General features: G+C 36.4%; 3 protein-coding genes across 4 annotated transcripts; 2 read left to right on the forward strand and 1 right to left on the reverse strand.

The window, feature by feature from the left end:
- Positions 1-2,921: 2,921 nt before the first annotated feature.
- Positions 2,922-25,036, reverse strand: LOC140151071 (prolyl endopeptidase-like). 2 transcript variants are annotated; one of them, XM_072173271.1, is made up of 16 exons: positions 24,884-25,036; positions 22,035-22,162; positions 18,372-18,467; positions 17,210-17,378; positions 15,462-15,563; positions 13,583-13,725; positions 12,886-13,001; positions 11,404-11,654; positions 8,830-8,934; positions 8,276-8,470; positions 7,449-7,597; positions 6,134-6,250; positions 5,671-5,766; positions 4,975-5,076; positions 4,204-4,432; positions 2,922-3,662 (listed from the first exon to the last, which is right to left on the reverse strand). In XM_072173271.1, the coding sequence occupies exons 1-16, from the start codon at positions 24,953-24,955 to the stop codon at positions 3,597-3,599; spliced, it is 2,136 nt and encodes a 711-aa protein (XP_072029372.1). In that variant the 5' UTR covers positions 24,956-25,036; the 3' UTR covers positions 2,922-3,596. The 2 variants fall into 2 exon arrangements, with proteins under 2 accessions (XP_072029372.1, XP_072029371.1); XM_072173270.1 differs by lacking the exon at positions 13,583-13,725 and adding an exon at positions 13,796-13,938.
- A 70-nt stretch (positions 25,037-25,106) lies between these two features.
- Positions 25,107-52,708, forward strand: LOC140151069 (uncharacterized). Its single transcript, XM_072173268.1, has 10 exons — positions 25,107-25,244; positions 35,767-35,811; positions 36,538-36,815; positions 37,259-37,535; positions 39,531-39,674; positions 39,983-40,135; positions 40,642-40,824; positions 41,932-42,129; positions 43,877-44,071; positions 44,658-52,708. The coding sequence occupies exons 2-10, from the start codon at positions 35,796-35,798 to the stop codon at positions 52,706-52,708; spliced, it is 9,495 nt and encodes a 3,164-aa protein (XP_072029369.1). The 5' UTR covers positions 25,107-25,244; positions 35,767-35,795.
- A 2,272-nt stretch (positions 52,709-54,980) lies between these two features.
- LOC140150263 (leucine-rich repeat-containing protein 31-like) lies at positions 54,981-55,964 on the forward strand. The gene has a single exon (XM_072172268.1). The coding sequence runs from the start codon at positions 54,981-54,983 to the stop codon at positions 55,962-55,964; it is 984 nt and encodes a 327-aa protein (XP_072028369.1).
- The last annotated feature ends 16,125 nt before the right edge of the window (positions 55,965-72,089 follow it).

Raw genomic sequence — 72,089 nt, forward strand, 5'->3', positions numbered from 1 at the left:
TAACCACCCTTGTCATTTCACTGCCAGCTTTGAATGGAGTTTTTTATCGTATAATTTTAAAATATTTTCACACCTTTAAAATCCACATTCTTATTCAGTGTCGTCTGCTCATAGTTGTACTATTATTAGTAGACACAAATAATGCACAAAAGCAACAATGCAATGCAAAAATGTTCTATACATGATTTAATTCAATCCTGCATTTGCTATCATCTGACACATTGGATACACCATGGCCCCTATACACTTATGTACATGTATATGGCTTGGAAAGAAAGCATGGAAATAGCCCGGGGAAATAGCATTATTTTGGTGGGCATGTTATTAAAGAAGTATTCTAAGCAATATTTGAAGATTCAAATACATCAAGATTGCATCAGTTTTAGTTGTCATAAACAACACATTCATAAACAACACATAAAATGTATTTTTTCTATAGCACATTAGTGAGATAGAGATCATTATTGTTGGATTTTTCTGCGAGAAATTTCTTGTTTGTGTGGGTTTTATTTTACACTTATAGGTCTATACGTTATATCACAAAATTGATATACATATTTATGCGCTCATACATAATAGTATAGACCATTTTACTATCTATATCTTCTACATAACCCATACCTATGTAGCAGGATGCATCATGCCATTTGAATTCACGAATGCCCCAGCCACATTCCAGCGACTTGTGGATTTGGACTTATAAAATGCGCCAGCCACCCTCCAGCGACTTATGGAGCTCAATTTTAGTCCTTTTTCCCAGATTTTTAAATATTTTTGTTTCATTATCGCCAACTTAGATATACTGATATCGGCAATTTTGATATTATTGGATAGTCAATTTATTGATTATGTCAAGAGTCCTTATACACCACACAAAGTTGAAAAATGAATTCAATTATAATGAGTCTATAAAAGTATTAATTTGGCATTTTATAATATATTTGTGCTTGAGGACAATACCATTAAGTAGTTCCAGTCTCAAATAAGCAAAGACCCATTCATTTCGCCAGAAGTCTGTTAAAGAAAAATTTTATTAGACCACAACAGAACCAGCTGTTAACTTTTGAAGCAATATGAAGTGAAATTGATTATTGTTTTTCATCAAATTGATTGTATTGACAAAATTTTGCTTGATAATGTAATAATTTAACATTTCATCTTTTGAAGACAAAATAGGTAAGCATTTAACATCAAAACTCTTTTTGTGAAATAAATTTGACAATAAAGTACATATTACTCTTCATCATTAGACAGTGGGTATAGGTAAAATATCAATTCTCGATCATGAGAGGACGAACCTTCTGTGTACTGTTGCATCAGTGTGAAACAACACAATCGCACAATTTGGTCAATTCTCAAACATGTGCTTGCTCACTAAGTGTGTGGTCTTTGTGTAGTACGCTCAACGCAATATCTGTGCTCTCATGATCGAGAATTAGATATTTATAATAATATGGTGAATGTTGAACAAAACACCAAACAACCCCATAAATTGGTGCCAAAAGGCATAAAATGAGACCTGATCTCACAAAATTTATTTTTGAGTTATGGTTAGATTCATGTCTGGATCATAAGTTTAATATGACTTATAACTCACTTAGTGTCCAAAAGTTAATATTTCATACATGAATTCTTTTGTTTTCTATTGTTTTCTAACATGTTCCATGAACCATTATATCTCCTTTTCTTCCTGGCGACTTTCCGCTCATTTTGTGAGAAAAGGTCTCAAATTTTGAAGCTTCTTGAAAATTCGTCATTATGCACAACGAAAACGGGACATAAATTTTACAAATAACACTAAGCTATACTATGATCAGCTCGTAATAGGCGAGAGTTATTCGGTTTTTGTTACTGCACAAATCAATGAAGTCCCAACTTACATCTGTGTAAATTCACAACAGAGTGCGTCACTCACACAATACGCAAAGCGCAGTTCACATAGGTGCTGCATCCAGCTAGCTGCAGGGTTGTAGCCACGGTGGTCGGCGCTGGTCAGCAGTAACCAGTTCTAAGTCTGACCGACCGGCACTCAAGGGAATTATAGGTCTTGCTGACCAGAACTAAAATGACAAATTGTCCTCACAACAGCTGCCAAATGCCATTCTGATTCAATTTTCCCTTAATTTTAGCCAGCATTTAAATTTGGCTAGCTACAACCCTGTCCAGCTGTGTGTTCTATATCAATCCACAATGTTATGAGTCCCGCCTATTACAAGCTGATCAGAGTATAAGTATAAAATTGTGGTTTCCATACAACCGACTGGCACATAATTCACCTTTTTTTGGTAAATCCCATAAGCCTTTATAGTACACCTGAGAACTCGCCATTTGACAACACGTCAAATGACAAGGTCTCAGGTGTACTCGCAAAGGCATATGGGATTTACCGAAAAAATTACCTTGAGTAACCGACCTTTTACTTTTGCAACAAACAGAACATAAATATAACATTATATCACTCATACATAAATTCAAGACAGTTCATTGGTTGATTGGGGTATTCCAGTTGAAATCCATACACCCCCTATAAAAGGCATGACCTTAATCTTCCACACAGGAATACTCAATTTTAAAGATGGCCTTGTTATCTTCTGGTAACTAAACTTACACAAACACTAACAGTCTACGATTTACTAACAGTCTATTCTTACCAATGAGGTAGAACCAAAGAGTGATAACTCCGCCGTGTGTGTGTGTCGCTCATAGAGGGAAATAATGTACCTCCAGATTATTTCACTATGCGCACATCAAACTTTGATTCAAAGTATGCTGTTATTTATGTTCTTGTGTAAGCTAAACATGAGAATTTTCCTTTTTAAAAGGAATTCCTTCCCTCCCCAAATTTCTGCGTTTTATTTCTTTTTAACCGGTTTTGAGCATTTTTGCCCTATTTTATGTGCTTTTCCTTTTTTTCAAATTCGTTTTATATCATCGTTGGGCAGGAAAACCTATGTGTCTTTGGCCCCTGAACATGTTTAAAGCAAAACCTCCTATGTGACCTGTTGGCAGTTTTGCTTTATACATGTTCAGGGGCCAAAGACACATACGTGATGCAATCAAGCAACATCAGTCGAACTCGGAAATATTGATTTTGAGATATAGCCAAACAAAGGAACTATTTCCTTTTTGTTTCCTGTTGTTTTAGAAACTCTTTAATTACTCATATCTTTGGAACTGGCTGTTCAAATAGGGTTTTCTGCAAAATACAGCGTTGTAAATGTTTTTTACTCTCATATAAGAAACTGAAAATTTATTATTTCTGAGTTCCGACTGATTTTGCTTGATCGCATCACATATGAGGGTTTTCCTGCCCAACGACGATATTGAAATGTATTCTCATGCCTGACGAGTGAGCAACCTTTTGTAATTATTGACTCAGGCTCTTGCCAAAAAATGCCGCAGGTACACTATTTGCCCTCCATGATCAACAAACCAAATAGCAGATTTACCACACAGGCTAATTTTGAGGTGGTACCCTTTGGGTATAATCTCCGATTCATAAACATTTAAAACTCCTTAGACACACATCACACACACAGTCATTATTTTGAAACTAGAGTTACAGTGTTTCCATTCAGGCACAGGTGGTTGCATCATCAATCCTGCCAATTCAATCCAAGAGTCTTTGCTATGAAGGCATAGATGTCGGAGTACTCTTCAATCTGTGGGGTCAAATAATAAGAAGCACTTTTTGTGAGAAATAGTAAGAATCAATTTTTGTGTGTGAAAAAATCAATAAAGGATTCAATTATTTTTATGCCCCGTTGTTCATCACCTTTAAACAACAATGCGTCCGCGCTGCTGCATGTTTTACTTCGCAAGATCAGGATCCTTTAATTCACATGATTATTTCATGAGGAATGTCAGTCAATGTCACTCAACATTGCAAGAAGATTGATTCCTCTGTTGATATCAGTAATAAAACCACAGAATAAAATGGGAATGTTTAAACACTTTCTCCCAAATAATGAATATAACATGTAAGCTCCAGGCATAACAAATTTTACATGCCCACACGCAACACATACATACGCTTCCATTAACTTACAGTCTCATATATGCTACTGTATAAAAGTGAGGATTCATCACTGATTATTCTATATTAATACTTCATAATACCCTTTATATAACCCAAAATTTAAACATTTTCTATAACATGTTTTGTGTTTGCTGGGAAAATTCGAACAAAATACAGTCACTTACCACTTTAGCAGTAGGTTTACCGGCTCCATGGCCAGCCTTAGTATCAACCCTGATCATTAGAGGATTGGTCTGTTTACTGACGTTCCTCATCACATCTTGTAACTCAGCTATATACTTCAAGGAATGTAGAGGCACCACACGGTCATCATGGTCGGCAGTAAGCAATAATATGCTTGGATATTGCACCGTGTCATCGGCTGGGACCCTGATATTGTGAAGTGGTGAGTACCTACAGAGAAAATCAGTTGTCAAATAGAGGAGTTACATTATTCTACACAATTTATCAGCTTTCTTTCACACTCTTTGCCAATTGTAGCACGTATAGATCTTTTTTCCAAATGTTACTGATCAATCAATATTGAGTCCAGCAAGCTGTGTAGCATCATGTGACCAAGGCATGAGTAAACTGGTTCTTTTTACATGATAATCAGGATGAACAGTTCCTGTACTGTGAAGCTTTAACATTTATCTGTGGATATAGTGGCTACACTTTAATTTTATCATATATGCATGTGGCAACACCATTAGGACAAAATGGGGGTAAATACAACCATTGGTTCATTAAACAAATTGCCTCAAAATCTAATAGCTTAATTTACACAGGTAAAAGAAGACAAGGATAAATACTAAAATCAGTACACCTTGCAAATTGCTGACGATCAATTACTGACATTTATAGTGTCAAAAACCAAAAAAATTACACTGAAGCACATCATAAACCATCTTAGTGAACAAAATTAATCCGAAAATTCCATTGCCTTGTCAACTTACTTGATAAGCCATTCAAATTCTTCCTTCTTGTCAGAACAACCAAAATCAGTTGTCCATGCATGGCCAATGGTGAACTTGTGGAACTTCAACATATCCATCACCCTGTGGGTTAAACAATACCAATATTTCATTAATGTCACAGTATCCATAAACATGCATACGCATACAGCAACACATGCCTTTATTACACTATGCAAGAGAAAAAACACACAAAATGAAAGGAAGATATGAGTCTGAGAGGAGAGATGTGAGAGAAAGAGACCAGACAGACATACCCCTATACACACACATACCCCGACAGACTGCGAGACACACACACAGACACCGGGGAGTTCGTAAATCCCTCCGAATGAGGACTTTTGTGGGTGTTTTTCCCACTAACTGGGGATTTCCCTACATGAGCCCCAATCATTTTTCTATGGCTAGGGCTCCCCTATGGGTGAAAATGTCATAATAAGCATTACTGGGTACTTAATTTGGGGGGGGTAGGGGAGGTCCCCGGTTGTACTAACACAAAAACACACAGGTCCCCAATTGGTAGGAGTTTGGCCCATAAAAGTCTGCAGTCGACACACAAGTTCCCTGTTGTAAAAACAACTGGGGTGTATGTCCCCAGTAGGACACACATACAAGTAGAGGGGTAGACACACACACAGACAGACTACACTATAAAATAACCACAACTTCTATACTTACCCAACCTGTGCAATAGCACATCCAAATAGATCAGGCCGTTGATTGACACATGCTCCGACCAGCAAACCACCATTTGAACCACCATTTATTGCAATCCTGTAAAAAATATAATTCAATATCGTACATGATAGAAAATATTTAGTTTTTCATTAATAGCAAACATAATGTGTCTACTCCCAGCTCTCAGCTGTTATCTTTATAGTTTATCTTTATCTCAACAGGGTCATCATTAATTTATCAATGAAAATAGTTGTTTTTTTGCAACCTTATACCAACAAATAACCTCCATTGAACAGCCCTTTTAAGAAATGTTTGAAAGAGACCATACATCATGTAGTCTATATCCCTATCTGTATATCTATAGTTGAATCAGCACAATATCCTTCTGATAAAGTAGAATGCTGCCTGTGGATTGCTATTCTATTTGCTCGACGCATGAATGAATTTACACAGGGTAACTTACTTTGAAGCTGCGGTATACTTGTTGTCAATTAGGAACTGTGCTGCACTTTGGAAGTCATCAAATACATTCTGCTTGTTGGCAAGCATGCCACCTTTGTGCCAGGTCTCACCATATTCCCTGAGATAAAATAAAAATCATAACATTTCAGCATCAACTTATGCTTCTTTAACCACAAATGTAGTGAACAACAGTGCTTATTCAGAGCTGTACAGTATCCAGGTGCAGTACTCATAAATAACATCTAGTTTACAAAGTCCATGATTTCAAATCAATGATCATGTATATACATACTGCAATGGTACTTGAAACATAAATCTGAAATAATCAAAGATATTATACCCAATGAGAACCAACTCAAAATGCCTCTGTGTTAATAAGGATTCTAGCTGATAGAATTTGGATCTGTTTTGAGAACAGAATTTGAGTGTCGGGCGGCCATTTACAGAATTTGCTGGATTTTATCAAGATTTCAACAAAGTGGACACTTTAATGATAATTTGGTAAATGTTTTTTTTTTAGTTTGAGTGGTGGACTCTAGCATCAAAATGAACCTTCAGTGGTGGGCTCCAGAAGTGAGTGGTAGGCTCCACCGGCCACTGCATCCTACCATAGCTACAACCATGGTGTTAATGCTGTGGTAAGTCTGCCTTTTTGGTTTGTCAGAGGTACTTTTCTGCAAGAGCCAAAAATGAACCGATAATTTGCCTATTCAAATGTTACAAAGGTTTGCGTCCTCAGGTCTTGGCAAACAATTTTGGCACAATGTGTTACATGCAGAATGCAAGAATAATGCAATTTAAATCAAAGTTTGCAAAGCGGATAGCAAAATGATCCAGAGGTACACTATAATGCCCTCCATGAGTGACAAGCAAACATGGCAGAGTCAGCACTCTTTGGTTCTACATCATTAGACATCATCAAAATGATCACACATATAAAAGACATACCGTATTTCGTCAAATAAACGCCCCCGGGCGTGTTGCATTTTCCCAAGGGGGGCGTTTATTCAAGGTCAATTTTAGAACGACAATTCCCGTTAAAATCATTAGGTAAACTTAAAACTCACGCTAAAATGATGAACTAGAAACTAGAAACACCGACTTCTGGTTCACTTCCGGGTTTCCAATCCAGATTTTCGCCAAAAAAGTGACGCTATTATCGACCATGTGGGCAACTTAGTAAGCTTACTACACAAGATAGCATGGAAATATTGGCATTTTCGAAACATCTTGGTTGAAAAAAGTGGTGGGGACGTTTATTTGAGGGGGGGCGATTATTCGACGAAATACGGTATACAACATTTAGTTGTACTTACCCACCACCTCGTATATTTGGGATGGCCAGTATGCCGCCTAGATTTTGGATGAACACAATACGAGACACACTGAAGCTTGGTGTGATTGATATATTAAATCCTCCATAACCATACAGTAGGACGGGGTGATCACCTGTCATTTCTATGCCCTAATTAAAGAAATATGAATATGCAAGCAATATATTAGTACCATCCGAGTTAAATTATTTTCTCATTTAATAAGTGTTTTTTTTTGCTTAACGGAAGTTATAAGATATTTCATTGGTCAAAAGTATGTCTGACTTTATACATGCACTTTATAAGAATAAATACTATGCACCTCTTGTTACCCCACAGCTGTATATTTCTTAACAGCCAACAGCTGATGGATAATCTGTGGACCTTCAATTTTACTCTGCCACTCCCCACCTGACACTAGAAGAAATAGTGACAAATACCTTCATGCATTGTTTCCCGTTTAAGTACAGGGGTCAAACTTCTGTTTAAATGCAGGAGTGCTCATCTTTCTTTCGAAGCAATTTGGCCAGACTCGTCCATGAAATGTTGCTGTGGGGAAAATCGCTACACCTCCTCCACAGTGAGTCTGTTACCTTCCCGACATTTAATAAAGCTGGTACTCATTTGTACAGTGCCATGCCTAAGTGCACAATGCATTGGCGCATCAAGGATTTGAACCCACAACCTCAAGCTTCCTTGTGATTAACGCTGCATTACTGTTTCCTGTCTTAAAGCACACACATACCCATACCAAGGCTCAAAATGCTGTTTTGCTTAAGGCTATTATATCAAAAGTATATGTAGTGTTTATAGCCATCTATCTTACTAACCTTCTTATGGACAATAAACATAGGTATCTTAGTCTCATCTTTACTGGCCACAAACACCTGTTTGGTCTCAAATAGACTGGCATCAAATCCCTGCACCTTGATCTCCCTGAACACTCCTGGTGTCAGCTGCTCTTTGGTTAGGTCACAATTGTAGATGATACCAGGTGTGAGGAATGAGGTGAACTGGTAGAAAATCTGGGCAAATCATAAATGGGAACAAAGAGGATTAAAAATGTGGCAATCAATGTCTTGTTTCAATAGGCAATGCGGACATACAGGCACTGAATTTGCTAAAAGTTGGGTTAACTTTTAATACGTTTAATTTCATTACATACATGCAGCTTGTTTTCACCGGCACCTGATTTGTGGTCACCCGCGTTTTGGCAGTTGTGACGTCATCCACCCACATATCTTTCATCACATTTAAAAGGATATTTAAAAGGGTATTCAAGAAACGTAAACCATACAGGCTTAGAATGTCTACCGTATGTAGTTTTATTCAAGACATCTTTTGCAATCAAAATCACATTATAAAAGCTGATGTCTAGACTTACCTCGTTGTCTTGTTTGCGACCTGAGTACCCTGTTATAGTTCCCACATCCAGCGGGAATGTTGTCACTTTAGCCCCTGATGACAGGTTATGTAATTGTAGTACATTCTGTTGGAAAGAAATCAAATTCATTAACATATGATTTAGACATTAGTTGAAACTAAAAATTGTGAGACTGGAAGGTACACATCATCATACATTAATAAATCTCTTGAGATCTAGAAACGCCGTCACCATGATTAGACGTGCTTAAAGTTGTTTCTCTCATGACCAGCATAATTTTCATCATTTTACCGATTATTATTTTGTCATGAGTAGTCAAAACCGAGGACAGACAACAGGCTACTTCCTGCGAGACAATACAGAGAGAAATAACTCAAAGGAAGGCCAGAAAATGTCGGGAAACGGACAAAATATTAGCCTACAGAGCGTTGTATCGCAAAACCTGTCCACGTCAGCATCACCAGATACCGCAGGCAATACGAACAATGCTACAGCGAATGTGTTAACACAACAAAGCGATGAGCCGGTAAGCACAGCTGAACTAAAGAAACTGATACTCCGTATGGAACAAGGTCTAACAACAAGGATGGACAGGATGGAAAACAAACTTAAAGAAATAAAAAGTGGTCAGAAGAAAAATGAAGAAAAGATTGAGGGGATACAACATGATGTTACAAATATGATAGATAGAATGAATAATTACCAAAAAGGACACACACATCCTGCAACAAGATATGGAGTCACTTGAAAAGTGGCAAAACACATGGCAAATGGCATTTAATGCCAGCAAATGCTTTTTGCTACGCATCACTCATAAAAAAAACACAATTATCACAGAGTATAAACTTGGCAAGGAGGTTCTAACTGAAACCCAAAGTCATAGTTACCTAGGTGTTGAAATAACAAGTGATCTAAGGTGGAATGCACACATAAACAACATAACAGCAAAGGCAAACCGCCAGTTGGGCTTCATTAGGAGAAACCTCCTATCGTGCCCAAAAGAATTAAAAGCTCAGGCTTATACAGCCTTGGTCAGACCTCAGCTTGAGTATTCGTCCACAGTTTGGGATCCGCATACAGGAGAACTAAAACAGCAGCTTGAATCCATCCAAAGAAGAGCTGCAAGGTTTGTTATGAGAGATTACAGAAAAACCAGTAGTCCAACAAGCATGATGGCCGAAGTCGAGTGGGAGACTTTAGAACTCAGACGCAAAGTAGACAGACTCACCCTCATGCACAAAATCACCAGTGGTCAGGCAGCCATTCCGGAGCAAACGTTTCTACAGCCTGTCAGACGGCACTCCAGAAACCTCCATACAAAAGCCTTTCAAAGACCAATAGGCAAGAAAGACTGCTGGGTGTATTCGTATTTCCCCAATACAACCAAAGATTGGAACCAGCTTCCACAAACCATAGTCGACATTATAGAAACCAAAGATTTCAAGAAAGAAGTACTAAAACACCGCCAAAACACAGCTCGAAACAACTAGCATCTGACGTTCTGCGCACAATACCCTTCTCGCCTGGCTTTGTAGAAAGTGTTGAGGAGTATATAACCAGAACCAGGTTCTAGACGAGTGTACTCCCATCTATTAAAGGGGATATGGAGCGTGATTTTATATGTGCAAATGACAGAATAACATTGATGGAAATCCATGATCGCAAACAAAACTTGTTATTTTATGGTGTGGAACAAGAACCAAATGAAAATGTGTTCCAGGTGATGAAAAAGTGTTGGGTGACTGAATTTAACATTACCCCAGAGGAAGTAGATTCTATTGGAATCGTCATTATTCATCGTTTGCCACATAAACATGCAGGGGCAAACCAACGACCTGACCCAGTTATAGTCCGCTTTGTCCACATGTTGGACAGGGACTGGTTCCTCAATCACGCTAGAAGTCGTCCGTTTAACATAGACAAAAAGCCAGTAATGGTTTACACGGATCTACCGGAAGAGCTGAAAAGGATGAGGGGAAAGGCGGCGCAGGTGGCCAAAGAAATCAGAAAAGATGGGAAGCAAACACAAATCAGATGTGTAGGTACATAAATAGTACTGGAGTATCATGCAAAACCAAAAAACAAGGGAGATCCCACCAGGACCATGGACTCAGAGTGCCTTCTGAACTATGGAGCTGTTCTATTAAACAAAATGAGAAATCTGACTTTTTAGAGCCTATAGGGTTTAGGTTAAAATTAATAAATCTCTTCACACTTAACTATCCCATGAATGTTTGCCACAATACGCCAAATTATACACCACCGAAGCTACCAGTTGAGGTGAAATTTTGATTACTTTTAACATATTCCTTCAGGAACAAACCAAAAGTTTGATGACGTCTTCCCAGACATCCTATAAAAAAAGTCCTTTCATTAGGACGCTAACCCCTCCCTACCTCCCTCCCTGTAACGTAAATGTGAAAATTAAAACCTGACCCAAGCTTGCCTGTTTTTTAATGCTTTTTGTCAAAAATGGAGTCGAAATTTTGAGAAGGTCCACTTTTCACAAAATTTCCCCCACCCCCCCTCAAAAAAAAAAAAAGTTGTTACCTAGACAAGCAACCTTGTTTTTACCTTCACATCATGCAGAAAGCATAAAACCAGTTTATCTTCTGCCACACATGCTGACCACTCTAGTACATCTGTCTCTGACTCTGCTACCAGGTCTGTCCAGTGTTCCATTTCTGGCTTGGCAAAGTCTATGTTGATTAGCTTGTACTTGGGTGCTTTCAAGTTGGTCTTGAATGTGAATACTGTATCAGTGTTGGTGATGTATTCATACTCAGCATCAAAGTTGTCGACAAGCTTGACCCATGGTAGTAACCCTGTCACAAAAATACAAACTTTTGTAATGCAAGAAATAGCTAAACATGGTGAAAAAGGGTCCATTTTTGGCCAAAGTGACCAAAATCACTAAAAACATGCATTTTAGGCCTACTTATGAATTCCAGGAGGTCATTGGTCAAAAACCATAGGTCATCGACAAATGTTGTGATTGACTTTTTTGATCATTTTTCAAAAAATTTCTCCTGTAAAAATTACATTTTTTGGTCAAAACTCAACAGAAAAAAAAACAAAAAATGGTAATTTTACCCATAAATTAAATTGATTGAATTAAGCAATGCTTTTGTTCATGTATTTTAAATATCCATGTATCACGTGTTCTGCACATCAAATATGAAGTTTCTACTTCATTTAATTTTAAAGAAATAGCCAGTTAAAATGTGCCACTTTCAGGTAAAAAAATAACCTTAATCCTAAAACAGTGTGACCGTTGCCATGGAAATGAAATAGATCGTGCGGGTTACAAATTTGACAACATGGTAGGAAATTTTCTCCAGACTCTTCTGAACATTTTGATATATGATTTGTCAAATTGAAACATCTGTCCTACAAAACCATTAAATAAAGCACTTTGGGCTGCATAGCCCCCATACTGAAATGAAATATAGTTAAATCTTAATCCTTTAGTTAGTTGTAATTGGCAATAAAATATGTCTAATTTAAATATTTGAACAATTTTTGAAAAATAAGGCCGAAAATTGTGTTTCTTATCTAGGGTATTTTTCATATGCTGTGACAATTGAGTCAAAAAAATTGAACTAATTTCAGGTTATGAATTCTCATTTTTGGAAAACATATTTTCTAATATTTTTGTAACCAATTATCAAAATTAACATTAGATATTAAAATTAAGAGCAAACTCATAACCTACTCAAAATTTTGAATGTTAATACTTGTGCTAAGTTTTTCAATTTTGTGACTACAAATGTGCAAAATTACATGTTTTTGGCCCATTTTCCCTCAAATTACAAAAACATTTAAATTTGACTTTTATTGCCAGTTAGACTAACAAAGGATTAGGATTTAGCGGTGTTGCATTTGGCAAAACAGGATATCTTTTAAATCCCACAATCCTCCCCCCCCCCCCAAAAAAAAGTGCAGTAGGTTTCTGGAATAAGGAGTAATCCTGTTACATCACCATTTCTATGGCAAATTGACTGAATGTTGATGATTCTATTTTGAAATACAAATTGCAATTCATAACAGACTTACCATCAATACCATTAGGTAATGTCTGCATGTCACAATAGTACAGTCTATTCACTGGGTCACAGCCTTCACAAATGCTTAGTACAATATATCGGCCATCGTGGCTTAATTCAGCTCCACTGTGGAGAAAATGAAGTTCAAAATGATCCATTACAAATACTATCCATAAACTATCTTCTTTTTTAGTCTGTTTCTACATTCCTTAAAGCTTTCCTTTTTGCATTGAACTATTCCATACACCCCCTATGGAAGACATCAGTCTAATCTTTCACACAGGTAGTGTTAATTTCAAAGGGGTTTACTTGAATGGGTGACTTCAATTGACATCTATATATAATACCCCTCCTGTACATGAGATCAAGTCATGTCTTCCATAGGGGGTGTATGGATTTCAACTAGAAATGAAAAATTGAAAACACACAAACTGAAAACGTCTCTAAGCTAACATATAACAAATTAAAATTAGATATGCTTGGAGATCCTATTGTAAGAAAGCGATACCACCAAGCACTGCACTTTAGACAATGATAGTTGACAGTCAACTAAATGAAAATGATGATGATGATGACAATGATGCTACCACAAAGATGGCATACAATAGCAAACCAGAGGTTTGGAAACTTAATGCATTCCTGAACCATATATATCTCTTAAAAACTTGTTTCTTTGCTATAATTCTAATCATCAATAATCACATTACCTTCCCCACTTGGGATGGTCAGGGAACTCTGCACACAGTACGTCATTTCCCTGAGGGGTGCCTAACACATGATAGCACAGCTTCTGATTGAAGTTAGCCGTCGTCTCTGTGCCGTCAGCTTTGCCAGGTTCTTTGGGATACATCTAGCATGTAATGATAAGGGATAATATGTGGCTTGATGATAATAAAGACAAGCAACAACAACACACATACCTCATCCATTTATCATGATCTGGGAATTCAGCACACAGAATGTCTTTTTCCTGCTGGGTGCCCAACACATGGTAAAATAGTTTCTGGTTTAAATTGGTAGTTGTTTCGGTTCCATCTGCTTTGCCAGGTTCTTTTGGGTACATCTAATTGAATATAACGTGACAGGACACAGCATCACATGACATGTCAACACATGACATGATATGGCATGACATGGTATGATATGATATATGACATGTCAGTTTATGACATGATATTGCATGACATGTCACCATGACATTGCATGATATTACCAAAGGTGATTAGGTCCCACTCCCTCCCCCCTTTCCAGGTTTCCTTGACGATGTGCTAAGATGCCTCAACTTGTGCTACTCCCTATTCCAGAAAAATACAGTACTAATTTTTTTTGGGATTAAAAAAATATTATCAAGTTCTGCCAAATGAAACATACCTCAATCCTAATCATTCATTTTGTCCTAACTGGAGATAAAAGAAAAAGTTCACTATTTTACTAATTTCTTGAAAAAGGAGTCAAAAACATGCATTTTTTCGAACAATCTAGTCACAAAAATCACAGACTTGGAACAAGTCTTAACATTCAAAATCTTGAGTATATGCGGAAATTTTGCTCTAATTTTCACTTTTTGTGTTACTTTAATGAAACATGTCTTTTCCAAAAATTAGAATGAATCAACAGAAGTTAGTCTTAGTACAAGTCTTTGGGCTTGATTGTCACAGCATACGAAAAACACCCTAAAAATGCATGGCTTGTATTTCCAAAAATATATTAAAATTTGACTTTTATTGCTAGTTTAGACTAACTAAAGGATTAAGACTTAGCTCTGTTTCATTTGGCAAAACAGGATAATATTTTTTTAATCCCAAAAAACTAGTTCTGTATTTTTCTGGAATAGGGAGAAGTGGCTTTCCAGTATTCATTTTAACATGATCATCTTGACCACTCATAAGAAAGATGAAAACCAACAATTCTACTATTGGGAATTTGGATACAACAGGCTATTAAATAACTGGGGGTTGTTGATGACATCTTTAAAATATTCAAAAATAGTGTTAGCCGATCCAGCCCAGGTTGGCACTGCCAGTCTCTGATCACAAAATTGACATATCAGCCGATCCCAATTCGTATCTAATTATACATCTCGGAAAATACAGGGTCAGAAATCTACTTCTAGCGCTGTTGCTAGCGGCAGCACCATTTTGCCTATCTGGAAATTCTACCTCGAAAAAGAAGTCGCCAATCTATTTTTAGTAACACAGCTATCTGGAAAATTCCCACAAATCACAATCGGTAGTGCCGCTAGTACATATACAATTCCATGAAGTTTATGGATGATGAGTGCTTTCTTTGCTTATCGTTTAGATTTGAGCTATTAACTTAACTAAGACAGAAAGTACATATTTCTGAATTTTCTTCATTATTTTAGTGTGGTTTGCAGGTTTAATTGAGGGTTTCAGGAATCGGTAAGTAGATGGGCAGCTGATAAAATGTTCCCCGATCCAAAGCAAATTCAACTCAGATCAGTCCAATTTCTCAAAAAAATGATCTGGATCAAAACAAAATTGTAACCTTACTTGAATGTTTTAGTACAATTTAGCAACACATTTATATATTTGGGTCTTAATTGTACCAAAAAATGAAACTTACATTGTAGAATAAGCCTTTTCCATCATGAGTCCATGACATACAGCTAAACTTGACCCTCTCCAACACATCTGGCAACTGTTCTGCAGTGGACACCTTCATGAACTGACCAGTAAAAAATAAATATCATCAAAATATGTTTACATGGGGGGAAAGTCAAATTAATTTATTTTGTGATTGGCATAAAATGTTCAAGTCGAAGAACAACATAGTTTCAGTGGCGTAGCCAGGATTTTGGAACCGAGGGGGCACAACTTGTAAATGTACTGACGGAAATATTTTTTTGCCGACGGAAGTTGTGATTTGTTGACCCAAATTTTTTTGCATGGTTTGAAAAAGTGAAGAGCAAAAAAAAAAAAAAAAAAAAAAGGATTATAGGCGGTACCATCCTAAAAACACAAAATTTTTCATCATTTTTTACAATTCTCCCTTTTTTCTGTCACCAAGGGTAAAAAATAGTCTATATTGTTAACCCAATTTTTTTTTCACCAACGCCTTCCGTCTACCGACGACCTTACGTGTACCAACGGCCATCACAAGCGGGGGGGGGTAATGGTAATGGTCATTTTTGGTTGCCAGCAACATGTAATTCAACTTGTATTTCATGTTAATGGTAATTCTTGGTTGCCAGCAACTTGTATTGACAGGTGATTAATGTATAAGGCCTCACAATGTTGCTGACAATGATTCATCATATGTGAGGTGTCATGTCAAAATCAGACACTTTTGGGCAGGTTATAAATTTTGAGGTTTTTACATATCTTAAATATAAAGATATTTTGCTCCATAACGCCATTTTCCCCCAATGAAATCGGACATTCCTAAGTGAAGATAATGAGTTCGTAAGTTATGGTAATCTAAAATTGGAAATATCGGCCTTTAAAAAATATTATTGACAATGTTGAGAGTAGGCATTACCCCGAAAAATGTCTCAAAAAATACAAGATGCCAGTTATATTCCGGTCTGAAACTATCAGACAATATTTTTAACATTAATAACATCACAAATTCGAAACAAACCCAAATTGTGAAAAAAATCACCCCAGGCAGATTTTTGGCTATTTCTCCATTTACGATCCTGCCCAAAAGTGTCTGCTTTTGACATGACACGTCACATATTATAATAAAGACACCACTTAATCTTATAAACTATGGGCAACTACAAGAATACTTCCAACACAAACTACTCTGACCACTGATGTACCTCTCTCTTCCCTGCACTGCATGTAGTTAAGCTTCATTTTTTAAGTTAGTGAGGTATTTAAGGTAGCTGCCTCGGATACAACACCCTTGCAGAAAAATAGCTCCTGTGTCAGATCAATCAGGTCTATTCATTTAAATCTTTAACATAACAAAGAAAAGTATTTTCCCCACCTATTTTAAGAGTCTTATAAGAATTGTAAGGCAAGTATGGTTTTCTCATCAATACACACATCCTATATCATTTTCAAGGAGTTCTGAGCATGACACCGTAGCCGATAAAGCCACCTTAACTCATATTGAAGCAGAATTCATGTTCAACTAGGCCCTTAAATGTTTCTTTGTTACATTTATTTTATGTTTCTTAAATTTGCCAAATGCTGACCATCAGGTACAATTAAAGATAAGATAAAAACATAAAATTAAAATTTTGTTAAATGTATAAAATCTCACATTATGAAAGTTTATAACAGAACTTTACCAGAGAGCAATTTGTATTTGTATTTGTAGATGCAATCTATGTATTCTGTTTAACTCTGTCTTTACTATACCTTGATAGTGACCCAATCTGAGCCACTAGAACTCAATCCATAGGCAAAGTATTCTCCATCCTCTGAGAATGAGTACCCTCGGAGAGCGACAGTGCCATCTTCTGATAAAGTATTAGGATCTAGAAACACCTTGGCTTCACCATCCAGAGAATCTTGAACATACAAGACACTGAAACAAATGCACAAACACACAAACATATAAAAAATTCCAGTTACAGGTGGTTTATATGTGTGTGCTTTATAGTCATGGTTAAAACAAATAAGGAAAACGCTTTTAATATCCTATTTCAACTACTGGTAAATGATCATTTTTGTGAGGGTTTATTTGTCGAGAATTTTGCAAATTAAACAACATGCGAAATTGTGAATATGAAATTTTGTCATATTAAATAACATTTTTAAGGCACAACTTTCGTCCAAATACCAATATGCACAAATAACCACTGAACATGAAAATATTCACTTATACAGTAGTAGATGGTGAATGACTGTACATACAACAAGAAATAAGTAACATGTTACAGTGACATCTAAGTTTTCTTTAATTTATTATCAATTTCTATCATCATTTAACATGCCATTTATTATCATCAGGATTAATTGATCATTGTCATCAGATCATTAAAAGTTTGTCATACCGATATCTTTGAATGCTAGAAATGACACTAAAAAAATCTAAAATATTCATAAAATAATATTAGTGATTCTCTGTATTTAATATATTTACTTTCCAATAATGTTTGAACAGTATACATTTACTTTCATTTCAATATCAATTTCCATTAAAAATGTCATGATAAAAAAAATTAGTACAAACTGTCAGGAAAGTTTTGTATAAATTTTAATCCAATATAATGAGATAAAATGAAAGCAAAAGTACTGACTATTTTGACTATTCAACCATGAAATTTTATGGAAGAGTATAATTATCAATACAATAATACATTTTTTTTTCTGCAAGCACAGCAAAAGCAAAAGTGAAAGTTGGAAAATGTGTAAACTTGACAAATATGCCAATAAAATGAGGCATTTGCATTTTGATGGGTATGCATAAAATCACCACTGTTATGGTCTAAGCACATTCACATGGCCTGGTATGTGACTTTGGGTTTCACTTAAATGGTAATAATTAGCTTCCACAATACCTTTTATTGCTACTTACCTCTGGTTTTGTAGTCCAGTATTCATGAAGTAGAAGTAGTGTGATCCTCTCTTTTTAGGACATCCATACTTGGGGAAATCCCACAACTCTTTCAGTCTGAAACCAAAAAATAAAATTACTTCTTCTTCTTGCTATTATAACAAATAAGATCCAATTAACATGTGACCTTTATAAGCTCCACAGATGCTAAAAAACATTTCAAGGTAGTGCGTATCAGCCTTCCCAAGGTCACTTGCATCAAGATGAAATGTCATTTTGGTTCACTTTTTGGACACCCATCAGGCTTTAAACAGTTAAATTTACTCCTGTTTTACAGAATAAAGTGTAATACATAAATTTGTAACTCCTTTTTTACAAAATAAAGTGTAATACATAAATATTGACAAATTATTATATTGTACACTTTTTCTTTAGGCCACGTAAAATTAATGTTTTGGTTCTCGTCCGGAGGATTTTCAGGATTTGACGAGGGAGGGAGGTGTTTTTTTTGTTTGTTTTTTTTTGGGGGGGGAGCAAGCCGGAGTTGGATTTTTGCTAGTGCATCCAGTAACTGCAATATATGCCCAATGCCCCCCATATATTTGGGACCTCCCTCCCCAGCTCCCCCAACCTCCTTCCGAAGTTGAAGAAAATTATAGCCGCCTTGGGCTGTTCACTTGTTTCAAATATTTGACTGTTTGAGTTTGATTTGAGTGAAGGAATAAAATTACCGAATGCACTTCTAATTATTCAGTCGGTATGAATGGCCTGAATGATGCGCTGTCATGGCTGTCGAATTCGGCAGCGTGTACAATTACCGTCTCGTTCTCAAGTTCCATGTCATGATGCAACGCATGACAACAGGTTGAACACATGACAACAGGTTGAACACATGACAACACGTTTATATGCTTTTACAAGCTTATTATATTAGTATATCGTAAGAAGCGAAGGTATTTAGGGTACATGCCACTAAATAGCTTTCCATAGACTTTACGTGCAAAATAGGGGTCACGTTTTAGGCTATAAGTCGAGTTAAGTCTTACTTTGAAATATATATTTGATATCATCTTAATCAGAACAAAATTATGCATAACATATCTGAAAATGACACCATATTTTAGGTCTACTTTTTGAGAAAAATAGCGCTATATAAAAAGACCCGATTTTCCCGTGTTTACGTCCGACTGCTAACCGCCTTTTGACCTCGTGTGTTCATGCGCTCATCATCGTAAACATCACTCAAATTTTCGCGTTTTCTGTTCAAATTAGTAGAGATCACATTCACAAGTTCTAGCAAAACACGATTTGCATCACTAAAATTGTTAATATTGTACCGATTTTGCACATTTTTTATGCAAAGTTGGGACTATAGTCGTGATAAACTTTTACCGGAAACCGCTTCACATGCGGATTTAGTGGTCTGCACCCTTGAAGAGGCTAAAACATCGTTTTTAGGCCTTGAAAATGATTTTGTTATCCTTTTCACTACATTTTGAATTAATTGTAAGAAATTTTGGGTTGTTTTCTTTCATACTTTAGACAGGATGTCGATTTCTAGCACAAGCATGATAGCCGACAATTGCCATTTTTCGTCATTTTGATGCCCATGAATGCACAATGGTTGCTGATTTGCTATTTTCATGAAGATATTAATTGATGTTAAGAGTAAACGTTCTTTGAACATCTTTTACAAGTGCATAACTTCAAAATTAAAACATTCTCAGTACCTGCAGAATATTTAAAAAGACAAGAAATGTCAATCAAGTAGGCCTACCCCCCCCCCTCCAGCGTCACTTTTAACCCGTTTGTCCAAAAAGCAAATGTAATGAATGGCTATTTGAAATTAAATATTAATATAAATTAAACTTTGAATGTTATAACAATTTAAAATACTGGACAGTGGTATAAATAAAGCAAACTAGAAACTTAAATATCTTAAATCTAATTTTTTATGTAATTTTATTAAAATTGAAGGCCAAAACTTGAGTTTAAATGACAAAAAAATTGGTTAAAAAATAAAAATTAAATTGAAAAACTTCTTTGTAATTTAAACACCAATAATCAATGTTTTCAATATTTTGAAACTCTTCTTTATTCATATCAAAAGGTTTCAAACTTCTACCAAAATCGGAACTTTTATTAATTTGGAAATAAAAGCAGGCCTATTCGCTGCAAACGCACATACAGCGAAAAAACCTGGCGGCGTCCATGAACGCGCTTGTTGATGTCCCTCCTCTTTTCTTCGCGTGCATTTTAAATAGATAAAGACGCGCAGAAAACGCATGGAATTGCTCCTTAAAGGGTACATGCCACTAAATAGCTTTCCATAGACTTTACGTGCAAAATAGGGGTCACGTTTAGGCTATAAGTCGAGTTACGTCTTACTTTGAAATATATATTTGATATCATCTTAATCAGAACAAAATTATGCATAACATATCTGAAAATGACACCATATTTTAGGTCTACTTTTTGAGAAAAATAGCGCTATATAAAAAGACCCGATTTTCCCGTGTTTACGTCCGACTGCTAACCGCCTTTTGACCTCGTGTGTTCATGCGCTCATCATCGTAAACATCACTCAAATTTTCGCGTTTTCTGTTCAAATTAGTAGAGATCACATTCACAAGTTCTAGCAAAACACGATTTGCAACACTAAAATTGTTAATATTGTACCGATTTTGCACATTTTTTATGCAAAGTTGGGACTATAGTCGTGATAAACTTTTACCGGAAACCGCTTCACATGCGGATTTAGTGGTCTGCACCCTTTACCTTGGTGGACTTTGTGACGATCGATGTTTGCACTTTGCACCAGCAGCCTACGGCACCAGCACTGCAGCAGCATGCACTCGTACTCGTGTGTCAATTTTCATCAATTTTTTCGTCAAGCAGAATTAAAAAGATCTCATACCCATGTGTTATAATCGCTACACCTCGCTATGGTGGTGCGAGACTATCAACATTCTAGCGATATGAAAAAGCATATGAGACCTACGACTAGTCTCTGTCGAAGCTTTCATGGTTCGCATTTTTTGTATGGAGCATCAAACACGGTCTGCCAGGACTGTTAAGAGAGGTAGTTTTAAAGAGGCCCCAGGCAGCATCAGACACGAAAATAGAAAAGTAAAAAAAATTGAGGGGGAAAAAATCCGCGAAAAAAACGATTTTTTTTTGGTTTTTTCCAAAAAAACAAAAAAAATCAAAACAAAAAAAAAAAAAAAAAAAGCATGCGGCACCCCAAACCGAGGCGGGCGGGGACGAGAACCAAAACATTTATTTTATGTGGCCTTATGGAAACATTAAAATGGTCTCCACGAGGAGTACTGTCTCCATAATGAGTATGATCTTCACGAGGATGGTACATGTAGGATTTTACCAATGTCCCACAACATATTCAGTTTTCAACAGATACCCACCCATGCACACATGAACCATGCCATAAGGAATCCCTTCAGATGACATAAATGATAAAGATGAATATCTTTATACTAAGCTTAGCAATATATTTTGTTTTCATATTTTGACCTGAGCTACATTTGTCTAAGCCCTGCTGCAAAACTTAAAGTATGTGTGCAATAATAGGAAATTGCGAAATGAGCAGCAAACCTTACATTAACTTTCACAAAACTGTTTATTTTGTGCAACCCCTTTAATCTGCTCCATCGGCTTGATACGTACCTTTGATGGAATGGTTTTCGGACCTCACATTTTTCTAAATATGGCATAGTAACCTGGTTTTGAGCATCCACAAATGCCTTGGTTTCTTCACCATCTGGATCTTCCAACCATGCATAGGGGTCTGCAATCTGTAAATATATCATAGATTAAACACAGTAAACACTACTGGTCAAATTATCTGCCTCTAAGAACTAAGATTGGTTACAATACAGAGGGTTATAGGATGCATTGAGCCAATATAGTACCGTATTAAAGAATAGTCAGCAGGGCAGAAGGAGGGATTAAGCTTAAAATAGATCAAGAAGTTCCATTCTGATTGGTTACTCAGATGATTACATTGTGTAATTCACCAATCAGGGGCTCTGTAAGAAAGGTAGAAGTGCCCATTGGGTTCAAAGTTAAATGCAGTTTTGCTACAAAGCACTATAACTGCACAATTGGGCTGCTTTGAAATGGCCAGCTGTGGCTTAGAAACAAGTACTACCCTTGCTAAAAGAAAGAGTGGAATACTTTTCTTCACTTCAAGTATCAAGGCATGAGCTCAACTATGAGCTCAACTGATCTCATACCTAACAGCATGGTTCAATTCCTCATTCATCAATCATTGCTACAAAGTTGACCTCAGGTTGTGGTGTATGAGGTTTTATTTCCAAAGGTCATTCAGTGAGGGAATGTACAAGAATATTGGAGTTAAGGAACTGTGCCCTGACAGATGAGCATGTTTGAAATCCTATCAGTAAACCTTTGACGAGCGCCTACTACTGTGTGTGATGTTGCAAAGTCAGAGCTAACAATGCGTATGGTGCAAAGTTTATTAACAAATTTCCACTCGGCAAGAGCAGATCGCCAATCTCGGCAAGAGCAGATCACCAATCAGAGACAAGTGTGTTTCAACACAATAAATATGCGATACGCTAAAAATATGCTCTCATCAGAGGTTTACTGCAAAATATTATAGTGTCTGTTTTCAATGATAATTTGCCAGTTTATTTTGCAGATTGATATTAACAGTAAGGGGTTGTGCAATAATTATGAGCCAAAAGGCACACATTCTTGGGGCGCCTTTTAAATAAAATTTGGCATGTACAAGGGGGGGGGCAAAGATATTTTGGTGGGCCGAGAGGGGGCCAAGCGATTTTTAGCAGGCCGAGGGGGGGAGTGATTTTTGGCGAGCCATTTGCACAGCCCCTAAAGTACAGTACATCAACACCATACAATGTTATACTTATTACCTGATCATCTGGTTTTAATCATTAAAAAGCCTGGCATACGGTACCTTTGAATTCTAGAAATAACACACTTAGTAATTTGATTTTGATTTCTTTCACAAAAATTATAAAATATTATATACTGGTAGTGGTAGTGATTCTTTATGCTTTTACTTTGTACATGTGTAAATTTATGTTATGCACTTTCAATATCAGTTTCCAAGAAAGAAAAAAAAAACAATTTACTATCTTGACCATTCAACCGTGGAGTTCTATGTGGATATTTACTACCGTACCAGTATCATAAAATTTACAATACTACAAAATTGCTCTGTTTTCCTGCAAGCAGAGTGAAAGCAAAAGTGAAAGTTGTATCATGTGTAAAAAAACAAGACAATATGCCAAAAATATTAAGAAAGCAATAATGTAAAATACCGTACATGTATATAAATTTAGATTTTTTAACACACTATCACTATTGAAATCTGATATATTTTATATCAAATGCATGGGTCACTTAGTAGAGCGCTACATTTTTTTGTGAGCAGCTAGAGAGCGACTGCCCACGCTAGAGTCCCCACCCCACCTTTCGGCAAAATGACCCACTTTTTGTTCTTTCCCCCACTTTTTGACAATTCAGGCCGATTCACAAAAATCATTCTAAAATTTAATCAGTACTGCATTTGGTTCTGATAAATGGCGACATTTATTTATTCAAAAATTGATGCAACAATAACATTTAAATCATACAAAAAATAATAATAATAATTATAATATCCAAGGCACCAACACTTCTCTTACTCTAATATTTAATTGCTGAGAAAACTTGGTTTAAAGAAACAAGTATATACGTCTTTTATTCTGACGGTCCGTGCCACGTCACTTCCGGTTGATGATGCGACTCACGGTCGAGTGAAAACAAGTCCCTGATTCGATTTTTGTTGATGATTTCTGTCATTGGTGTTATGTAAATTTCGATCGCAAATAGTCAGTGGAATCAAACAACCGTTTCTAAGTCTTCAGAGTGGAAGAAACTTACTTGATTTACCGTTTATATACTGACAAACTTAAAATTAAATTCCATGGTCGAGTGTTGTTTTTTCCGAAATTGAATGTCACTCCAACATCGCTAGCCTATGTAGCCTCCTTCACAGCCGGTTTCTGTTGTTCATAACAAACCGTGAGCCACATGCAGTTTGGGCCCGAGACTAGAGATAGCCCGGATGTTGGACCGACAGAATACGTTTCTTGTAGTAACCTTAATAACACTTTCATACATACACGCTATATAACGGCGCGCGCGAGTGGTCGAGAGCCGGGCATAAACAACGTTTATGCCGGTGGCCCGATGTGCAATGGAAAACGAAGAAAATTCATGATTTTTAATGATGTTACTTGTTATTTTTTGTTATTATTTTGATGAAATAAGAATCACAAAATGTTCTGGTATGTATGAACGGCAAGCGGCCCCTCGGGCATAAACAACCGTTTAGTCATGAAAATATATGAATGAACCCCTAATTCATACAAAAGTGAACAAATTTATGAATTGTTTCCGAATTGTGCAACCTTTCCATTTTTTTGTACAGTCATGCTGGTAAGCTTTCTTTTTCATGTTTAATTTCGACACTATAATATTACCTTTTGACCATGATATTCGTCCACCACATTGGAATCCCTTCTGGCTTCAGGATAGGTAAATAGTTGTGCCATTTTAAGCTTAAAAGAAGGAATAATCAGTAATCACGAACAAAAACTGCTTCCAGGCAACCACTTCTGCTATTTTAAAACAGGTGTGAGCGATATCGTTCTGAGAACTTGAACCGGAAGTGATTGTGTATATCGATATGCCCAGCTTTACATAGCGGATTGGGGAATTCCCAGCCAGAAAAATACTGCGAAATAGAATCCTGTGACTCTCCTGGTCGTGACTCGTCGTAAATCTTCAGCATGTTTGGACATAAAAATGTACATCCATCATTTCCTTGAACGTCTACCTGGGGTAAGATATTTTTTCATTTTTTTTGTTGTGAACAATCATGAACAAAAAATGCAGTCCTGAATGTCAATGACATAGGGCCTGCACTTTGGCTCGACATTTGAAAGGGGTGTGAATTCATTTTTGGATACGCCCCTATTATAATTAGGTACACATTCCCTATATGTATATACATGTACCACATGTAGTAAATCTGTCTGCTTTGTCTGCATTGTGCCGTTCTTAAGCAAATAGTTAAACACGATTTCATCAAACATTATAACAATAGCTCTTTTACAGTGTGCAATCATCCCGGGCAATAATTGGGCAATAATAGAGGATGTGCGTGAAATTATTGATTGGCTCCATACAAAGGATTTGAACCGGTGTCCTTCACCGTAATCATGGCGCAATGCAGTGCATTCAATCAAACGTTGTCGTCAACCTATTTGATCGTATAGTGCATTTGTTATGTGTGTGAGGCGAGCTGTCGCGGTAGATTGCAATAGCTTGTAATCATGGTTTTGTTGAATGAATTTGAGTACTCCGCCATATTTACAGTATGATACGTCATAATCTAGGTGATTATTTGCATTGGATGTCTTGAATACGCTGGCGAAGTTGTGTAATAATCGGATTAATGCTATAACAGTAGGTGAATACAAGTTTTGAATATATCGCGTTGCAAAGCCCCATTCATTTTTAATGAAAAAAATTATCAAAAAAACAAAGAAAACGGCAGTATCGACGAAGTTGATGCCCCATATAAATACATGTAGCTAATTTATATATACTGTCAGTATATAAATTACAGATTCACGTAAATGCATTATTTTGTCTTAAATAGGCCTACTCGGCTTTCGGCTGAACCACTATAGCAGAAGATACCAAATTGATGTTTTATGACCTTTGAAATTCTTTTTGTTGCGAGTGACATGGTCAGTTCAATTCACGCTGAGTGTCCTTGACAGGTTTGACTCTGCTTCAGTGGTCATGAAAGAATTCAAAAGATAACCTCTGCCCCAACAATCCCAAGCAATTGTCTGAAACTGCTCTTCGGATGATGTATCATAAGAACAGGCCCTCGAAATCCGCGGTAACGCGGCCGCGCCGTTCCCAGAAAAAAAATTGGAGGTCACAGAAAAAAAAATTCGGAAAAAAAAAAAAAAAAAAAAAAAATCGATATTTTTTTTTTTTTATTTTTTATTTTTTTTTTTTTCCCCTACCCTTACACAAACTCTTACCCACCCTCAAACCTTACTGCATGTATTCAAACCACCCAAGACCAACTAACCTTTAACATAACCCAAAACCCTTGACCTTACCCCCAAAAGGGAATTAGGGTAGAAATTGATTTCACCTGAAAGAGACAGAAAATCTGCCCTGTATTTAATGTTTTTAAATGCATTGCATGAATGTGTTTATAACGTTTTAATTAATTTAAATTTGCCTCATTTCAATTTTCATGGAAATTGTTATTTTTATTGCTAACAAAATAAAAGAGAAACCTTTCACATAATTTTGGAAATTTGAAAAAATTTCTAAAATTCTGGAAATACAAAAAAAATTACATTTAAGTGCAAAAGCTTTTTTCTTCTGGGTAAGAACTTTTTCCTTACATGCAACAGCTTTTTTATTGCATGGTAGAAATTTGATAAATAGGTCATCATATACAAACTGCATGCATGGACCTATTTATCAAATTTCTAACCTGCAAGAAAAAGGCTGTTGCATGCAAGAAAAAAATTCTTACCCAGAAGAAAAAAGCTTATGCACTTTTATGACACTTTTTTGTATTTTCAGAATTTTAGATTTTTCCCCATAAAATGTAGCGTATTTTACACATTACTCTTATTATCATACAATGCATTCTTCATGCACATTAGTACCCCCCGCACGAGGGCCCCCTCCCACATACCCGAAGAGGGGGTGTCAAAAATTTTATGAATCATTGTTTTTATATTGTGCATTATATATATCAATTTCAGCCATGTAGGCCATGTTATTAGGCAAAGAAAAAACTTTGAAGAATGCCTCTCATGTACAAAAGTATAGGAAACTGAAGTTGAACATTTAAAACCACTTTTTTAGGATGAAGGAAGCATTTTTTCAAAAATGTCTGAAACAGGCCAAGAATTACTGTAACATAGATATATGCATTTTTTATGTCACAAATGGCCTCTTTTGGGGTGCTAAATCTGCTCAAATCGCCTGGGCTCGACTGCCCCCTCGACCCCCGCAGGGGCTCTGCCTCCTCGACCCACATGGATAATATTCTCGACCCACATGGAATATATTCCCTTATTTGCCAAATACAATATTTTAACTCTTGCAGACACCTACAAACTTGAATTGGGGGTATTTATGTACAAGTACAGTAATAATGAATTACCGGGCGTGTTTGATGGCTTCTTTACACTACGTTCCAATATTCATAATTACCAAACGAGAAACGCAGATAAATTCAACTTAATGAAGAACAACAAAACATTTACTGACCATGCCATTCGTACTGCTGGTCCAATATTATGGAATTCATTGCCAAATTCAATAAAAACGGCAAATTCATTGAAACATTTCCGTAAGATATATAAACGTGACTTGATCTCAAAATATGATTAATTCTTGAGCATTGTGTTTCTCGTTTGTTTGTTATGCTTTGTTTTGTTTTTTACTTTTTTGATGGTAACATTTCTTTGTTAAGGGGTGACTTCCTCTGGCCTTATTGGCCTTCTGGTCATCCCCTCCATAATTCGTTTGTTTGATATTGCCTTTGTTTTTTAAAATATATACTGTGTGATTTCATGTGAATTATGGGAAAATAAAATATCTTGTATCTTGTATCTTGTATCTTGAAAAAAATCTTGTATCTAAAATATCTTGTTATTTCAGAGTTTTTTTTATCAAAGCTCACTCTCGTGCCTGATTTCTTACTTTAAAAAGTCTAAAATCCATGAGCTTTTTAGGCTTTTTGAGCCCCTGGACCCCAACCATTAAGGGCGGCGACAAAGGCGCTCGCAAATTTCTAGAAAATTTTAAGCAACATAGTTTAAGTTCCCAGACAGGAAATATTTTTCCTATGCCCTGCATAAGAACTCAGTCGTCAAATGATGATAGTCATATAATGACCAAAAGAGTATTACTGACTATATCATTGAAGACTGAGACTAGTACAAAATCTGAATTTTGATGATTTTTACGATCGTCCGGATGAAAAAACCACTGAATGGGCCATTAGTACCTCCTCTCCTTACCCTGGCAATATGAATAAAAGAAAAATAAAGAAAAAAATTAAATAAAACAAGAAAAAAAAGTCAAAGAAAAGAAACAATAAAAGAAAAACAAATATGAAAAGTTCGAACAATATTTGGTTTATAAAATTAATGTGACCGTGATGAGGCTCGAACTCACCACCTTCAGATTTAAAGTTCGAGCGCTCGTGTACCAAATTCTGATGCCTTTCCAAGTGAGCTAGATGCTCCTGAGATACTGAAATAAAAATAAAATAATACACTGTATACCTGCTTGTGTCGGTAATTGATTTGCTCTAATTCCATAATGGTACAGTGCAACAGAGCAAAAATGCCCAAAATTTAAAAGCTATATAATTTATGAACAATATACACTACACATAAAAATACTAATACAAGGGAATTTCAACATAAGAATCCAAACAATTAAGTACCAACATGCACAGCTTTGTCCTTATATCACATTTGGGTTTTTAACAAAATGTTATCAAACCTCTACTGTGATTGGCAGCTGATAATGGCCATCCATTCAGCAAGTGGCTACTAACTGACCTTGACAGGCTTGAATGAGCACTGTCAATCTGCTACAAAACCATCACACTCTACATGTAGGACCTGGTCACTCCCTGAGTGTGTTTATAGTGAGACAATCTTTCCGTTATTTAGCTAAACTACCGCGTAGTCTAGATTTGCAATGGTTAGTAAAACATAAACAAATATAGACTGCGTGGCAGTCCAACTAAATACCGCATAATCTGGCTCACTATAAACACGCCCATAATCTACAGAGAGCGCAGTACTTTGACAATGGAGTGAAATTATTGATTAGGTGCGGATTTTAAAAGTACAGCTTCTATGCGTGTATAGCAAAAAATTGGAATGTTTGGAATCATGTAACTAAAATACTAAATGCATTCTGCAAAATATGCTCTGACCAATATATAAAGCATTTCATTAGCTTTAATTTGACATATTGTTTGACATGTTTGGAATTATGGTAAATCATTAAATAAAATATTTATTAAATAATCAATTATGTCAATTAATTAAAAATTTAATGCAAATATGCATATTTTCTCTGAAGGATTTGACAAGAGCCATCTTTCTTGTAAGTTTGCGTCCCGTTATAGTTGCAGAAAAAATACGCGTGCAGGACACACATACGCACCTCCCACACACACACACACCCAGGGGATCGTACCGTTCTACAATCGTATAACATTCATTGGCGCTAGTAGTAAATTCCAATTTTCTTTGCTTTACCTCACTTGCTCGGCTCAAAAATTAAAGGGGGACATATCTGACAGCATGAATAATACGTTGATCGTAGTCCGAATAATCAGTCCCAGAACCAGTGGCGTAGCGTGGGTCATCTGATTGGGGGCACCGACCATGATGGGGCGCGACCGGTCTGATTGGGGGCACAAGCCATTTTTGGCAATTTTCCTATGGGATTTTTAAAATTTTGCAATCGATTGGGGGTGCAGGCACGTGCCCCCCATGCCCCTATGACGCTACGCCAATGCCCAGAACAAAATATAAATTTCTGACATGATCGTGCTCTGGGTCTGAACTGTTTCCGTTTGAAATCTTGATGGCAAATTGGACAAAAGAAGCACATGGTTCTACTTGACCTCCTGAAACTTCCGGGCATTCCGGGAGGGGTCAATCAAGGTCACATGGGGTCAAATTTTCAGAGTGCTCCAACTATGCCAAGTAATATATCAAAATACTCGTATGGTCATGAGGATTCCAAAATGTATAGTTTGTTATCGTCAGACCTTTCTACAGTACGACAGCAACTTTGTGACCTCTTTTGTTCGACAGAAAATTTATACGGGTTGGTGAACACGGGTCACGTAACACAATGTTGAAATTTTAGCCGGCAAACGCTTTTTATCAAAATAGCTCCAGAAATGGAAATCACGGGTCGTATATTGCTCCATTTATGTACCCTGACCACAGATAAGATATCAAACATTTGTGTAAAGCAACAAATAACGTGTAAAAGTTGAATTAAATGGGAAAAAAGAAGCTTGAACATGCATTTCACGAACACAAAAATGTTCATATCATCCAGCAAGAAAAAGCGCCGGAATCAAAAATGGGTGTCATGTTATAGCTTGCCTGAAAATTTCATCACTTTAGGTTGGGGTAGGCCTATATTTCTAGTCGCATATTGAACATGTTGAAATGTTTATCTTTAAAGCGTGACTACTGTCACGCCATATATTGTACTGGGCGATGTTTTTCCTGCAAAGAAACTTTCATTGTCAATTGTCCATTGTTGGTTATTTAACTTGAAAATAATACTCCCAACGTTCAAACAATTTTAAAAGTCAGTTAATTCATTCCAGAAATAGAATACACGAGTGAGCCACTGAGTGGGAATAACATTGCTATTATTGTCACCCGAATTAATCATATCTCTGGTATGGCTTAGTGGTAAATACATGTATTTGGAAGTTCGATCTTGGTTCGAACCCCGCAAGCACCTCTCTTTGATTTTCGATTTGATTTTAACTCATATTTTTAAATCCTAGTTTTCATATTTTTATTAAAGCCATAGTATGTGACCGTACAGCACGAATGAGCCGTAAATGTCCTCAATTGTATTCTGAGTTACAGTGTAAAATGGGCATGAAGGTCGTATTCATAGGTACCTCAATTGGGTGCTACGTGTACCTCATTTAATGAGATACACGTAGCACCAAATTGAAATACCTATCGGCCCTAATTTGGTAAAACGACCTAACTCGAGATAGACTTTTATGCCTAATTAGGACTGTACTGAAAAAAGCTTAATAGCCTTCATGCTATTTCTTTTTTGCAAGTGTCCAGCTCAATATTGTGTTCCTAAAATGGGAGGTTTTCACCAAAGCAGGTCTAAATATTTTTCAGCAGAGCCTTAATTAGGTAAAACTTCTATCTTCGAGTTAGGTTGTTTTACCAAATTAGGGCCGCTATGAATATGACCTTCATGCCCATTTTACACTTTAACTCAGAATACAATTGAGGACATTTACGGCTCATTCGTGCTGTACGGTCACATATACGATTTCGGGCAAATTTGAAGTTTTGTTATTCCAAAAATTATAACAATATTTATAATATTAGTAAATAACTGTCAGGAAGGTTTTCACGTAACATTTGAAGCAGAAGTAGCGAGATAAAAATAAAAGAAAACACTTAATATCTTGACCGCTTAACTGTGGTGTTCTATGGGGGACTAGTCTTAATAAGTTAGTTGCTCTATCTGGACAACGAACTTGGCTGATTCCAATTAGGTGTAATCCGAGGTGTAAGTTAAAAATTACAAATATGCCAAAATATTAGGTTTTAAATTCGTGCATCTCATGATTTAATATGTATGCATAAAAGCTCATAAAATATGTTGCCGATAGGGAGGGTCTAGTCCAATTAAAAATCGTGAAAATCTGTGTTGACGTTCCTTTATTTGATAGGCCTATATTCTTGAACTTTTAAAATTACTTAAGTTTGACATGCTTTATTTGATTATTTCATATTGAAAGCTACTGAACTTAAATGCATTTTTTGTAAAAAGATATGAACTCGAATGTAGGATTAGGCTTAAACATGCGTTTCTGTGGCATCCACATCTCTCAAAATATTATTTTGTAATATTAATATTGGTATCTCAATTGTAAATTATATGGCTTTGCATTGTTACTAATTTATTACAAAATGGTTTTTTTCTATATCATGTTATTTATTTATATGTATGTGTGTTGAGATGAAAATAAAACTGAACTGAACTGAAATAAATCATGAAAAAAGTGGGCCTTCAAGCTGACATTCATTAGGCCTATATTATTAAAGACAAAAGGGAAGGAAAAAAGAAAAGAAAAAACGAACTGAAAAATTCCACATAATCGATAAAATAACACGGGAATCGAACTCACAACCTGCCGCACTGCACACCTTCGCTCTGTCCACAAGCCATCGCAACTTGTTCGGGCGAAGGGTATTCTTTTGCTATCTTATTTCTCGTTCAACATGTTCAAGGATCTCACTCAACAACAATCTTTTCAAAACTGCTTGTACTTCAGTTAAATGAGATGATACTACCTTCTTTGACGACTACAATATTTTGTTACACAATAGAGTATTTTGCATTTATAAAATATATAACAATAGACGTTTTTAATTGTTATATTAATCAATATAACATGTATAATAGATAGCGCCGGCTGGGATCCATTTAAGTGAAGCATCGTGACACTTGCAACGCATGCGCTTACGACGAGGACTCAAAGAACGCAACTTGTCAATCTACGACTAGGTTATTCCACCGCTCATTTTCGCTGAAATTTTAATATAAGCTGTGGTTAATTAATGTTTATCATAACAGAAAAGCATTAGACCGGCGTTTCCTCAAAGCTGTAGATATAACCATTTTTGTTATCGTGACATGCATTTTCTCTCATTTTTTAGGCTACTTCGCGCACCAAAAGCATTCATTTTTTCCAGAATAATTCAACTTTTACACGTTATTCGTTGCCTTATACTCATGTTTCATATCTTATCTATGGGCTCAATATGGAAATGAAGGGAGAAACGACTCGTGTATTCCATTTTTTTATGTTTTCTGAAAAACCGTACGTATTTGCCACCTGATTTTCAACATTGCGTTACGTAACAGCAGAGGTCACGCCTGTAAAAATTACCGGAAGTGAGCTAAGTTGCTGTCGTAGAGCGTGTTTATAGTGAGCCAGATTATCCGGTATTTAGCGTATAAGTACATCTTATACGGTATTGGTCGCCACTATAAACAGACCAATAGCGCTATTTGCCGCACATATTATACGGAACTGATATCCTTCGATATCGATGGATATTGCAGTACATTCATTCCGTATACGGCCACTATAAACAGACAGGGATTAACGATACCGTTATTCAAGGAAGTGGAGCAGGGTTATATAACTCTCTGAGCTCAAATTTGTCACTGTAATCACACATCACCTACAAAATGGTACGGTACTGTAGCAATTATGTTTAAAAAATAGGTCGGTATCGTTTCCACGGCAAACTATTTGAAACTGGCATCATATTTGTGTCTCCCACATTGCATTGCGGTGACCTCGAACACGCTGAGTTCAACCACCTCGGATTCAGAATAGCGCTATTGAGCTCTATTGATTGCCACTATAAACAGTCGAGATAACGGATAAGTCACATTCCATGTTAATCCCGTATGCGTATAAGAATAGCGTATAAATACCGTACACCACTATAAACACGCTCGTACTGAATAGGGTGCTTGCACGGAAGATCATAAGTTCAAATCATCCTCCAGATACGCTCCAGAAGACATATGCAAATGCATGGAGTACAATACCAATCACCTGTAAACTGGTATACGCTGGCGAAGTTACGTAATAAATCCGATTAACTACCATAGCAATAGGTGAAAACAATTTTGAACATATCGCGCTGCACTACAAGCAGATTGAACTAATCACCTGTGTATGTCTGCAATCATAGATTGAACACAATACTGGTCTTTTCAAAGATACTACTCTTACAGGTGCAAGTGATCAGCATGATATGGTTCAATGCAGAGGTACCGCGTGAAAGTATCAGTGCAGCGCGGTATATTCAAAAATTGTTTTCACCTATTGCTATGGTAGTTAATCCGATTATTACGTAACTTCGCCAGCGTATAGATCAAAGTAAATCTTTGTACTCCATGCATTAGCATATCTTATGGAGCTTGTCTGGAGGATGATTTGAACTAATGACCATTCGTGCAAGCACTCTATGTCATGATTTGACATAACTTTAGAAATATTTGAATAGGGCAACATGAGTAAATAATAAGAAAATAAACATCACGCCCTCGATGCAACTCGCATGTAATCGAAGGCCATAAAAGATAACCTGATAGCAATAGCTTGGCAAAAGCTATCTATAATCCGTTTCGAGTCCCTTCATACACAGTCCCTGGTCCGATGCATATACTGTGTGTATTGTCCCGTGTATAGTCAATGCAGTCAAGCAAACATGTATTACATCTTTGAAAAGGCTATAGTGTATCACAGGCATGTATTGAATGGCCAGTCATACAGGAATTAATCAACTTGCAGTGACTGGTTCCGTCTTTGTTACCACATGTCAGTCATCTATTGGTTTTTTGACCATCGTATCACAGTGATGGCCAATCACAGGCGAAGTAATCAAATAGCAGTGACTGTTGCCTTTGTTACCACATGTCAGTCATCTTGTGATTATTGGACCATGTAAACCTGCCAAAAACGAGCCAAAGTGCAGGCCCTATGTCATTCATGCATCTGCCCCCCCCCCACCGGGCGGGCAAAAACATAAAAAGGAGGGGCAGGCAGTAGCGTAGCCAGGATTTTAGTGTGAGGTCGCTCGTTCACGTAGCGAATGAGCGGTTCCGTAGATTGCATGGACGATCGGAGTGTCAGATCACCTCGGACAACGGTGTGAGGGGGGCAAAGCCAAAAGCCTGGCTACGTGGCAGGAAAAGGGGGAAGGCAAAAGGGTACACCCATCAAATGTGTGTCATCAGCCCTCAGATCGGCCCTCAGTCAGACTGTAGGAACCCATGGATTTGATCCATGTAACAAAAGGGTGGGGGCCAATGAATGTTTGGCAGGTCGAAAGGGGCAAGAGATTTTTGGCAGTAGGCCTATATTCATGGGGTATTTAAATAAAACATCCTAAAAACGACTAGGAAAACAGTATGGATATTAAAATGTAAAAATCCTATTCAATGTGCTTGCATGCATTTCTAATCTAATCTAAAACTTGCACTAATTAATTGGGCTTCCCAAAAATTTGGTTTAAGTTGTCAAAAGGGGGAGCAAGATCGATTTTTTTTAGCATTGTGAGAGGTGGGGAAGCAATTTTTGGCATGCCAAGAGGGGGCACGGCCCTGTAAGGTGCTAACACTTCAAAGTGTTCATAGTTCTGGTCGCTTGGGTTCACAGGCATGGAATCCTCCCTTACATCTAGCGATCAATGAGCTGAATAACACATAATCCAATTCAATGCACAAGCTCATACACATGTGGTTCTTTGATGTCAACTGCAAACAATAGATACCTTATCAATAATGAACGTTGGTCAAAAGACGAGCTTACTGAAGTGAAAAATTATGTACATGCAGAATCATCATTTATGCATATTGCCTTGAAAATCATAAAAAGCGATTGCTTGATGAACTCAAATGATTTTATTAGCGTCATCTATAAACCATATTTCAATATTTCAAAATGTTTTATGCTTTTCTTTATATCCCAATATAGGTGAAGTGACAAGCTTGAACCTGAATCCAATGGATATTTCAAAAGGTAAAACTGCCAAAGAATGATGTTATACAAGCTGTATCAAAATGAGTGATACCCATCGGTTTTGGTGTTTTGAGAAGCCTGCTTCTTCCAAATGCAACATAGGTTCCTCTTGGAATGGCCAGAATGTATGGTTTAAACCTTTTGTGGCATAAAATCTTAACAAATATTGGTGGATGTGTTGCATTTTGATCATGCAGTTTGTCATTAACCCCCACACCACCCAGGTGTCGACTCCAGACAACAAGGTCCAAATTTTCCTTAAAAATGTAAAAATTTCAGAATTGTACATTTTCATGACCATATCAGGAATCAGCATGGAAAATGCATTAAAATTAATATAGATAAGCCTAATATTGGTTCAGTGGTTCTTGAGATAACTCTTGATATTTTGAGAAAATATTCAAAACTTGTACTTTTTATGTTGTAGCCAATGACCATCATGCAAAGTATCAAATGCTTGCCATCAAACTCAATGTTGACAAATGTTTTAACATCTAAAATGATAATCCTTGTTAAAACATGGATTAACATTTCAGATGACCAAAAGTGGTATTTAAGATTTTCTATCATCCCAGATAGAAGTTAAAACATAATTATGTGAATGTGCCTTTAATGATTGATGATCTTAAATTGCTTGTATAAAAACTTTGAAACATAATGATTGGTGTATAATGTTAGGATTGCTTCACCAAACAATCTTACAAAGCCTTTATTTTTGTGATACAGGTGCAAAGCAGCTGGACTTTGTCCAGTTCAACAGCTTACTAGAGAGACTCCAACAAACCTGGATTGATCAGCAGGTGTCTCAGAGCCAAGTGGTCAAATCTTTGGAAGACAATTGCAAGAAGCTCAATTTAGCTTTCCATGGCAAGACCCCAGCTGATGGCAACTGTTTTTTCAATGCCATCTCTGACCAACTGAACCTTCTTGGCTTACCTCATCAAAGTCCTTGGGAAATCAGACAGTCTGTGGTAGAATTCTTGAGAAGGAATCCTTCTATTCAGGTACTTATTTCTGCCTACTTTTTGCATATTATTTAAAAATACAATGCTAGGTTACCCTGCTCTGTGAAAAAATACAATCTAGTTTTTATATGCATTCATTTTGGGCCATGAAAATAAAATGTTTGTCTCCGAAACATTTGGTACAAAAATCCACTATGCAGGATTTTTTTAATTGCATTGTTGGTCCTTTTTTTTCTTTTCTTTTTTGCCGCTTTGTGGCCAAATTGTCAATTTCTTAAAGAATGTTTTATGTTTATGACCTTACTCTAGAAATTTTGCAAAAGTGTTTCCAACACCAGTTCAGTGTTTCAAAATGCATCTGCTCTCTCTTTCTTAGGAGATGTAATGTATTTATCCCTGTATTTATTTGCATGAAGATTATCACACTGCTTAATCTAGCTGAGGACTCACATTACATTTACCAAATTTCTTTTTATCTTCAGGCTCAAGATGGTACCATTGACTTCCAAGCAATCCACCCTGATTGGGAAAGATACTGTACATCTATAGCAAGAGATGGTGAATGGGCTGATCACATTGTCATCACTGCCACTGCCCATCTATTGCAGAGAGAAATTGTGATAGTCACAAGTTCTCCACAAGGAGTGGACAGCGCTGAACCTTTTATAAGGATTTCTTGTAACCAAGACCCGTCATCAATTGAGCCATTACTGCTGGGACATGTGTGGGAATGTCACTACCAAAGCTTAATGAGAACTGGTATGTTAATTGGTTTGAAAAATTTTCATCGATTTTACCCAAATTACAAAGAGATGTTTTAGCTTGCTACTGAGGAATACCATTGTATATGGTTACATCACCAATGCTATGTTCAGACAATTCTAACACATAATGTATACATATTCGAATACATTCGTAGATTTACCATGTACAGGGGAAGTTACCCATGTTTGGAAGACTACAATATTTAAGAAAAATGAAAAACACAATTTTGGAACTGTCTATAGCTGTATAAAAATCCGGGGTGGGGGGTTCACTCAACTTAAATTCTGTTAGGGGTGTGCGTGGCTCAGAGCGCTGCATTTTTGGAATTAAGAACCGATTTTTGGACAAAATAGGGACTTAATGAACTGAAATTTCAACTTTTTTGGGGGGTCTAGTGAATTTTATATACCTCATATATAGATTCCTGTCATCTGATTGGTTGAAAGTGCAGTCATTGAATTAACTATGCCCATAAAATGAACTATGGACGGTCCATGGAAATGAACTATGGACCGGTCATGTGCGTCATGATCAAACTGCGCGTTTTTCCCAGCGTAAAATGATATTACGCACGTGTTAATGTTTTCAAGCGTTACAATTACGCAGAAATCGCAGATTGTAATCTGTGTGCCGTTCGCATTGAAACTATTAATTTCTCTTCCCAAAATTGATGATTTTAACCAAACAGATGACAAGAATCTTAAGATTTGGTATATAAAACAAATATTGACTGCTTTTTATTCGGGGCATGGTTAAAATTATAGGCCCAAGGTGATCTCAAAACCATGACTATGCCCCGGAGAGCAGTCAATATTTGTATAATATATTCTAGGTTGCGGAACTAAAAAATTCCAAATTTGAGTGAAAGAACTAGAATTGTCAGAGTTTGATGCTCAAAGATCTGGAGCATGATCCAAATGTGGGTCTTAAGGAACTGCCGGAGAGCCTGAAAATGGGATTCTTGACTGCTGCACATACCTGTACTACATTTACATGTGAGTGACTCCTCAGGATAAGAATGTGTTCATCCCTTGTCTACAATATCATTTTGCTATGTTCTGTGATCATGTGTCCAATTCATAATAATACTTCACAGAAGTGTCATAAAGTTAACTATACTTATTTGTCACAAAACGATTCTGTCTGTGATACAACCAGAAGTAGTCAAATTATATTCAGAATAAAATTTTGGCATATTGTTGCTTATTTCATTGACAAAGATTATAAAATGATAAAAAAATATTAATACGATATTAATAATATGTTGATGGGGAACATTTTTTACTAGCCTGTTGGGCCAAGAACTTTTTTAATTTCAAAATAACGGCCCTGATGTTTGGATTATCACACAAATCTGAAAGAATTCTTATCATCCAACTGGGTGCATGGACACTTTTAAAGTTTACCCTTAGCATGAAAGTTCTTCTGTGTTGGTAGACTTCATAATTAATTATTTAAACTTATGATCTCAACACCAAATTGAGACATTCCTCACTTTTTTGGTCACAACTATTGACTGCGATGTAAAGTGATTTCTTCCTTTTGAAGTATCTAGTGTCCCGGTCAAGGATTTTGACGAGGACGCTAGATACTTGACCGGGTGTGAAGGAGTCACTTAACATCAGAGTCAAGCAACCATCCCTCAACTGGGGTGGGGCCAATACAAATTACCAAGAGTGTATGACCGAATTTTGGGGTCAAATGTCCAAAAGGTCACTGATCCCGAACTGGGGTTGCCAGTCTCCAGATGAAGGTCAAAGTTGTGACCAAAAATTTGAGGTAAGTCTTTATCTTGTGTTGAGATCATAAGAAATACTTAATTAAAAAGTTTACCCTTGCTCAAACAGCAGAGTTACTGTCAGGTCACAGGGTTGTTGGCAGGTGTTAAGCTATAACCCTGTTTATGTATATAAATGCATTAATGTATAATTATTGTCTGTATAGTTTAACTCACTTCATTCAATCTTGATATTTTCATTTTTTTTTCAGACATAGATATAGAATCTTGTAACTCTGTAAGTCCTGTTGGGATGATGTCATCTAGTCGTGTCCATATGAAGGAACCATCCTCTCCCATAGCTATCGATGAACAACCAGTTTCACTTACAGCATTAGCCCCTCCAGGGACACAAGGTAATGAAAGAAAAGGGGTTCACACTTATGTTTACTCATGGGCCATGGAGGGCCAAACCGGGGGCCAAACACATTTCACAAATCTATGTTTGAGAGCCAAATACACCTTCTTTGCTATAGTAACTGTACATTTCAGAGCAGTTCAAGAGCCAACTGTCATTGGTCAGCGGGCTGGGTCTGGCGCCGCATAGACCATCTATTGAGAACCCCTGTGCTAGAAAAGAATAAGAAAGTGATCTGAATAGCCAGAACAAAATAGCAGAATTGAATTGAAACATGAAGTAGTTCTACATTTTCATACTTTTTAGGTAAAGACACGAATACAGCATCTATTAACTGTCCAAGTCCTGTTGGTGGTGTTATGTCATCAAGTCCTGTGCATCAGAAGGAATTAGCCTCACCTATAGATGAACAAGCAGTATCACAGATTCATTCAATATCAGCCCCTCCAGGGACACAAGGTAATGAATAGAATAGAATAAAATAGAAATATGGGTGTAGCCCAGTGGGTACATATCCTCACAGGGCATGAGGTGCACATGCCCTACCAATGAAAGTGAAAAGTTTGAAAAATCCCATTAAAAATTGCTAAAAGACTACCAGTGACCCCTCAATCAGGCTTTGTGCTCCCCAATCAAGTGACTTGCACTATGCTTCTGCTGTATTCAGTGTAGCAGTAGTCAGAACAGGGTAGTACAGAGCAGGAGAGAAGAAAAATAATAATAAATCATGTTATTCTGTCGCATAGACCGTGGTGTGCTGTATAAAACTTACAACTGCAGATGTCTTAAATAACTTACATAAATAATCAACACTCCTCTTCATATCTAAAATTTAAGGCTAAGGAATTTGTTAGAACTCACACATAACAAGATAAGGAAGGTATTACCTTAAGGAATGCAATAATAGAAACATTCCTTACTCTATAGAACTGATTTATCAAAATGTTTTATATTAACATCCACAGGATTATCAGACTTATCAGAACTTCTATCACTACAAGATATCTTCAAGGACCAACAAGACAAGCAACCTGATGATAGAGGAATAAACATGTATGTGAACAACCCAAGTCTGATGAAAAACCAAACTGTAATAACTGGAGATCACATTCATGTGGATCAACAGAACATTTATTTGCTTGAAACTGGTAAGAATATTGCTAAAGTAGGGACCTCTTTGACATTAAATTAATAATAATACAAGATATTTCTAAATGCTTAAAGTGCTAGTGCATGCAAGAAATCCTGTTAGCTTAGTGCTATTATACAGAAAAACATAAAATTACATGAACTTAATGGATATAAATTATATATCCTACATTACAAACTTCAGCTACTGTTTCCCCAAAACAATATTTTTAAAAGTGACTGAAATATTCACAAATCTCATGGTAATGAAAGAATATAATATTCAACCAGTATTAATGTTCTTATACTTTCTGTAATTAGGGTAGTTGGGCCAACAAAATCCATTATCCAAAGGAAGATGCGCATTACAAATGTTGATATAAAATTGAATCGATTGAGCCAATATTTATTGGTCAAGCTATGAGTTTGGCAAGCTATGATATTGGATGAGACGTAGTCAAGTCCAATATTTTAAAACTCATAGCTCGACCAAATGAACAAAGTCCCTATAGTTTGTATTGAATGAGGTTTCTTGATTCTTTATGAAGGCCAGTTGTTTTGCCCCTATGTAACAGATGATGCACGACATACAACAGAGTTTATTATGTGAATGATATTACAACTGTGCTTTGAAAAATATATCGTAGCAGATATAGAGTGTGCATAGCAATATCATCTTATGCACTTAATAGAGTGATTCTTACAGGTAAGTTTTGATTTTTATAATGGGTGCTCCAAGTGGCATCATATACACCCATACTAAGGTATCCACAGAGTATTTGGGTATATATTTACCCGTAGTACTCATGGCGGGGCAAATCTGTCGCCATTTTGTTTGTGCGTAACTTGAGTGGGGTAAAAAGTTATGCACGCTTTGTGCGTATGTGAAAATGGCTAATATTATGGACAACCTGAAACAGATGAGGCGGATTTGTGCTGGGTCTGTTCAGTCATTTGTATTAATTTATGGCTTTCTGACATTCCTAGGGATATTCTTAGGTCATGCCAACAAACTATTGAATTGAGGAAATACGTCTGTACCATTAAATAGGATACATTTAGAGTCAGAACAAGTTTAATTAAGCGGGCGTTTTATTGTTGTTTGGTTGTGTTTCATATGTTTGAAGGTATGAATCAGAGGATAACAGCAAAGCCAAACCCAGTTGAGAAGGTGGACATGAAAGTACCAGTGAACCTCATGTTACAGCAGCAACAGCAGTTACAGCAGCAGCCTCTACAGCTGCAACAGCAGCCCTGTCAGCAACAGCCAATAAGTACCCATGGAGAAGGGTCTGCATTGATGCCAGTTATAAGAGGATCACAAGGTATATCTACACAAATGCTACATATTTCTCTTTAATCATGTACTTGCAATACTCTTCATATATTTATTAAATACTAGAGTGTGCGGTTCTCTGTTTTCACAGTTTTCAGTGATGCTGTGAATATTTCAGGTGCTCACAAATATTTGTTGTAAAAAAGATGGCAGAATGCCCCTTTAAATATCGTTTGCCAGATTTGCCAGCTACACGTTATGTGTTTGAAGGTTATTCTATTTAAATGATGTAACAAATATTTTTCTGCGTAAAAATGTTTTGTAATTGAGTTAAAAAATGCACTAAGTCTTGTAATTGAGTTAAAAAAAGGCATTTGCTGGCAAAATGCTTGAAGGTGTTCTATGATGTCAAGAATATTTTGTTGTGAAAAAAATGTTTTGTTTTGTTTTGTTTTAATCTAAGAAGAAAGAAAGGTAGTAAAATCCCCAATAAAAATGTGGTTTTTTTTAATTTAAAAAGAAAAGTAGAAAAAATCCCCAGTGTTTTATGCATCACTATGCCCCCACAATAAAGAAAACAAAAATGGAACCAATCCAGTGTACAGAGTAAAGAATGTTCAAAATAAAATGTCACATTGCATGTAGCCCAGGAATACACATGTTGTTTGTTTACATTTGGACTCAAGTATATGTAAAACCAATTTGAGTGGAAGCAGGCATTCTCACATCTGATCTTGAGAGAGGCTATAATTTTGTCAAGACTTTGAAGATAGTTATTGAAGTAACATTCTTATTGGTGACAGAAAATAGAATTTAAGAAGAAAAGTAGAAAATATCCCCAGTGTTTTGTGCATCACTATGCCCCCACAATAAAGAAACCAAGAATGGAACCACAGAGAAAAGAATGTTCAAAAAAATTTTTTTTAATGTCACAATGCATGTACCCCCCAGGAATGCACATGTTGTTGTTTGTTTACACGTGGACTCAAGTATATGTAAAAAACAATTTGATTGGAAGCAGGCATTCTCACATTATCTGATATTAAGATTGCCTATAATTTAGTCAAGACTTTTGAAGATTTGGTTATTGAAGTGGCATTCTTATTGGTGACAGAAAATACAACTCTCTGATGAATGGTACATGTATTTACCTTGACTAGTCCCAAAACCCTAAGAATTCAAGTTCCAAGATATATTCACTGACTTAAATTGTGTTTGCCAATCTTCTCACTCATGGTGTTTTGCTTTTTAAGTATAGTAACCTCATAAAACCAAACCAACATTTCACTCTATTTCAAAGAATTGTCTCATTTCGTCTCATTTCACAACACTTTACTAAGATTTTACTTTATTATCCCCCTGGCTTTAGCCATGAGAGGGATATTGCGATAGTGTATTCCATCTGTATGGGTGTGTATGTAGGGGTGGGGGTGTATGTGTGTTCCATTTTGGTTAGGTTTTGCCTTCCGCCTATTTTCTCGGAGACTAGGGGCCGCACGTTCCTCAAACTTGGTGGGTGGGTGCATCTTGACCCGAGACAGAACTGGTTTGTATTGGTTAGTGGGTCAAGGTCACTGAGATCATCTAGGGGTCATCTGAGGTCAAATTAGTAAAAACTGTCGTAAGGGCATGAAACTTGGTGGGTACAGTCAACATTTTAAAGCCAAATTTTTGGAAGGTCATTTTGAGGTCATCAGGGGTCATCTGAGGTACAAGTTTGCTGACCGCTCAGCCAGGGGGATCACATACATGGTTCGAGAACCGCCTATTTTTATCATTTATTTTCACATTTCCAGATCCATATGAATTAGCAGAGTTACGGTCTGCAGTCCAAGATGCCATACAACATACAACTAGCAACTCATCTAAAGGCCAACAAGATCACATTGTAATTGTGAACAAACCTACCATTGTAAAGGGAGGTGTGACACAAGTTACTGGTGATCAATACAGTATTGGCCAACAGAGTACCTATATGCACAAAGAAACAGGTAAGAAATTATTACCCATCTTTCTGATGAGGATTATCAAGTGCAGCAAGACTCAAATTTAGGCTTATTTTGTCTCAAATACAGATATTTATGTTGTCCAAAGGAGTGATCCAATATGACAGGATGGGGTAGGGGTGTGTGTGTGGGGGGGGTGTTGGGGCCAATGTGTGTGTTGGTGTAGTTCACAATATGCAAACATATAAAGGCTTAATATTTCTAACTGGTGGCCATTAAGTCTACAGTCAGTAGTATTTAAAAATTGTTGCCGCTTTGATAACACCCGATTATTTAATTATATAGACCGTGTCACATGTATGACACGTGCGGGAAACCACCCAAACTGTGGAATAAAGTAATTACAATTAAATTCTTCGCTGTGTGTACTTCCTTCAACACATCCCTGTATAGCAATAGCCTTATACATTCATGGCTCAGACCATATTTTTAGCTGCACTATGTATGATGTTCACTACCCATGTCTTCAGACAACTTATTTGTGACTACTATTTTTGAATAAATCGGAATATTTAACTTAAAGAATGTCAGATAATATTGTACTTTATCTGTCAATAATATTTTCTTCTAGATTTGGAAGAAGAAACCACAAAGTGGAGAGGAAGGCTTGTGAAGAAATACAGTCAGGACAGAAGCAGGATAAGGTTTGGCAAAAGTACCAGAGCAGTAGCTGATACTGATGATATATTTGTAGATCTTATGCTTAAAAAATATAAAGAAATGCCCAAGTCAAAAAATAAAGAACATGTGCATGATATATTTAGTGGGTCTCAGTATAAGTCAAGTAGTGAAAAAAGTGAAGTTGATGTTGATTTGAAACTTGAATCACATGAGGATTTATTAAGTTTGAAAGACAAAAAGGGTGGTGATGTTAGTCATGTACTGTTATATGGGCCTGCTGGAACTGGTAAAACAACACTAATATCAAGAATGGCCTATACGTGGGCTATACAGGCAAGTACATCCGCTGAGTCAGCACATAACTTATCAAGGAAAAGAAAATCAAATTGGAGTGAATTTGAACTTGTTTTTGTATTAGATATTCGAAGATTCAAATCAGAAGATTGTCTTGAACAAGTAATACAAAAACAGCTCTTGCCTGGTGTAACAGTAGAACATATAGCCAATGTCATGAGTAAGTTAGGACCAAAATGTCTCATCATGTTAGATGGTTATGATGAAAAACAGAAAGATGTAGATGAGAACATTATGAATAGTCCACTTCTGTCAGAATGTTTTGTTATAGTCACAATGAGACCTCATGTGCTCGGCGAATTTTGTTGCCAGCCAGGTAAGTCTGATTATGTACAAGTTGAAGTGTCTGGATTTAGTCCAGAAAATGTTAACAAATACATCCACAATTTTTTCAAGAGGACAACAAATCCAAGAAGGGCATTTGTTCTGATTCAGAAATTGGAGACCACACCCATATTCAAATCCCTGTCCTCATTTCCTATACTACTTGTAATGATGTGTCTTCTGTGGGAAGATTCGCAAAGACCAGATATCCCTTATAAGACTATGACAGGGTTGTACCAACAAGCTGTGGTGTATCTTAATAAGCCATTCCAACAAACCCATAGAGGAGGTATGACCAGTAAGGCCATTGATGATGTTCTTATCAAACTTGGCAAACCTGCTTACAAAGCTCTTTGTGAAAGTAGTTTACAAATCAGTGGTGATAAGTTTGAAGACCAAGAAGCACTTGAGCAGTCCTTTGAGATTGGATTGACCACTCGTGAAGAAGGAGACCTCATAGGTGAGGTGTATGTGTCCTTCATTCACAAAACCTTTCAAGAGTTTTGTGCAGCTAAATATCTGGCTAGCCTGGCAGAAACAGATCCTGCTGCTTTTAATGCTCACTTACAGACTATAGATGAACATGTTTATTTTGATCTGCAGTATTTGCTGCAGTTTTGTTGTGGTCTGAAAACTTTAACTGCCAAAGCCGTTGTATCACATGTTGCCAGCTTGAAATATCTGCACGCTTTGTTCTTCATTTTGGTGTTGATGTATGAAGCTGAACATTGCTGTAAGGCAAAGGACACCTCTTGGTTAAATACAGAATTAACTCCGTTAGTAGGAAGTTCCCTCCATATGGGTACCGACCTCCATGGTAATGATGGTAATGATGTGGTCTTTGCTTTCTTTTACTTTATCAATTCTGAATTGTTTGGTAGACATAAGTGGTTGCAAGAGATTATGGAATTTAAGTTGTACAAGTATGATAGTGAATTGAGTCTAAGAAATCTGGTAAGAGCTTTACAGTGTATGCCATCAGTTGAATACATTGACCTTCGCAAGGTTGAAATTGTCAATGATGATGGTGATGCTATCCATTGTAAACTTGGGCACATCAGTCAAGTATGTATTTCTGATACCCATGTTGATGTTGACACTGTTTTAAGCTTACTTATCTGCTTTCAATCAGTAGACAAATTAATCATCAGGAAAATCAGTTTAATAGGAAAAGTGGAGTCAAGTAAAATAACATCACAGAAATATCCAAGTGTAAGAAAACTTGAGGTTGGCAATGTGTCTTGCCCTGGGGATTTCTTTGATGTCAATGCTGAGAGTCTGTTCAAGTTCCTCAGGTACCTTCCATACCTTGAAGTTATTTCATTAGTTAGCTTAAGAGTCTCTGGTTCATTAGAGTGTTTTGCCTCAGTTCCCAACATAGGCTATAGAAAGATCTTTATAGGCTATGTAACAATCAGCGCAAGTGTATTTGAAAGGTTATTTTGCTGCAAGAGTGCTATACTTGAAAATGTTGTGCTTGATAATGTCACTATAACTGGCATCTATCCTCACCTGTCACTATCATGTGGACATTTCAAATATGGCCATCTCTTCCGAAGATTAGATCAAAGCAAAAATGAGAAAAACCCATCCAAATTGCTGAAATTGTCTTGTGTTTCCTCCTCCTCAATGTCACCTTTAGACCCCGAGCTTCCAGATACAAATATTGTTCCAACAAGAAATATTTCTTTCATCCCACCTACATATTTTGAAGAGATCTCACTGAGCAATATTGCTCTTGTTAATGACATGAGTACCACTATGACAGAGCACTGTGCTTCATGTGTATATACAAATTGTCATACACAGATCGACAATACAGAACCTGATATCTCCATTGCAGATACTACTGAATATGTCAAGCTGCCAAGAAAGTTAGATGTTCAGGGACCGTTTAACCATTTTCTTACGCTGACGGCATTGAACACGTTCATTAGATTTCTACAGTCAGTAGAAAGTATCCGATTATGTGAAGTTAATCTTGCAGATAATTTGGATGATGGATCTGACATGATGTGTAGGTCTGTCAAAAGGTTACAGATAGACACGTTTTCTCTCATACCTGTTGCAATGACAGGCAAGATAGATAGAAGTATCTTGGGAAATTATTCAAGTAATAAAATGTCAAATGAGCGCCAAAGCGCTTTTCGCTTTGGAAGCCAGCTTGCTCACAAAGAGACCAACAAACTAGAGTTTCCACCAGTTGACATCAGTGCTTTGATGAAATTCCTTCATTGCATGCCATCATTAACTACAGTCAAGCTTGTAGGCTGCACAGGAATAACAGGTGAATTGAAGAAAAGCGTTCAGAAGTCATTAGAGTTCCTTGGTGAATTTATCCTTCATTCCAAATCACGCTACACAATTGATGTACCAGCTCATACAATGCTGAGATTACTTGGTTGTATGCCATCAGTCAGAACAGTTAATCTTAGCAATGTTGTATGGACAGATGGAATCAATGAAATAGTAGTTGCAGGTTGTCTGGCACTCAAGGAATTCATTATGTCTGCTGGTTCCATGAGTATAGTAACACTAGTAAATGCTTTGCATCTCATGCCTTCAGTAGAAATTGTGAACTTGTCACGTATACAGCTGACAGGGAAGCTGGAAAATGTCTCAAAGCTATCATGTAATTCTATGAAGGAATTTCACCTGATATGTGACAGTGAAATCTATTCTCAAGATATGATGCAATTACTGAGCGGGATGCCTAAACTGACATTACTAAGACTATGTGCCATATTTGTTGGGGAAATATATGTGCCCGTGCCATTTTCATTGAAAGCACTACAGAAGTTTGAAATTGGGGGTTCTCTTAGTGCCAAAGCCATCATGGTCTTGCTCTCATGTATGCCATCAGTAACAACTGTAAATCTAGGGATGTTTCTAACTTTGGGGCCATTGAGAATTACAGGGGATGGTACCAGAGACATATACCCTGTGTGCAAGTGTGCAAAGAATATCACTTTGTTTCTATCCACAAGTTCAAGCAAGTTGATATCATTGTTGGCTTGTTTTCCATCACTTACAAGACTTGTGGCAATTGATATTCATCTTGAAGATGAAGATGATGTCATAATGAAGCAACAATGTATGGCAGTCAAGGACTTATACATCACAGGATCATTTAGTATTAGAACATTGGCAAGACTGATGGATTGTATGCCAGCACTGAATGTTTTACAGATTGGGTTCATGAATATGGTGGGTGAGTGTGACTTCACATTATCACCAATATGTAGAGAACTTACAGTATTACGGATGATAGCACATGATAGTGCTGTGAGTTCTGACACATTAACAAGGTTACTAGGTTTTATGCCATCAGTAGAAACAGTACAGCTTCATTGCAAGGAGGTTACCAGTGGGGTTAATGATAGTAATGTACCTTTGTATGAATCACTCACTGATTTTGAATTGTCTTCAAATTCCGACCATTGCAGCTGCAAAGTAGAAGCTTTTGTAGTGATTAACCTATTTCGTCACATGCCTTCATTGAGAAGTGTTCAATGTAGAAATGTTGAAATCACAGGTGATGTTAATGCTGATATGCAAGGTTCACTGTGTCCTGCTCTCAGTTTGTTCCAATTGAGTGGTTCTGTTACTTTGAAGACTTTAGTCATGTTGCTGGAATGTTTACCATCCACGGCAAAGGTGAAACTAGATGAGATGAAGCTGACAGATGATGCTTTAGGTAAGGACATTGGTGAAAGAATAATACCGATATCTATATTATCATTGTGTGGAGCATTAAAGAAATACGAACAAAATGTGTTCATGTTCAAAATTAATGCAAGTTCAATGATCAAATTTCTTGGGTGTATGCCTTTAGTAACATCAGTAAGACTAGACAAAGTTGAGTTGATTGAAGACATTGTTGCAATTGCTGCACCAAAGTGTGCATCATTAAAGCATTTCCAAATAGGAGGCTCATTAAGTGGCAATACATTAGTGAGATTATTGAGCTGCATGCCAGCTGTAGAAAGAGTTGACCTTTTGAAGGTAGATTTGACAGATGAGGTAGATAGCATGACACCACCATTATGTACAGAACTCTTAGGGTTTTCACTGGTTGGTACTTCAAGCATTAGAACTTTGAAGAAATTACTAAGTTGTATGCCATCAGTGAAAACATTCTGTTTTGCCAGAGTTGACATATGTTTCTTGGATCCCAGAGCATACATGTTCCCAAGACATTGTCCAAACATGTTAAGATTAGGAGGACAGGTAGATCTAAAAGAGATTCCTAAGATTTTAGGCAACATTCCATTGAATAGTGAGCTACAGTTTGAAGATGTTACTGGCATTGGTGAAATAGTGACGAAAATATCACCAACTGCAAATCTGTTGAAATTGCAGATTAGAAACTCAACTGTAAGTGCTGCTTTGTTGACATACATCATGGATTGTATGCAAGCAGACAAAGTTAGCTTTGATATTTTAGGGAGAGAAAGTACTAATCAAGACCAAACACTTGCACATTCTACAAGCGGAAGTTTGATGATCAGTGGTACATTGTCCGCCAGTGCAATGGTTGCTATATTAGATGGTATTCCATCAGTTACTCATCTAATACTCAATCCAGTTAAGTTAATTGGTGAAGTTGATAGCAGTGTATTACCAGTATGTGGGGATATAGAACATATTTGCATTTCAGGTTTGTGGCGAGAAAATGTATTGATCAGAATAATCCACTGCATGCCATACTCCACTGATGTGCAGATTTACTTTTCACATGACAGATTACCAAATGGGTGTAACTCATTAATGGCAAACTCAATGTTGACTATGCTTGCAGGTCTTCCATCAGTTAGAAGAGTTCAGTTTGACAGCCTTGACCTTCAAGGCGATATTGACAGTAGAGCAGGCCATAGTAAGTTTGAGATGCTCAAACAATTTCAGATATCAGGTCAAGCAAGGTCAGATACAGTTGTGAAATTACTTCAGTATATGCCTTCATTGGAAACACTTATACTGAAGAGTGTGGTACTAGAGGAAGCTACGGGTCTGATATTGCAATGTAAATCGCTCAACACATTTGTTTTGGAAGGTCAGATGAGTGTCAGTGTTCTGATGCAATTAATTTGTTGTATGCCATCAGTAACGCTAGTGAAAATTGATTTGAACATTTCTCTAAGTGTCCATATCAATAAGCTATTGCAATTACTAAGCTACTTGTTTGTAATAAGACACTTGATTCTGAAGGTTGGTAGAGTTACAGGTGATTTGGACAGTAGACTATTACCATCATGTAAGTCTCTGGAGAAACTTGAAATGACCAGATGTAGATGGATAACAAATGCCAATACATTCCTGCGATTTATTGGCTGTATGCCTTCAGTTACTGTAATTAAACTCAGTGAAATATTTCAAATAGTAGATGATGCCTCAGATGAGTTGTCATTACCATTATTACAAGAACTTGCTGCATTCACAATTTCAGGATCACTGAGTATCAACTCCTTATTTCAACTTGTGAGCTGTATGCCATCTCTGAAACAGATTGTCCTTGATCTTGTTACGCTGACAGGAGAGGCTCAGAACAGAGAGTCGATAGTTTGCAGTAAAGTCAAAGAGATCGTAATGGGAAAGTTATGTAATGACAGACCCTCATCAAGACAGTGTTTGCTCATTAATATTAACACAATGATAGTACTGCTGGGATGTATGCCTTCTCTAACTAAAGTAACCTTGAATGCTGAGTTGAAAGGGGAGCTTCAGCAAAACATACCACCTTTGATGTCAATCAAGGATTTGAAGACAACAGGAAGGCCATTGAATGTCAGTACATTGATGGATATGTTGCACTGTATGCCACTGCTATCAACATTACACCTTGCTCCTTCTGAGCTGTTTGGTGAAGTAGATGGAAGCAAGTTGCCCTCATGCAAAGCACTGAAGAAGTTTGATATATTGTCTTGTGATATCAGTAGCAACACATTTATCAGGATACTTGAATGTATGCCAGTTGTTGAAACAATCAAAATGGCTGGTGTGAAAATGTCCGGTATGATTAATGTGCCATTACCCATGTGTAATTCAGTCACTGAATATTACCTGAATGGTACGTTGAATGCTGACACCTTGCTGAAGCTGTTGTCTGTCGCACCATCTGTTGAAAAGGTGACATTGAATAGAGTTGATGTTAATGGTAATGCAGATGCATCAGTTATCTTGAAACTAGATTGCTTGAAAGACATAACCATTACAGAGTGTGACATTGACGTTCAAACTTTGAAATCTATGTTGTGCCAACAAAAAGATCTCAAATCTCTCACTTATGTTAAGTCACTTACTCACACCTCCCACAATAACTTTCAGTCCTTCTTTGATCAGGTTTATCACAAACAACAGCTTCCAGAAGAGACAATGTATCTAGCATTACCCTTAGATTGTTGCCTTGAGGTCCTTAATGTGAAACTAAGTTCAAATGTAAATGCAACTTATATCAAAGGGTTTGAAGGGGTACTTCCATCATTGCAAGAATTTCATTTTTCAGGAGGCCATAACATTGGGTACTTACTTGCCTCTTTGAAAGAGGTAGGTCAGAAATGTTTAGCATCAAGTAGTGGCACTGAATATGAAGGTTTACCTCTTGTGTGCATTGATATAGCCTCTTGTGATGTAGGTGATAATATTGGCTTTCTTAATCAAGCATCTCGGTACCTACCTTCTCTCAGACATTTACTGGTACGGAATTGCAAGCTGAATGAGGAACACTTTCAGACAATGAGTGAATCATTTTCTGCTCATCAACTGGAAGAACTTGATCTGTCAGAAAATACAGGAGTTATGGCTATGCTTGGAGAGGGTTGTGAATATCTTAGCATTCTGAGGGTTTTGAAGCTGGTGAACACTGGCCTGACAGATGAGAGTGTGATTCAACTTCCCATGTCAACTTTAGTCAAACTGAGAGTACTGGATTTGTCAAATAACCAGCTCAGTTCAGAAGCTGCATTGGCTGTTGCAGAGTGGTTAAGAAGAAATTGCTGTCCATTATTGGAACATCTTAGTCTGCAACAGAATGAAATGGCCTCTTATGGTGCATGTGCTCTTGCTCAGGTTTTCAAATATATTCCTTATTTGAAGACATTCCTCCTTGATCAAAACCTTGGTGTTGGTGGCAGTGCTTGTGGTATTTTTGAAATATTTCAAAACTTGAAGCATCTTCCACATCTTGAGGTACTAGGGCTTGAGGGCATAGCTTTAGATGTTGGAAGTTGCATTCATATTCCTTTGCTTTCTGAGTCTTTGCACTATGCTGGTAATTGGAATCGGAATATGTGTCGCCTTCAAGTTGTCAGAGCTGGTAATATTTAAAAAATTAGTCAAATTATGACCAATACTGGCAATGATTAGGCAACATCAGGAATTTGTGGATGTTAACAACAACATCAAAAATGATCCATTCCAGATATGTGAAGTGAAAAAATTTAAACCAAATTCTCACAACCTATGTGTGCTGGCGTTTGGCAAATACCCAACAACGATCTAAAAGAGATTCCCAAGATTTTAGGCAACATTCCATTGAATAGTGAGCTATGGTTTGAAGATGCTACTGGCATTGGTGAAATAGTGACGAAAATATCACCAACTGCAAATCTGTGGAAATTGCAGATTATAAACTCAACTGTAAGTACTACTTTGTTAACATACATCATGGATTGTATGCAAGCAGACAAAGTTAGCTTTGATATTTTAGGGAGAGGACAAACTAATCAAGATCAAACACTTTCATATCTTACAAGCAAAAGTCTTACCATGAGTGGTTCATTGTCTGCTAGTGCAATGGTTACCATATTAGATAGTATTCCATCAGTTACTCATGTGGTTCTCAATGGAGTTGAGTTGATCGGTGATGTGGACAGCAAATTGTCACCTGTTTGCAAGAATGTCAAATTTCTTTGTGTAGCAGGTTGGTGGTCCGAAAATGCATTCATGAGAGTAATGAAGTGCTTGCCATGTCCCACCAATGTGCAGATCAATTTGTTTGATATGAGGAAGTCCTTCATGTCAACCTCACTAGTAACAATGCTAGCAGGTCTGCCATTGGCAAAGAAAGTTAAGGTTAATGTGCAAGAGCTTACGGGTGAAATTGACAGTAGTGCAAGACACAAATTTGAACTGCTAGAAGAATTTCAACTATCAGGTGTTATCAGTTCAGATACGGTTGCGAAGCTATTACAGTACATGTGTTCATTGGAAGCACTTGAACTAAAGCATGTGAAATTGACAGGGGAAGTTACTGGTCAAGTGGTAGCAGTACCATCTCTCAAAGTATTCAACCTAGAGGGTAGTCTAAGTGCCAATGTTCTGATTCACTTAATTAGTTGTATGCCATCGGTTACATTGGTTTACATGAGGATATCTATACCAGAATTCTTACAAAAAGGTGTCCATGTCAATATACTTGTGCAATTGCTTGGATATTTGTTTGTAGTGAGACGTCTGATTCTGAAAGTTGGACGGGTGACAGGTGAATTGGACAGTAGATCATTACCATCATTAAAGTCTCTGAAAGTGTTTGAAATGACCAGTAGATGGACAACAAATGCCAATACATTCTTGAAATTTGTTGGATGTATGCCATCAGTAGCAACACTTAAACTCATTGATTCATTCCAAATAGTAGGCGATGTCACAGATGAGTTTCCATTACCATTATTCCAGGAACTCACAGCTTTCACAATTTCTGGATCGCTAAGTATTAGAACATTGTTTACACTTCTGAGCTGTATGCCAGCACTGAAACATGTTGCCCTTGATCTTCCTTCCCTGACAGGGGAGGTTCAGAATAGAGTCGAGTGTAATCAAGTCAAAGAGTTAGTTATAGAAAGGAAGAATTGTAATAATTCCTCAAGTGTTTCATCTTACCCAGTGAGTATTACAACAATGATAAGACTTCTGCAATGTATGCCTTCTGTTACCAAATTAACTTTACAAGCTGCGTTGAGAGGCAAACTTCAACAAAGCATGCCGTCATTGATGTCAATCAAGGATTTGATGGTACAAGGAGAGCCATTGAATGTCAATACATTAATGGATATGCTACACTGCACGCCACTGGTATCAAAATTACACCTTGCCCCTTCTGAACTATTTGGTGAAATTGCTAGAGACAAATTGCCTTCCTGTAGAACAATGAAAGAACTCTATATAGGATATTGTATTTCAAGTGGGGCTACAAGAGGTACCTATCAAGAACTCCCTGTAAGTGCCAACACTCTTGCTAGGATACTTGAATGTATCCCACTGGTTGAAACAATAAAAATGACTGAAATAAATGTGCTAGGTGGTATTGATAGGAGTGTGGCATTACCCACTTGTCAATCTGTCACTGAGTATTACCTCAATGGGACAATGAGTGCTGATACATTCTTGAAGTTATTGTCTAGTATGTCCTCAATCACAAAAGTGACATTGGATAAAGTTAAATTGCATAGCATTCATAGCAAGACAAGTACACCAATGTTCTTAAAGCTAGATAACATGAAGAATGTATTTTTCATTGAGTGTAGCATTGACAGTCAAACTCAAATCACTCAGTTGGGTTAATGAGAAACAACAGCTTGCAGAAGAGACTTTGTGTCAAATGACACCCTTAGATTGCTGCTTAGAGGTTCTGGTCCTGAAAACAAGTTTGAGCTTAACCACAGATGTGCTCAAAGGTTTAGAAAGGATATTACCTTCATTACAAGAATTGCATTTATCAGGTTGTCGATCTATTTGGCAGCTATTTGTGTTGCTGGAAGAGATAGGGCAGAAGTCTTTAACATCAAGCAGTGGTCAGGTGTGTGTGGATTTACCACTCCAGTGCCTTGATTTAGCCTGTTGTGATATAGGTGATAATGTTCGGATTCTTAATCGTTCATCTCAGCACCTACCTTCTCTCAAGTGCTTGCTGGTACCTAACTGTAAGTTGGAAGAGAAGCACTTTCAGAAAATGAGTGAATCATTTTCTGCTCATCCATTTGAAATGCTTGATCTGTCAGGAAATACGAAAGTTATGTCCATGTTAGATGAGACTTGCCAATATCTTAACATTCTGATGGTTTTGAAGCTGGTGAACACAGGTTTGACTGATGAAAGTGTGGCACAATTGCCCCTGTTAAAATTAATCAACCTGAGAGAACTAGATTTGTCAAATAACAAGCTAAGCTCAGAAGCTGCTGTGGATATAGCAAACTTATTAAGAAGAAATTGCTGTCCATTATTGGAACACCTCAGTCTTCAACAGAATGAAATAGAATCTTATGGTGCTTGTGCTCTTGCTCAGGGTTTCAAATATGTTCCTCTTTTGAAGAAGTTCTTCCTTGACAAAAACTGTCGTATTGGTGCTTGTGGAATTCTTGAGATATTTCAAAACTTGAAGCATGTGTCACATCTTGAAGAACTAGGACTTGCAGGCATTGCTTTAAGTGTACATGATTGCTATCATATTATACCGCTCTCGTACGGTTTGCACTATGCTGGGGTATGGGATGATCGTACTTGTAAATATATTCTTCAAGTTGTCAAAGATGGTAACATTCAAAGGATCAGTCAAGTTGTGGCTGACAATACAGGCAATGATTAGAGAAGTTGGCAGTTGTTTATAATCGCATTATAGTTTGATCAGCTCGTAATAGGGGGAAACATTAGACTTTTACCACTACGCCAAAAAGTAGATCCACACTAAAGGTTCGTTCATACTACCACCGCATCTGCGATGCGTTGCTTTGCGATGCGATGCGTTGTCGCACCGCATCTACTGCATTGCGATATCGCAATAAAGTTAAATACATTTTAACCTGGAAATGCGACGAGTTGCGTTGAGTTGCGGCAAACGTAATCGATATATCGGCATCGCAAAGCAACGCATCGCAAATGCGGTGGTAGTATGAACGGACCTTAAGAGTATGCTATTAGTTGACCTGTCTGGTCTATATTTTGTGTGTTAAAGAAAGTAGATAAAGTATAGGACTTGAATTAATAATTTGTCATGCTTCTGGCGAGATGTGACAAGACAATTCTCAAATTAAAATATTTTGATATTAATCCACAATGTTATAAGGCCCGCCGATTACGAGCTGATCAAAGTATAAAAATGATGCGGTATATAAATACAATGAGTAAGGTAATTGTTGAAGTCACAATTTTCTTTGTTCAGTATGAGATCCATGTCTTGAGTTGCTGAAAGACTTCTTTCAATGTATTATCATGTTTGACTTCTCTTCCATAAGGGTCATAGTTTCCTGTGTGTAATGTATTATGAGTCTTAGTCAAGCTCAAAGTCAAACTCAGGGATTTATATTTTTGTAGCTTTTACTATAGCTTTTATATAATCATTTTTATTTTTTATATCTGTAAATATGTATATATTTTATTAAGTATGTATAAAATGTATGTAGAGGAAAGTGATTGACACTGTAAAATATATACTGTAAATTCTATGAATCATTTGGTGCAATATTTTTCTTTGCTCAGATGTAGTCATCTCTGGAATGGGTTGCCAATTGAACTCAAGAAAGCAAGTATCGTTTAATTTAAGAAACTGTTAAAAACTCATCTCATGTCAAAAGCATTAAATGAAGTGGTGTAATATAAATTTACATAGTTTATCATGATGTTAGCTAAAAAGCAAACTATAATGATACCAATTGACTAACACTCAGAGGCACTGTAAATGGATGCAATAATTTTACAGTGTGAAATAAGCTTTGAAAATGCAAGTTTGTGAGCATTTCCCAGTGCAATCATATAGATAATGAATTAAGGGCGTACTACACCCGTATATTGGATTGATTGGTCTAAAAAAATATTTTTTCATTTATAGCTAGGCGATATATGCATGGATCATGTGAAATAAAAAAAATTTAAAAAAAAGGTGCTATTAAACCATTGTATAGTAAGTCATTTTAGCCCTATATATTTTTTGTTTACATGTATCCTAGTAACTCAGATGCGTGTTTCATAACAAACCATAATTTATTCTTTTCAACATGTTCAAGTAGGGTACATGAATAGAATACATTAAATCCTTTGTTATACCATCTATAGAAATGTACTCACTGATTATAACACTGAATAAATTAAATAGGCCTAATCTCTTCCACATAGACAATTTAATACTACACCATGTATTTATCTTCTGTAATGTGTTGTTAGGAAAAGAGATTAAAAAAGGCTGTAAGGTCATCAAAGGTCAGGTTATAGGTCAATTAGTTCAGGTCAAATTCAGGCATCAATTTTGAATACATGTGATAGTCTGTGATATCATACATGTCATAATGAGGCATCAATTTTGATATTTTGCCTGTTACTGGATATATAATGGAAATGTGTGAGGTGGATATACTAAAATTACCTTGGGATGTAAATGGTGAGTACAATTAGATTGCCTAGTTGAGATGGATTGGGCAAATAAATATAAAATAGTTACCAAAATCACAAAAATGAAGCTTACGGAAAACTACCTAATATGGTGGTATAGGTGACAAAAATACAATCTTTTTCAACATTGCTGTAGTGTGGTTGTGGTAACCTGTTACCTATGGCTTAATTAAGTTTCAGTGAAATAGTGTCGCAAGTTCAAAATACAAAATATAGCTCAACATTGAAAATAGAAGCATTTTAACCGGTCCGTTTTTTGATAGTTGTGGAGCACCAAGTTCATGAAGTCATAAAAGAAATCAGGGACCACTTATTCCCATTTTACATATCAACATTATTTCCCTAATGTGTTAGCAACACATATCCAAAATTTTAACGAAATCCGCTAATAGTAAGCTTTCCAAAACGAAGTGAATTTAAAACATCAGTGATGTACCACCTTTTGCCTTATATCATTAGAAGCATGTACGCTTCATTGATACTGATGCCACCAATTGAACAAGAAGATTTGCCCCTTCATTTTGCATACCACTTTGTCCAATTTCTTTTTCTCATTTCTTCACAAAATGCAAAAAATGCAAAAAAATGCAATGGGTGTAGTACCCCTTAATTTATATCAATCAGTAGTCTGATTCAGATCATATCATTTGCCCTGTTCTGCTCTTGTCAACATAACTGAAGACTGGTATAAGATTGGCAAGGGCAATATGATAGGACTTTGTATGTTTGATTTGAAAAAGGCTTTTGATACAGTTAATAATGAAATCTTTCTTAACAAACTGTAAATGTATGGCTTAACTAATTATTGTATCAAATAGTATACATTGACTGCTATGAGGGGCATGGTTAAAATTAAAGGCCGAAGGTGATCTCAAAACCATGACTATGCCCCGAGGCATAGTCATGGTTTTTAGATCACCGCGGGCCTATAATTTTAACCATACCCCGAATAAAAAGCAGTCAATATTTGTTTTATAAACCAAATCTTAAGATTCTTGTCATCTGTTTGGTTAAAAGCATCGATTTTGGAAAGAGAAAGTAATAGTTTCAATGCGAACGGCACAGACGATGTCCGCAATGCCACAATGATCAATTGATGGCCCTTTTGTCTTCTAATCTATATCTATTATGATCTTCCTAAATTATGTAACATATAGTATTAAAGTTAACATGTATGTTGACAACACTGTCAATCAATCATGCGTATTATGCTTATGATGATCTGAACACTAACAAGAAATGGCTCCACAGATAATTGGTGGATGTTACAATCAAAGTGCGAATAGGTTTACGCCGAGTTGGCCAGGTTTGGCTGCAACTTGATTAGTTGATGTGATCTTTTCTGATTTTGATGATTCGCCAGTGGCAACGGAATTACAGCAATTTGAATCCTCTGGAAAAGTAAGCTATATAAATCTAAAATGCATTTTAATATTTATTTATTTTATTTCAAGGTGCAATCTTTTAAAACAATTGGATGAGGCTTTTCAAAATATATGACTTGCAGATTTTCAAAAATAATATTAAAATTTGATGTTATGTAAAATCCAACTTGTCCTTGCTATGTTTTGTATGTATGTATGTGGTTTTGTATGGTGCATGGTGTCCATGGCCCCAAAGAAGAACAACTTTGTTGATTTGGGCTTATGAGATGAAATTTTTTGTGTACATAAGCAAGAAAAATTAGTGCTAAAAGTTGTTTTGCATTGCTATATTGTATTAGTTAATTACACTTGTTGTGTACACTTGCTTTTCACCTTGTAAAAGGGATGTTTTAAGCTCCAGATACCAAAATATTGATTGTTTTGTTTTATTAAACCCACATTTTGGGTGCTGTTATACTCAATGAACACTGAACAGTATGTTGATGATATTGTTTAAGTTAAATATGTATGTTGTAGCGTGTATAAGTATTTCAGGATATTTCCTATTTACATGTACATTCTTGATTTGTTATGATATGTGTTTCATTATTTAGATTTACTAAATTGAACACTGATGATCTTCTTCTTTTTTTCTTTTTTTTTGTATAAGGGCTGTGCTATATTTATGAGCCCAGGTGGATTGGCAAACATTGCTCCCCCCACTCTTGACCAGCCAAAAGTCTTTGCTCCCGCTTTGCACATTGCCAAATTTTGGGTTCCCATTTTGCAAACCTTAAATGGTGATGGCGATAGAGCGTAGCAAGGAGGAAAATTTGCATATTTGAACATTTCTGTACGGTTTTCCTAAGCCTTTTTAGACCATGTTATTTAAGAGGTGCCCTGTAATTGCTCCCCTAACATGCCAAAATTGCTTGTCCCCCCCTCTCTCTTGGCTGCCTGGCCGGCCAAAAATCTTTTCCCCCCTCAAAAATCTTTTCCCCCCTCCCCCTCCCCCCAATTTACCCTCTACTAGGACTCATAATTTACTGGAACAGCCCCTAAGTGTTAAATATTATTATTTTCAAATCAAATTGAATACTTTGCTTTGAAGCATTATCCTGTGAAAAATAATAAAGTACCACTCAAAATTACTCATTGTCATCTTGGTTCACTCATTTGTACCTGTGTACAAATTGATTTTAAATTACCCAGAAATTGCAAAGAGATTAGACCCAAAGAGTACCAACTCAAAATTGCCCCACGTATAATGCTATGGTAAATCCACCATAATTGGAGGGCAAAATTTTATTCCAGGTATTTTCCACACACCCCCAAAGATGTCAAAGTTCAACTAAAACAAACATGTGGGATTTCCCATGGGTGATTTCGCAAAATTATATGCAATTTCCCGAGCCATCCATAACATAACTATGGGATTTCTCAGCCAAAAATTAAGGGTGTACATTTGGGAATGGGGATTCATATGCATTTACACCAAAAGGCTATGGGAATTCCCAATTTTGTACATTCTGATGTGCATCTGGACGGAAAATGGGATGTTCTTTCGACATTTTATGATAGAAATTCCCAAGCATTAAGGGGGAAAAGTGTGGGAAACCACAATGTCATCTTTGGTGGTATGCAGAAAATTTCTGGAATAGCCCAATGGTGTACCAAACAGGGCCTAATAAACATGTGTTTTGACAAAATAAAATTTCAAGGGCATAGACGGAAAAAAAATGGTTTTTTAGAGAGACTGCATGCAGCACGTCTTGGAGCTTCCAAAAAGGCTTTACTGGGACGATGTACACGCAAAAATTGTGTATTTTACACTATTTTTACGCCCATGGTTGTGATGAAAGGGGCTTTATAGTGACAATCTGCGTGCGCAGTGCCTACAAAATCGTATTTTACACTATTTTGGCCCATGATATGGTTGAAATTTGGTGGAAAAGGGGCTTCTTGCCCTTTTTCTTTTCCTTTGCCCTCCAAATTTTCTCTTCATTTTTTGTCACAGGGGCACTTTTTTCTTTCATTTTTTGTCAGGGTGGCACTCTTCCCCCCCTGCTGGCTGTGCTACTGTTTGAGACAATGTGTTATATGCAGAATGCCAAAACCACACACTTTGAATCAATGTTTGCCGGGCATATAGTGAAATAATCCGGAGGCACACTATATGCCCTCCATGAGTGACACATAAACATAGCAAAGTCTGTACTGTTTGGTTCTAACTCATTGGTAAATAAAATATTGATGGAATGTTTGGAATTATTTTAATAAATATAATTAATGTGAAATATTGTCTGCATTTTTCTTCTGTCTCTTTGTTTACTATTATTAATAATCAGTTTTTCAATGTATTATCATTAAACATATGTGATGTCATGAGGCATCCAGAGTCTGATTGTAATACATGTTTTCTACCTCACAGTGAGGACCATCACCAAAACATTCTTATTCCACATTTTTAAAGCAGTTTGGATTCTGCTATAGTGGCCCACTTCTGGGGTGGTAAACTCAAAACTAGACCATGTTTATGTTCATAACCGCCTAAATGAAACATAATGTCAGGCCTAAAATTTCACATGAGTTATGAGAAAAATATACCACATGATATCAAATTATAGGGGGGAGCCTGTCAAGCGGATCACACAGCTTTAAATGGGCAAAAGTAATGTAATAAAAATTATAAGGCCACCTTAAGGGATGGGGTATGAACGTTTGGACAGTATTTATTGTGGGACATTAGAGCACATCGGACATATCGAATTGCATTCTGAATACGAAGAATGTCTTTCTGATATCAAATAATTTTGATTTTTTGAAATTCGCAATGTAATACACATTTTATGGCAAATCATTAAAATTGACATTTTTGATATTTAACAGTACTCGAAGTAAACCTTTCGTATTGAAGATATGGATTTTTTTCCTAAAACACCAAAAATAATTAGGTCTTTGGGGGAAAAAAATCCATATCTTCAATATGAAAGGTCAAAATTTTCAATTGATCGTCGGCTTTTCCTCCCAGCTACATACACTTAAAGAATATATCATTAGATTTATAACATTTACTTCGAGAACTGTTGAGCAGGAGTGACACCATTCTGATGAATAGATGAGGTGTTCCTCCATTAAAGGGGGGTAACCCTAGAGTCCGAAGTTTTAGGAACTTATACAATTTTTATTGAAATTTTTTACTTAGTAAGTGATGGATATTAAGATATTATCAGATATTTAGCTATTATCTAAATTAGCCAAAATATCTGCTAATTTAGATATTAGCTAAAATATCCGATATATCAGATATTTGGATATTAGGAACTTATAAAATTTTTATTGAAATTTTTTTACTTTGTAAGTGATGGATATTAAGATATTATCAGATATTTAACTATTATCTAAATTAGCCAAAATATCTGCTAATTTAGATATTATCTAAAATATCCGCTATATCAGATATTTGGATATTAGGAACTTTAGCTATTATCTAAATTAGCCAAAATATCTGCTAATTTAGATATTATCTAAAATATCCGCTATATCAGATATTTGGATATTAGGAACTTTAGCTATTATCTAAATTAGCTAAAATATCTGCTAATTTAGATATTATCTAAAATATCCGCTATATCAGATATTGGGATATTAGGGACTTATAAAATTTTTATTGATTTTTTTTACTTAGTAAGTGATGGATATTAAGATATTATCAGATATTTAGCTATTATCTAAATTAGCCAAAATATCTGCTAATTTGGATATTAGCTCAAATATCCGATATATCAGATATTTGGATATTAGGAACTTATAAAATTTATATTGAAATTTTTTACTTAGTAAGTGATGGATATTAAGATATTATCAGATATTTAGCTATTATCTAAATTAGCCAAAATATCTGCTAATTTAGATATTATCTAAAATATCCGCTATATCAGATATTTGGATATTAGGGACTTATAACATTTTTATTGAATTTTTTGACTGAGTAAGTGATGGATATTAAGATATTATCAGATATTTAGCTATTATCTAAATTAGCCAAAATATCTGCTAATTTGGATATTAGCTCAAATATCCGATATATCAGATATTTGGATATTAGGAACTTATAAAATTGTATTGAAATTTTTTACTTAGTAAGTGATGGATATTAAGATATTATCAGATATTTAGCTATTATCTAAATTAGCCAAATTATCTGCTAATTTGGATATTATCTCAAATATCCGATATATCAGATATTTGGATATTAGGAACTTATAAAATTTATATTGAAATTTTTTACTTAGTAAGTGATGGATATTAAGATATTATCAGATATTTACTAGTGAAATTACATATTGAACTATATTATGAACAGCCTACATCATGCATGTTGTGTTTTAGTTCATAATCCTACACGATGGATATAGTTGGTAAAGGATTATAAAGAACGACGCATACATCATACATAGGTCTGTCACACTACACCGAATAGGTCTTCCGTACAAGAAACGGATGGCATTTTAGTAAATCCGTTGTTGTTCGTCAATGATCGTTTTATGTTCTTTTTATGTCCTGCTATCATCCGCCAAATGCGTTTCGTGTTAGGTGATGTTCGTTAAGTCCGTCGGCAAGTTTGTGCATGCACAAAACTTACCGAATACACATGTTCGGTATTTATCCGATGTGTGTTCGTATGGTGCTGCATATTGCCGGAGTTTGTTCGCTCTCCTTTCGTTCATGTTCGTTCTTTGTTCGTTGCACTCGGCTCGTGTTCGTTACAAATACGTTCCTGTGAGGCCTTCACCACCGGATAGCATATTTTTGCATTCGGTGATGTACGTTGATCCAGACCGTCTTAGTGTCACACTACACCGGATCGGTCTTCCGTATAAGAAACGGATGGTATTTTAGCAAATCCGTTAGTGTTCGTCAATGTTCGTTTTATGTTCTTCATATGTCCTGTTATTATCCGCCAAATGCGTTTCGTGTTAGGTGATGTTTGTTTAGTCCGTCGATTAATATGTTTCAAGTTTTGTGCATGCACAAAACTTGAAACGGAGTGTGCTGAATACACATGTTCGGAAGTTGTCCGATGTGTGTTCGTACTGTTCTGTATAGGGGAAGGTGGGGCATAACGGAACACTTAACTTTGAGGATGCTCTGTGACGTCACCATAAGTAATATGACTGTAAAAATTATATATTCAGTTGAAGTTTGTATTTACCTTTAATATACCATTAACCAATATAACTTGAATCTTATTTTTTATAAAAATGAAGAAATATTTTCAACAAAAAAAATCCGTTTTGCCCCACTATCGGGGCAAAACGGAATCCCCCTATGTGGCAAAACGGCACCCTGGGTGCAAACTTATATTAGTTGTTCCATCGGTAGGCCCTAGTCCTAGTTATATGTAGGCCTATATTCAGTTACAATATTAAGTGGGCCTACCATCTCTGTGGAGTGAGTGGTTAACTTCTTATAGGCCTAGTAGGCCTATAATATGTATGGCCAATATTGGATTAGAAAGAAATATTCAGTAGGCCTACCATCTCTGTGGAGTAAGTGGTTAACTTTTAATCATTAATTCCATCTGTAGGTCTAGTTATATGTCTATGTTTAAGCGAAGTGTTTACCATGTTCGAGTAGGCCCCTAGATAACGCCTACATTTCCTTGAGTAGCTTTGAGTGAAGACAAGTTATGTCCAATTGGGGCAAAACGGAACCCATCTGTGGGACAAAACGCCCGGGGCAAAACGGAACCCTGTTCCGTTATGCCCCGCACCTAGGGTTCCGTTTTGCCCCATACCCGATTTTTTAGAAATTGGTTGCATGCATAATACATCGTAGCATATAGGCCATGCACTTAATACAGCTCATGGCTAGTACCTTTGTGTTTACAATATACACAATTATTTGGGAATCCGACATTAATGAAGTAAAATTTCAGCGCATTAAACATCTACATATTACACCAGACGGGTAGTAATTTTTTGACTCGATCTTGCTCGAATGTCAGTGGATTGTTTCAGATAAAATTTTTGTTGTAAATCCTCATAGCCATACTTGTGTTCCTCAATATAATTTGCATAGACGGCAGTATTGCCAAGGCCTATTTTTCCTAGACCCTCCCTCGGGTCCGTGGAGAACGACTGGTAATGTAGATTACATAGCATTAAAAATCAACCCAAGCGCTCAATGGACTTTCGCGTTCACTTATAATACGAGTATATTTCTATATTGCTGCATGGTTGACTGTGGTGGGTGTAATTAGTGGCGTCGATTTGTGGATGAAGAGGAATGGGTTTTTGGCATTGAAGAAAATAAGGGGGGAGTTGGCATTTTTTTTCATAGGGCATTACGTAATTATTTATTGTTACATTATCCAGAGATGGAACCGAACCGAGACTGGGGGCCAGTCTAATTTTTCCAGGTGGTTCCGTTTTGCCCCGGGGGTCCGTTATGCCCCACCTTCCCCTATATACCCTGGGTTTGTTCGTTATTCTTTCGTTTATATACCGCGGGTGTTTCGCAGGCGCTTGTACCGGATGTAGGCCTATGGCGAACATGTTCATCGATCATGGGGGAGGGGGGACTTTCTGAAGGGTGTGTGACGCAATATCATATTTCCCCCAGTACTAGTCTCCTACACAGCCAGTTTGCGTCGGTCTGACACTCGTCGATCCTCCTAACAAATTCGTGATAGCCACATACAGTCTGGCTCGAGACTACCCCAGTACTTTAGTGACTGACAAGTAGAAAAAAGGGGGAAAGGAGAGAAAAAAAGAAAAGAAAGTGAGAAAAATTGAAGAGAGAAGAGAAGAGAAAAAGGCAATAATAGTGTAAAAATGATGCACTAAAAACAATTTTCCAAATTTTCCATTTTTAAAACTAAAATTATACACAATAGGCCTAGGCCTAATAATGTAAATAGGCCCTACAGTCCCCATGCAAATGGCTTCAATTGGACCTTCATTTTCAAAAATGGACAAGTCTTCCTTTTTGCTTCTGCTATGGAGTTCCACGTGTTATTTTTAAAACAATTGTTTATATTATATACAATAATTGTGAAAACTTTTTAATGGCTTCAATTAGGCTTTCGTTTCTTTCGGTACTAAAATAGTACCCAATAATAGTGCTAAAATTGATCCAAAAAATGACAAATGGCTTCAATTGGGCCTTCATTGTCCAAAGGTTTCTCACCTCTATTGCCCCCGGACGCTGGTTGCCCTGATATATCAGATTTGTAGCCCTTTTGTACTTATTAGCCAATATTTGACCATTTTCGTCAAAATTTACCCCCTTAAAAGTTGTCTTTCACCACTTTGTTCACCCTCTGAAAAAGTGCTTGCTACGTCACTGCCTCTAAGGGGTCAAAAACCCTCTCAAACACCCTCTCCTCCCCCACTTTTCTGATAGGGTGGACGTCCCTGTTAGTGCCACATGCGACGGATTCGCCGGTCATTTGTCGGACGTTGAACGATTGAATATAAAACGCCTGCAGGATTATTAGCGGCCACAACGCATAGAGAGACGAACGGGAATCGGACCCCCAAATCCGGACATTTGTCGGACGTTGACCCCAAATCCGGTCATTTGTCGGACGTTGAACGATCGAAAATAAGACGCCTGCAGGATTATTAGCGGCCACAACGCATAGAGAAACGAACGGGAATCGGACCCCAAATCCGGTCATTTGTCGGACGTTGAACGATCGGATATAAGACGCCTGCAGGATTATTAGCGGCCACAACGCATAGAGAGACGAACGGGAATCGGACCCAAAATCCCACCGAATCTTCTGCCGGACTGGTGATTTTTCCACCGAATAAAATATTTTTGTATTCGGTGATGTACGTTGATCCAGTCCGTCGTAGTGTGACAGACCTATAAAAGATGTGAAATTAATATGCCTGAGAACCATTTAATGGGCACGGTGAAGTTGGCTCGAGATTAGAGATTAGACATTCGTTATTACGTTGAATATTACACTTTTAATCATTTTTCTGTATCGATCAAGGGTACTGGAGTCATTTGAGACCGTTTTTGGACTTTCAAAAATTTTGACCCAAAAATTTCAAAATTTTTGAACTTCGTTAGGGTAAATTGGGGTAAATGGAACGCTTAAGCAATCAATCACTTTCTGTGGTCAGGAGGGTATCCATATATGATTTTTGTTTGTTTCAATAAGTAGATAATATGTTTTTACAACTTGTTTTAACAGATAAACTCCCATTTTATGGCTTTGTTTCTTGTATCGGTCCAAATACATGCATAGTCATGGTGTTCCAGTTACCCCAACAAATTGGGGTAAATGGAACAGTGGGTTGGGTAATTGGAACAAGGGGCATTACTTGCAAGGAGCCTACATTCATAGCTATATTTACATTGAAAAGACATCAGAATATTTTATTTAACATATATTTTGTGACTAAACAAAAGATTAACAAAAATAATTTTGTTTTCATGTTTTTTTATAAACATGGTAAAATACCACGTAAAAAAACACTCTCTCTCGGTACATAACAGAAAAAAATGGTTTTCAGATTTTTAAAAAATCAATGGGAGGCCTAATCTACCATGAATTAGTTATTTGTAGTATATAATTTCATAATAATTAAACCAATTAGTAAAAAAAATATTAACATGTTATATATATTTGAAGTCAGTCAACCGTGTTCCATTTACCCCAAGTGGATCTGTTGTGGGGTAAATGGAACACCAAACTAATTAATTAGCTAATTAGCATATTAATTTGCATAATTTCATCATTAAAATCTGCTATTTTATTGTTTAAAACATTTATGTTATTGTAGAAAACAAACATATTGCCAATATTGTAAGACAACTCTCAGCACAACATTCAAATATTTAGGAATCAATACCCTTAAATTAGTAATGTTCACTGAACCGTAGCACCACTTCAAGGTCAGTGACAACATTTGAGATTTTCTTCCACTCAAATACCGAGTAAACCCACGCTTGGGGTATGAAACGAAAGCAGAACGTATGGCGTTGGGGTAAATGGAACAGTCGGTATGATGTTGCCAAATTTTATTCTTGATTGAGGGAATTGTATTCTCAGCGTTCCATTTACCCCACCGTTCCATTTACCCCAATTTACCCTATTTGGGCGAATTTTAACCTAAAAACCACTTGATAAGTGTTGTAAAGTATTTTGACACCAAATTTTCGCCAAAAATTGCAAAATTTTTGAACTTCGTTATTTGGGCGAATTTCAACATAAAAACCACTTTTAAGTATCGGACAAGTGTTGTAGAGTATTTTGACACAATTCTCGCGATTCCAAATACAGCGCGCCACCAACGACGGCAGTGAAAATTGGCATTTCCGTGTCTGGGGTCGACATCCTTTTCATCAACCATAGCTGACCATGTTTGTGATTATTACTCTAAAAACACAATGTTTTGTAGTACTTTTTGAAATTTTTTGAGACTTTCTGTGTTGAAGTGAAATATTGCAGTTTGATATTCATAGATGTCCTTTTTTAAAACCCGCAAACTTGATGTTGATACTAGGTGTTAACTTTTTGTTATCCCATTTTCTAAAACCGCCCTTTTTTGTTTTGAAACTTTACGCTTTTCAGCCCGATACGCGAGAGCCTAGTCAATGCGAAGTAGCCCTAGGCCTGTCCTTTTTTTTAAAATGGAAAACGCATAGGTTTTATTTTGGTTATTAGAATAAATTGTTTTAATTCTTTCTGAATTTATTTTTTGTTCAATACGATATAAATAATATAACACCAACATCCATACTATAGGTGTTGCGTTTTTGTAATCGGCCTACATTTACTAAAAATGTGGTTTTGTTTTTTTGGCACGAAGGCGCTTATAGCGGCCCGCCGCGCGGGATAGGCCTACAGCAAAGAAATTCAAGTAAATTTTAAAAAGATTCTTAATACTCATTACTTATAAATATGCATCACATTGGTTTGCCGTTTTTGTTATTATTGTAATTGTTTGATTTGTCCTTATTTTATGTTTAGCCTAAATTTGTATTTTTAATTATATTATATCAAACATTAAAAAAAATACGATCGCAATAAAAACACTTTGTAGGCATAGCTTACCGCATAAAAATAGCATTTATTTTTTGTTAATATTTCAATTTGAGACTTTAATGCATAAGTTCAACAATACCTCATAGAGTTCTAGCATTATAATAAAGATGAAGAAAGTTTCAAACTGCAAAAGAGTACATGAATTTTAAAAGATCGTTATTTTAAGGCATATCAAGAAAATCTGCATGAAAAAACTTTATAACTTTAGAACCAAGTATGGTAGACCTTTGGTGTTTTTCAATTTAAAATGATAGCCTAATTACAGTAACACAATTTTCAAAAATGCCTCCTTTGGCCCCCATGAACCAGATCGTGTAACAATTAAGGTTTAAATTTGACAATTGTCATGCCCGATTTTAATATTAATTCATGTTTCTTTTTCATATTTTATTTTTACTTCCGCTTTTTTGCATGTCATACCATCTTTATTTCATCTTTATAATTCATAACCCAAGGAAATTTACTCTTAATGTAGGCCTAGGCCTACTCCCAAATAGCACACGTTGGTTGGAATTAGTTTCTTTTTAGTCATATTAAACTTTCCACCTTTTCGACTAAATACCGGTATTCAATTGGACAATTTTAAACACCTAGGCCTAGGCCTATACATGTTTTTTTAAAAGAAGAATAAAAATGGGAAAGATTAAAATCTTTCCCATTTTCTTTTTCTTTCTCATGAAATTATAAGTCAACACTGTGAAAAGAACTGAACGGTAGTGTAGTCCAACCTTTACGGCATTGTGGACTTTGAAAATGAAAACGTGCCTATTAATACAGAAGGGTAGGCCTATTCGAGCTCCCGCACCAAATTTATTGACATGATTGAGGGGGCTGAGTCCCCAGTCCCCGGTTTATAAGCCTATGTAATTTTGTTGACAGAATTGCACCACGAGAGTTTATTAAAAAAATTAACAGGTTTATTTGTTTAGTGCAAGTATATATTTTCTCCCCACATTTATACATTGGGGCCAAAGTGTTTTGTTTATAGGGCTATATATAGAAGGAAATGGCTTCTAAATTTACGACCTTTCATGATCATATAGGGTAGGTGCAGGTAATATGGGACAGCAGGTAATATGGGACACCTGTTTTCATTTTAACAAAAAGTAGCTTAGAGAAGGTAAACACTTTAAGTTGATTTGTTAAGTGTTTAGAGACATCAATTGTGCTTCTAGAAATGCAGTTTTGGAGTTTGTGTATCAAACTCTTGGAAATCAATGCCAAAAAGAGTGAAATTGCCCAAAAAATTATGTCGTTTTTTTGGCCTGATATAAAATCAACGACGTCACATTTTATGATTGTGTATCCAAAATCTCTGGTACTGAGGGGGCATTTGTCATTTTTTATGATCTTTAGGTGATGGGTTAAGCTTATCAGCAGGTAAAATTCCACTGACAAGTGGCACTTTCTTTTTATAAATGATTATTTTCTCTGATTTTCAACTGAATGGGTGCAGGTAATATGGGACACATAGGAAATTGTGTGCATTGTCAATGCGAAAAGCAAAACTATTTTGAAAATTGAATTTTCTTGTAGAAATTTGCATTTAACATTCAAAATCATGTAACAAAAATGTTTTTAGAACAAAAGAGTGATTTTCTGAACTTTTTGATTTTCACCATAGAGATAACACAGTGTCCCATATTACCTGCACATGCAGGTAATATGGGACACTTGACGATGACGTCATTTTGACGTCATAGCGTCCAAACAAACATAAAAACAAGGTAACATTGCCTGTTTTATTAATCTTAAAGGACGGGTTGTTCATCATAACAATCTCTTGTGGGCATATCTTCTTTAGTTTTTATGCAAATAAGCTAAACGTCCTTAATGGTCCCATATTACCTGCAGGTACCATACAGTAGGCCTACATCATGCTACAAAGAGCCTTTCAAAACGTCACACGAAAATGCTTATAATATCTATTCAAGTTTGAATCAAAAAATGTAAAACATCTCGATAGGCCTAGGTTAGCAAGAAAAAATGATAAAAATTAAAATAAGACATTTATGAAAACCAAACGCTTTTATCTTAATCATATGTAGGCCCCTATGGTAATAATTATGGGAAAAGTTATCCAATCAAGAAATAAAAAAGGCACGAATTTGAGTTTTAGATTAAATTACCTGTTTGAAATTGTCTTGCATCAAAAGCATTTGCTATTATCAACTCGAAAATTGACATTTTGACATCGGGTTTATAGATGGTCGATCAGAGACATCAACATTTTTGACATCGAGTTTTAACCGTAGATGGTTGAATAGGAATAGAGTACATTTGAAATTCGAAAACGTTTTAATCGTAGGCCCCCTATTAAAAAAAAAAATGCTTTACGCTGTCCATGCTGTTAAATATGTATTGAATATTTCGTTATTCTAAATATTGAGAATTAGGCCTAGGCCTACTCTACTTAAAACAAACAAGGTTTTAAAATTGGTTTTTTTTAAGGATATATGCATGAGGGTCTAAGTAGGCCTATCCCCAATCATATTTTTTTTAAATCAAGTCTATTATAGCCCTACTTACAACAAAGCTTAAAGACCTGAAAGTGTTTTCTTTTCTTGTAAACGAGAGCCTAAAGTATTTTCCCAAGCGCCTCGGAAAGTTCGGAAAAGTTTGAAAATAAGGGTTTAATGATACCCATTATTTTATGTGGGAATAAGCCTAACACTCTGAACATTCACAGAGGTAGGCCTAAACCATATTAACTTTAAAAAGGAGGCAGAAATGAAAAAAAAATCGTCGGAGGGTTGAATCAACAGCTGATCATCATCAACGTAAATAAACAAAAGTGGTTGAGTAATGAGTAATCAATAGCAACACTCGTTTCCGTTTCCTTGGTCGATGGTTCATCGTCGACGCGTCGTGGATGTCGACTTTTACCCATGAT

The sequence above is a fragment of the Amphiura filiformis genome, chromosome 4 (genome assembly GCF_039555335.1).
Source record: "Amphiura filiformis chromosome 4, Afil_fr2py, whole genome shotgun sequence".
Lineage (NCBI taxonomy): Eukaryota > Metazoa > Echinodermata > Ophiuroidea > Amphilepidida > Amphiuridae > Amphiura > Amphiura filiformis.

Coding starts and splice junctions, on each gene's coding strand:
- LOC140151069 (XM_072173268.1), top strand. Junction 36,816..37,258: donor GAAGGAATCCTTCTATTCAG/GTACTTATTTCT, acceptor TTTTATCTTCAG/GCTCAAGATGGTACCATTGA. Junction 44,072..44,657: donor CTATATGCACAAAGAAACAG/GTAAGAAATTAT, acceptor ATTTTCTTCTAG/ATTTGGAAGAAGAAACCACA.
- LOC140150263 (XM_072172268.1), top strand. CDS start 54,981: ATGACACCCTTAGATTGCTGCTTAGAGGTTCTGGTCCTGAAAACAAGT.
- LOC140151071 (XM_072173271.1), bottom strand. CDS start 24,955: ATGGCACAACTATTTACCTATCCTGAAGCCAGAAGGGATTCCAATGTG. Junction 11,655..12,885: donor ATTACCTAATGGTATTGATG/GTAAGTCTGTTA, acceptor TTTTTGTGACAG/GGTTACTACCATGGGTCAAG. Junction 6,251..7,448: donor CCAAATATACGAGGTGGTGG/GTAAGTACAACT, acceptor ATTTTATCTCAG/GGAATATGGTGAGACCTGGC.